This window comes from Spermophilus citellus (assembly GCF_964194105.1).
Source record: "Spermophilus citellus genome assembly, chromosome: 4".
NCBI lineage: Eukaryota > Metazoa > Chordata > Mammalia > Rodentia > Sciuridae > Spermophilus > Spermophilus citellus.
The window spans coordinates 218663314-218734360 of record NC_138185.1 but is presented as its reverse complement, the minus strand read 5'-3'; the positions used below and the strand labels follow the sequence as shown (position 1 = coordinate 218734360).

The window sequence follows — 71047 nt, the reverse complement described above, 5'->3', positions numbered from 1 at the left end:
GGTCGGCTACGTCATCATCTGGGTATCACATATTGGTCAGAGGCTCAGAGATTCTGTGGAAGATCCACTTCTCCCTCCTAACTTTCCAGACTCTTCCCTGAGATGTCCTGACTTCCGTGATTGCTTGTAGCTTAAAGCTTTGCTCCTTCCCAAGTGCCATTAATACTCGGCCCCAGAGGCAGCTCTGAGAGCAGGGGGGGGGACTCATTTTTCTGTGCTTGCTGTGTCTTGCTGCTGTGCCTGGTGCTGTGGAGTCTTTGGGGTCCAGTCTTCGGGGTCCTTTGTGCTCCCACACTCAGAGGGCAGCAAGCACCCGGAAATATGCTTTGACCAAGCTGCTGAGAGAGGGCACTCTCACCCCTTCAGTGTTGAGCTCTGGGTCTGGCACACAGTAGGTGCCCCATAAAGCTTATTCCATGGAAGACCAAACCAATGATTTTTTTCAGGAACAAATTGAAAAGCATTCTGACCTCTGGGAATGGCCATGTTGGGCCAGAAAAAGAGGTTTGAGAAGCCTTCCAACTAGACCCACTTCTCACATACTTGCTTCCAAATGTGAATTTCCCCCCTTTTGACTCAGCACCCATTGGTGCCAGAGCAGAGCAAGCTGCTTGCTGCTGAGTCCCCGAAGGCCTTTCTGAAGCCAGCACCCAGCTCCCAGAGGAATACCAAGGAGCTGGAAAACCTGTGGCCCTGGGAGGCTGGAGGCCCCTTGCCTCTTGGCCGCCTCCCCACCTTCGGCACCGGGTCAGGGGAGAGCACGTCCGCCAGCCGGTGCTGGGTATTTCCTTGGAGCCAGGCAGCTAAACTGTGGAATCAGCCCATTCTGCAAGCATCCCAGGGAGCAGGAGTGCATCCTCCCCACTCACAGATGGAGCGAACCCGGGTGTGGTGACTGGCCAGAGTGAGTGGAGTTCAAGGGTCAGAGCTGGATTCAGCTCCTGAAGCTCACACCTGCTTCCAGGCCCTTCCACAACATGATGTCAGCAGGAAGTCATTTCCGTCCTCCTCTGAGGGTCAATCCCAACCAGGCAGGGTCTGTGGGCACCATGTGGCCACAAGGTGGGGCCTGGTAGGACCTCTGTTGATAGCACCAGGGAGGGCCCAAGGCCATCCGGCTGGTGCTCAGGACCGGGCTCCAACTTGGGGGCAGGCTCAGGGGCCCCACAGGTCTCTCGTTGCATCTGTCCCGCCGTGGCCTGATCTTGGCATAGACCACCTGGCGGGGCTCTCTGCCCCACGACTTGTCTCTTCAGTTATCCCACCCGTCGTCCCCCATCACCACAGCCTGACCTGCTTTTCGAGATCCCAGATCTACGCCTGCCAGCGCCCAATGCACGTCAACCCCTCCTGAGAGATGCACTGGTTCGAAAGGCCAGACTCAGTCTAGAAAGCTGCTTATCTTGGAAACCCTTCATGTAAATGCCTCCTTGGTTGTTAAAATCCATCTCTACTTAAGTTGGTGGATTAAGCACCTGCCCTGGGTCAGGCGCTGTGGGAAGTGTCGGTGGGTGCAGCTGGAGCACCCGGGAGAGCCACCTTTTGGTCTAAGGAAGAGCGACCCTGACTCTGCAGATGCCCTGGTCCAAGACCAGGAATGTCCCGTGCTCAGTGGACCCGTTGTGCCACTGACAAGGGGTGGGGCCTGAATTCCAACCCAGGTCTGTCTGCTGTTTCTCATGGTGGACATGAGCACATGTCCATGAGGGGGCGCTGGCCGGGTTTAAATGGGACCATTGGGTCCAGCTATTCTGGGAACTCTCAAAGTGTGACTAAAAGATTCATGGGAATCGAAACCTGAGTCGGGAGGGCCAGACATGGCTCCGTGGCTGTGTGACCTGGGACAAGGCACCTCACCTTCCCACCGGTGAGACTGGAAGGTAGTGTCGCCACAAGGACAAAGCCAGGGTTATGCGAAGTGCTTGCCCCTCCCCATGGGTCTGGGGGCTTGTTTATCCTCAAACTGAAAAGATAAGCAGACTCGTTGACACAGGACAGGGGACACTTCCCCACGCTGACGTCCTCCCCAGGAGCTGTTTTCCCCGAGATGTAAGTCCTGGGAGAGACAGGGAGGCCAGTCCTGTGCCAGGACGAGGGTGTGGGTGGCCCTCCTCTGGGACCCCTCCACAGGGCACACTGGGTTGCACACATGGCTGACACTCGTAGGCACTTCCTGAGCTCTGAGGACTTGGTGCTGGCAGCAGCCCTATAAGAAAGTGCTACTGGAGAAGCGGAGGGTTGGAGATGAGAGACGCGTCCATGGACACCGGGCTGACGGCGAGAGGCAGGGGCTGGGTGTAGGGTCCCACGGCTGCACCTCTGCCCTCACAGCCTGCTGGGGGCTGGGCTTGAGCCTGGGGTGTGGGCGAAGGGGCTCTGCAAACTGGCAGGCGGAGCTTTGTTCCCTGTCTGTTCTCAGACTGCTCACAGAACAGGGCACCTCCTGGGTCCAGGCAGCTGTCACCTTCTGAGCAGAGAAATAACCAGCAGAGGGACCCGGAGAGGACGGGGCTGAGGTGGTGCTATGCAGAGAGGTGGCACCCTGGGTGTCCCCATGAAGTCTGCCTTGAGGGAAGGAACACAATGGGCCTGGGAGGGTGCCCTTGAGGAGATGGAGGGTGTGACGCCAGCTCAGGGTGCTGCTGTCTACAGGAGTCCACAGAGGACAGAGGTTGCCTCTTGTCAGGTGGCTCCGAGGCAGGTACGCCCCTCCCACGGTGCTGGAGGCTGGAAGTCCAAGGTGCAGGTGTGGCCACTTCTGCCTCTGGCCAGGGCCCACTCCTGCCTTCAGAGGGCTGCTTCTCACTCTGCTCAGATGGTGGCAGAGGGTGCCGTCCCCGGAAAGTGGTTTGTCCCTCCAAAACCCATTGAAATCTGGCCCCCGTGTAACTGCGCTGAGTGGTGAGGGCTCATCATGGGCACGCCCTCCTGAGTGGCTACTCTTCTGGGAGCAGGTCAGATCTCAGGGAAGCCCCTGAGGGTCGGTTATTGTAAGTGAGCCCAGCTCCACAGGCACCTGGTTCCCTTCCGCCTTCCTGCCGGGCTGGGGCCTCACCAGGCCTGAGCCCGACGTGGTCACTGAATCTTGGAGCCAGCCTCTGGAAGGGTGAAACTTCTTTCCTGAATAAATTACCCAGTCTCTGTTGTAGTGACAGGGGCAGTGGGGTGGGAGCCTGGATATCTTCTTATGGGATCAGGACTGCACTTCAGGACTTCATGTCACCTCAATCATACCTGATTTCAAATACCCCACAGAGGGAGGTAGGGCTTCGATATGTGGGTGATGTGAGGAGACCACTGGTTGGGAATGGAGGCGGACACAGGGGGCTTGGGAGAGGGGCGAAGGCTCCCTGGAATCCGCTGGGGAGGTTCCCTCCTGGGACCCCCAGCCTGCCTCCGTCTCTTCATCTCCTGAGCGAGGCTCTTCTCTTCCTCAGCGCTGCAGTTAGGAGAATGGGAGGACGTAGCTACCGAGCCCTGCACGCAGTAGGTGCTTCTGTTATTTTCCAGGTAGAGCAGGTCTGTTTCTCACTCTTGGAAACGGCTGGCCTGGGACCTGCTTTGAGCAGCTCCCCTGTGGTGGGAGGGACACTGAATCTCAGAGTCCCTCAAGGTGCCTGCAGCTCTCCCTGGTGCTTCTCGTGGATTCAGGCTGAGGAGGGGAGAAGCTCAAGTGCCTGTTGGGGCACGGGAGTTGCCATGCCAACATCCATGCCAATGCAGGAGTTAGACCATTCTGCACCTGTCGTGGGTGAGCCTGGTGAGAGCAGCCTGGCTGGCTCAGATCAGTCACCTCACCCAACCAACTCCCAGACCAGGGGCTCAGGGACACTGGGTGGAGCCACCTGGAGAGGGGACAAGCTGTAGCCAGGCTCAGAAGGGTGACGGGGCTGAGCCAGCTGAGGGGAGTGCTGTGGATGGGCGGCTGTCCCTGGGTGATCTGTGACTCAGGGGACCATCTGGCCTGTGGGCCACTGATGCCAGCCCGAGATTAGCCTGAGCTGCACTGGTCACTGCCCTTGGAGCCAGTGATGTCAGCCCCGGTGTGGAAATAGTGACCCAGTGGCCTCCTGGCCCTCTCCATGGGTCAGCAACTCTGGAAGAGACCAGGTGAAGCAATCATGGTCTCCCGGTGGCCTCCTTCCCTTCCTCACAAGGTCATAGGTCACCCTTCATCTTCCCTGGGACTTCCGGGGTGTGGTGAGGGGCAGCTACCCACCTGACAGGAGAGGCAGGAGGGGAGGGCGGAGTTAGGAGTCCTCTGAGCATGCCCTGACCCCTCCCAGGGGACCTCACAGCCACCCCTGATGAAGGTGTCCAAGCATGGGTCCCTGCCCCTTAAAACAACAAAACCTTCATCTTTCAGTTTCAGAAAAGGGAGCCCCAAATCAGGGTCGCTGGGCTAGGGTCTCAAGGTCAGCAGGGCTGGCCCCAGCTGAGGCTCCAGGGAGAACCTGGCTCTGGCCCCTTCCTTGCATCACTCCGACCTCTGCTTCTGTGGCCACGTCTGCTCGCCCTGCCCTCCTGCCTTCTCGTTAGGACCCCTGTGTTTCCACTGGGCCCCTCTGGAAGGTCCAGGGTCACCTCCCCACCCCAGGTCCATAACTGAGACACACCACACAGTCCCTTTGGCACAAAAGGTAGCATATTCCCAGGCTCCAGGGGTGAGGACGCAGGCACCCTGGACAGCCTTCATTCAGCCTGGCACTCCTGCTCCTGTTCTTGTTTTACAGACGAGGGAGACCGGGGCTGGGAGAGTATCCAAGGTCAGGGCCAGGTTGGGAGTGGAAGTCCAGGCCCTGGAGGGCACCGTCCTAGCTCACCTGGTTCATAGGCACCTTTACAAGACCAGTGAGAAGGCCCCTTTCTTTGGGAAGTGGTGGCCGATGCCAGGAACCTGGCTTGGGGAGTGGCAGGGCCGGACGTCAGCCCTGGATGACATCTAGGCTGGACATCTCTGTGTAGCTGTAAGTGGCCTCCCCCTGGGGTCCCTTTTAACCAGGGCTAACAGGTGGGCTTTGGGGGAGCAGGTGGGTGGATGGGAAGAATGGAGGTGGGCTGCCTCCCTGGGCCAGTGGTGCACAGAACTGCCCCCTCCTATGTGCCCCGGGCAGCTGCTCCCAAGATGAGGAAGCGGAAGGACAGCACGAGGGTCCCTCCTTCTGGGCCAGGTGGACCCTCTGCCTTTCAGGAAGAGCCAACTCTCAAGCTCACCTTCAAGATGGTCGTTGGCGAACTTTTTCTGTAGCATGTCCACTCATCCTCAACCACTATGGCAGGACTTCAGTAGCTGTGGACAATATGTTAATAAGCCTTGTGGCTGTGTTCCCTCCCAGGACCACCACCAAGGGGAAGTTTAGGAAGAACTGTGAGGCAGAGCAGGCCCTGCCCGACTTGTCCAGCCAGGAGGTACTGGGTTCTACTGGGAGGCAGGGCCTCTCTGATGCGCAGCGGCCCCTAGAATGGTGAGAGTTGTGGGGGTCCAGGAGCGGGCGTGTGTGCAGGGCCAGCTGCTGATGTCACTGCACTGAGTCCCTGGGATGCTCCAACCTTGCTTCCTCTGTGCAGTGCCGTGTGCAAAGCCAAGGTGGGGAGGGCTTTGGAGAAGGTCATAAATCTTCCCTGAGCCACGGCAAGTCAGATACTAGCTGGCAGATCACCGATCTCACTCCTCGGCCCTCTCCAGATGGGAGCTCTTCAAATCCAGGGTTACAGGCCCAGATCCTACAGGGCAGGAAAGGAGGGTCAGACTAACGCCATCTGCTGTGGGACAATCTGGAGTCTGTCTTTAACTCATGCTGGGCCTGGGCAACTGTGCAAGTGGAGAACATGTGTCATTTGTCAAAATGTATTCGAGGTGTGAGTCGGCTAATGAATCTGGGAGCAAGATACACCCCCGCCCCTCGCCTTGGTGAACACACCACCACTGCAGCCTGGAAGGAGGTTGAACCCCACACGGCCTTCTTGGACTGCTCGCGGTTACTTCTGGTTCAGCTTGGCTGGCCTACAGTGGCACAGTCATTTGGTCATATGCCAGAGTAGATCTTGCTGGGAAAGTACTTTTTAGATATGACTGATGTTTAAATCAGCAGGTCACCCAACACACTGTGCATGGGCCTCATCCAATCAGTTGAAGGCCTTGGGAACAAGACAGGGGTAGACTCTTCCCAGGAAAGGAAGGGACCCTCAAGACCCAAACATGGAGACCTGGCCTGAGTTTCCAGCCTGCTGCCCCAGGATATGGACATAGACGGCAACACCAACTCTACCTGAATGTCTAGCCTGCTGACCTTAAAAACTTCATACACACTAGGCCCCGTAATTGCATGCGCTAATTCCTTATAATAAATCTCTCTTTCTCTCTCCCCAAACACATGCAAGCAAGTGAGCTCACACATGTGCACACATACAGAGATGGCCCTCAGTAACCACAGGGGTTGGTTCCAAAACCAATTCTTGGGTACTCAAGTTCTTTACATAAAATGGTATAGTATTTGCATATGACCTACACACATCCTCACATATACTTTATTTTTAAATTTTTTTTATTATTTTAAATATTGATTATAATTTGGTACTGGGGATTGAACCCAGGGGTGATTTACCTCTGAGCTACATCCCTTGCCCTTTTTAGTTTTAATTTTGAGACAGGGTCTCACTAAGTTGCTGAGGCTAGCCTTAAACTTGTGATCCTCCTGCCTCAGCCTCCTGAGTCGCTGGGATTATAGGCTTGTACCATCACGCCTGGCTTCTCACTTATACTTTAAACTATCTCTAGATTCCTCATGATGCCTGATACAATGAAAATGTCGTGCAAATAGTTGTTTTACTCTTTTGTTTAGGGAATAATGACAAGAAAAGCCAGTGTATGTTAAGTTGAGATGTGATTTGTGGGGGGGGGATATTTTTACCTGTGGTTGATGGAATCCTCCAATGTGGAATCTGTAGATACTGAGGGGTGTGTGTGTGTGTGTGTGTGTGTGTGTGTGTGTGTGTGTGTATGTGTGTGTGTGTGTGCACGCACATGTGCACTAGCATTTCTGTGTCTTTTATGAACTCGAATGCAGGCACTGGGGCTTCTAGGCTGGACCTGGTCCCCAGGGAGTAGGCCCTGGCCAGCCCTGTCCCTCTTTTCTTCCCACCCTTTGTTTGCTTATCCCAGCCCCATTCACTGTTGTCTCCAGCTCATAAACACTGCTCCTTGGTGCCACCCTGGTGCCAAAGGCTGTGGACGCCTATGACATTGAGCTCTCACAAGAGCCCACAGGCTTAGGGGAAGGCCTGTGTCCAGGTTTAGAAGGCAAAGGCAGAGCTGGGTGGACATGTCCTCTTGGCCCCTGGAACCCCTGGCCTTATAGGAAGGAGCACGTGAAAAAGAAAGAGAAGGACCTTTTAAAGCAAGGCCCAGGGCAGAGCCAGGGTCCTGGTGTGGCCTGGTGCGCGTTTACAGTGGCGCCAGCCTCAGCTCCAGCCCTTGCTCCCCACCCCGTGGCCAGGCGGCTGCCACACGGATCTCTCCATCTCTCTGTTTTGTCAGGAACTAGAAGCCAACAGTTCCCAGTGCTGTCCTGTTGGGGCAGGCTGGAGGGCTCTGGGTGTCCTGAGAAGGCAGGGCTTGCTGACCTGATTCCTGGGCTCGTGGTGTCATGACCTTGTGGAAATCGGTTGAACTGTTACATATGACGTGTGCATTTTTCTGTCTCTGTGTCACACTCCAATAAAAAGCTTAATGGAAACCAACCAGAGCCATGGCCAAGCCCACGGAAGACGACTGAGGCCCCAGTTGGCGGTGGGCGGTATTTGGACCCTGGCTCTGAAGGTCAGGTTGGCGTTTCCTCAGGGGACCTGGCAGGGCACCCCAAGGAGCTGTGGGTTAATTTCCTCTCTCCCCTGTGGTTCAGGGCGGCTCCCTGCGTGGGATCATCATCTCCTGAAAGGCACAGGGTACCTCAGAGTCTGACTGGTTCTTCCTGTGGCCCCAGCCGCATCAGCCGGGGAGAGGACCCGGGCAGACCTTGCAGTTCTCCGCAGTTGGTGTCAGTAATGTCCCTGAAACCTCCAGGTCCCGTGGGCTGCAGGGTCTCCTCCCATTCCTGACATCACACTGCCCCCTGCTGGGACAAATGACAACTCATCTTGGGCCCTGGGGACAATGAAGGGTAATGAATTAAATCCCACAGAATCTGGAGCAAGGCAGGGTTTTGAAGGAGAGCCAGGAATTGAGCGTGGGCAGCACTCACCCGTGGCAGGAGGGAACCGCCCGAGGAGGTTGGACAGAGAGCTGTGGCCCTCGTCCAGTGCTCCTCCGCCGGCAGCCCCAGCTCCACGCCACCCTGACCCGGCAGGCTGAGGGGCGCAGGGGAGCCAGGGTGCCCATCCCCAGAAGTGTCTGATCCCATCGGTGGGACTCAAAGGTGATATCACAGCACCCTGTGCCACAGGTGACCTGTCAGTCACTCTACTTCCCACCTGAGTCACTCAATAATGTGCCTGCACCCACTCCTCACCCCCAAACAAAGGCAGCCCTAAGGAGGCTGGAAGGAGGAGAAAGTCAGATTCAAAAGAACCCTAGTGAGTGGCTTGAAAACAAGCATTCTTTATTATTATCATCATCATCATCATCATCATCATTATTTTCTGTGGTGCTGGGGATGGAATCCAGATCTCTAGTACTGAGGGCATCCTCAATCTTTTTACTTTATTTTGAAACAGTGTCCTACTCAGTTGCTGAGGCTGGCCTTGAACTTGGGATCCTCCTGCCTCAGCCTCCCTTGCTGGGATTCCTGGCCTGTACCACTGTGTTGGTCAACAAGCACCGACTTGACTGGGAGGGAACACAGCAGTGCTCAGAAGCTGTGGCATTGGGCTGTGACTTCCTGATGCACATTTACCCTCTGCAAGGCTCTTTGGGATAGACAGGTGACAGCCTTCATCCTAGGACCTACACCATCAGTTCACAAAGCAAGAAACTGGACAGACAAGGTTAAGGTCAGAGGGAGTGGTGAGTCTGCAGAGGTTGCTGTCGGCGGTGTCCACCTGTTCTCTTGGTCACAGAGTTCCTTTCAGCTGCTTTTGATGTCTGGCTGGTGAAGACGTACTTGGTGACAACCTCAGGCATCCAATCAGTCAGTGGAGGGAGGGCAGGACAGCCTGGGTTCTGGGATCTAGAACAACAGTGTTTGAAGCCCATCCTATTATTCACTGGCTGTGTTGTTGAGAGCCACAGCCGCAGGGGCCCCAGCAAACTTTCAGACTGCCAGCTGCTGCATTTCGCCTAGCCGTCTCCTTGCAAAATTCCTCATTGGCAACCTTCCATTACAGGTATTGTCCTCCATTTAGTACAGCTTTACACATATTAGCCCAATCTGCTGGCGTCATGTTCAAGTTGTTAATGGATTCGACCAAGCTTACAGTGAAGGGTGCTTGAGGACCATAGGTTGTTACAGCCTCTTTTAGCTGCTTCACTGTTTTGAAATTTAAAGCATGGTGAATTCGCTGCCCTCCTACCTCAAATACAGGGCATGTTAATATTTGAGATCCTGTCTCAGGATCCCAACTATCAACTGCAGGGGTTGGGAGCCTCCCAGCATATGGAGGTGGCCTTGTTAGTTGGACACTTATGTCCTCTGGTGATAGAAAGGTGTTAGTAGCAGTCTCCTGTAGAGGTGGTGCTGTTGGTTGGACACTTACGTCCTCTGGTGATAGAAAGGTGTTAGTAGCAGTCTCCTGTTGTAACTTCCCCCCGATGGCTTTTTCTGCTCTAAGCTTTCTTCCTGTATCTTTGTCTGAACTGAAGGCTTTGGACTAAGCAAACAAGATACCAACATCCACAATGGCAATGTGCCAACTGGCAGAGTCCCTGGGATGTTCTTCTCTATTCTTTTTAAATCTTCACCATGATGCTTCCATTGTGATATACTTAACAACTCCTCCTTAAAAAGCCATGGGCTACATTTTTGTATTGTATCAACGTATGCCCTGACTGCTCTTGATTTTACTGAGATGCCTCCTTCCTCTAACAATTTACTTAACACTCTTTCAGTTTGTTTTTTACTAATTTCTGATCCTGTATTTCTACTATAATACAACCCAACAAGATGACGCCAAACAAAACCAAGACAAATAAAAATGGAACCATACAAAATCATTATATCAACCTTTCTATCCTCCTGACATGTGCATCCGTCCTTTCTCCCTATCTGTTCCTCAGATGTGAACGGTTTTTCTTCCGTCTCACTCATCTCCAGGGACAGGCAACTTAAAACAAAAATGAAGCAAAACAAAAGAGGAAACTTAGAATGGCTACCCATCCTCTCGCCCTGCCCTCAGGGGCGAGCAGTTTACTTACCCTCAGTCGCTCCCCGTACGGGCCACCAAGTGCCGCAGTCTGGCTGGGCACAATTCAGAAGCCACTTGTCAAAAGAAACTAACTTTATTTTTAGAACCACACACGCCAAACAAAACAGCTCCTCAGGAAAAACCCTCAGAGCCCAACTGCAACCACCGGCTTCCCACAAGCCTCTCACACAAACACAAGCCTCTCCACCTCCCACAATCCTCCTGCTCTTGAGGACGATTGGCTGGGTCTCGTGGGCGGAGCCAAAAAAGTCCCCCAATGAGCAGCTCCGTGGTCTGAAAGGGCAGGGAAACAGCCCAATGAGCATCACCGCAGAGGAGCCAATCAGCTAGATGTTGCTGGGGCCGCTGTGAGCCAATCATCAGCTTTGCAGTCTGAAGGGCGGGGAAACAGCCCAATGAACATCACCGCAGAGGAGCCAATCAGCTAGATGTTGCTGGGGCCGCTGTGAGCCAATCATCAGCTGGCAGCTGGAAGTTTGCAGGGGCCCCTTCAGCTGTGGCTCTCAACACTGCGTGACACTGGACTGGTCACTTAGCCTCTCTGAGCTTCGGTTTCCCCACCTTAAAGTGGCGATGCCTGTGTCTAGCTCTCAGGGAAGCTGTGGTGATGGCTCTAGATGTGAAACGGACCCAGGACAGGGGTTCACGTGTGAGTGCTTTTGTAAGAAGTGCTTCTGGGGAGACTGGGACTTTGGGAACAGGCCTGGAAGGGTGCAAATAGAGCAAGGGCAGCAGATTCAGATGAGGCCTTGCAGGGGGCAGCCTCAGCTTGGCCCTCAGGGACCATGGGTATAGGTTGTGACACCCGTTGGCTGCAGCTGGGCCTCAGACTCAGCCCCTGTCAGTGGGTGGAGCCTCTTGCTCCAGGTACTGCAGTTAGAGGTGCAAAGCTCACTGCAGCAGGGGCAGGTGCCCCCAAATGTCCTTGGAAGAGTGTCCCCTCCAGGTCCTTGTATTGAAGGCCTGCCTCCAGGCTGACACTTGTGAGGCGGAGCCTAGTAGGAGGTTCTTGGGTCATGGGGGAGTGTCCTGAGGAGGCTATGGGGCCCCAGGACATCCTCTTTGTTTTTCTGCTTCCTGGCTGGGAGGTTCACAGTCTTTTCCACCTTGTGCTCCTGCCATGAGTTGCTGGGGCCAGGGGAACTGGATCATCACAGCTGTCCTTTCCAGAGGCCAAAGCTCAGGGCCACCCAGTCTTGTACTGGAACCTCCAGAACTGTGAGCCAAATAACCTTTTTTAGTTTATAAGTTTTTTTGCCTCAGGTAATTCACTATAGTAATGTGAAGCTGACCCATACATCCTCCAAGGGAATCTGGGCAGAGAACTGCAGGGGCCACTACACGATCAAGTGAGAAAATGTATATGATATGTATTAGCTTGGGCTGCTATAACAGAGCACCAGGGACCTGGTGGCTTAGAAACAACAGAAATTTACTTCTCCTGGCTTCCAGGCTGGAAGTCTGAGATCATGGTGCCAGCATGGTTGGTACTGGTGACACCCCCTTCTAGGCTGCAGGCTGCTGCCTTTTCACCATGTCGTCACATAGCAGAGAGAGGGGGGGGGGGCTCCTTAGGGCTTCTTTTATAAGAGCACTCATCTCATTCATGAGGGTTCATCCCTCATAAATGATACCATGAGCTCAGGGATCATGATTTTGACATATAGATTTGGGGCACAAATATTAGTCCATTGTGTGAAAGATTGCAAACTATAAAGTGCTGTGCATAACGGTGGCTATGTTAGGCCCTCCAAACTGACAATAATTACATGGGGCTGCTCTTTCCCTAACCCCACCCTACAACTCTACTGACGTGGAACAGAAAGAAGGAGGGAATTGGATACATTCTAATTATTTGGGGGACAGGACCAAGCTCTCCTGGCCGGGTCCTGGGTTCCAGGACTCATTGGTGGGAAGCACCTGACCCATCAGCTAGAAAAGCTGACACTTTGGGTGGATAGACTCAAGGTGCAGACTGGCAGGAGCAAGAGAAGCCAGGTGACGGCAGGGTAGAGTGAGGTGGCCCCAGGGAGTCCAAGGGGTTACGATGAACAGGATGGGCCCCTGCAGCCCCTCAACTTGAAACGGGCCCTTTCCCATGAGGTTATGGTATCAACCAAGACTCTTTCATTACCAGGGGCAGAAATCCAGCTCAAACTGGTTCAGCCATGCAGGGAACTGACCAGCTCTCACAGAGTAGGCCGTGGGGCATGGCTTGACTGAAGGGCCGGTGGGACCCACCAGGAACCAAGCTCTTTCCCTCCTGGACTTGGTGCCTCTATGGCTTCATTCTTAGTGGCTCTTTTGCAGTGGCAAGAGGGCGGCCACCACTGCAGGCCCACATCCTGTGCTTCCCCAACCAGCGGAAAGGCAGCCCCTGGGGGTGCTCACAAGTCAGAGTGTCCCTTCTGCTTCCACCTGTCAGTCATCTCCGACCCAGTCGCTGGGGCCAGGGGAACTGGATCGTCACAGCTCAACAGCCTGGAACCATGTGTCCACCCTGTGCATATCTCAGGATTCAGGCCACTCAGCCTGGGTGGACAGAGTACGCAGACTGAGGGGTGTGGCCTCCCAGAAAAGGTGGGTGCTGCCCCCAAAGGAGTGACAGGAAACTGGTGCCAGACCAGCTCGCACGCCTGAACCACCACCTGACCTGGGGTCTCTGCAGAAGCCACACAAGGGGTCCAACTTAGAAGAGGGTCCAACGAAGCACAGGACACCCCTGGGCCTTCACCAAGGTGGCCATCCCCGGGCTGTCACTCACGTGTAGACACAGCTGGTGTCCTTGGAAGCTTAGCCACAGGGAGCACAGGACCCACAGCTCCCACCACAACAAGCCCTTGCCTCCAGCCCTGGGCACTTTGGCCCCCCCGCCATGCACCTCCCTGCTGGACGCCACTCTCTGGTCCTGTTCTTTCCTTCTTCTTGTCCACCTTCCGCATCACAAGGGCAGGTCTGTGGCTCTCCATCAGCCCAGTTTGCAGGACAGCGCCTGGCTCAAGGCTGTTACTGAAGAGCGAGTCAAGGGGCTTCTCTTCTCTCTCTGGCTTCTGCCACCCCAGGGCTTCTTCCACCGTCACACCTCACACCCTGGCTCTTGAGCTGATCCTCTGTCCACCCCACACCCCAAGACAGGGAAGAGGTACCCTGCCTGGTGGGAGCACCTGTCCCAAAGCTGGGACGTGGGATTGAGGACACTTACAGAGCCTAAGCCAGCACCTCAGCACCCCAGCACCCCCAGCACCCCAGCACCCCCAGCACCCCAGCACCCCCAGCACCCCCAGCACCCCAGCACCCCCAGCACACCTAGCCTCCCCAGCAACCCCAGCATCAGTGTGAGCTACTGAACCGGAGTCACTCCAGTGAATTTGAGGTGACACGAAATGATCACTCAGACATGGAAAACACCTTTTCTGGGCGCCAGGACGGCTTCCCCTCCTCCCCCGCCAGCTCCACAGGGGGCAGGAGAGAAACATGGAGGCTGGGGAGAGTCAGCTTTTGTTATGGGGGGGCATTCCATGGAACATTCTATCCCCAAAAGGGCAAAGGGTGGGGTTACAACACACAGGTGGGTGTGATTCAACCCCATCTGGTGACACCCACTCCCAGGGCTGTGCCTTTCTGTCCGAGCAGAGGCAGGTCCACATGCACCGCAGTGGGTGCAGTGGCGGTCCAGCACCTCCCGGCTCAGGACTTAAAGATGCGTGCCTAGCTCCTGTTCAGGGCAGCCCCCGATGATGCCCAGCAGCCCAGCGTCCCTAGCATGATGGCTGCTGGTTGCCGTGGTAGTTAATGTTATTTGTGTGGCTTGCAGAAAAGGCGCCGGCAGCAGCCTGGCTCGGGTAGATGTATTTATCACGGGGCCAGCTTGCTGCCTGCCAGCCCAGCACTCTGCTGGCCAGGTGGAAAATCCCCAGGGGGGCGGGCTTTGGAGACCACATATTGGGCAGCCATGTGGCTAGGCGGCCTGGCCAGGGCCATTAGGGGGCTCATCGTGGTCCTAGGGTCCTGTCCTTTCCCTTGCCCACCCCCACCTCCAGCCCCAGAGGCTGGCAGCTCAGGGCAGCTGGAGCCTGGAGGGTCCTGCTCCCTTCTCGGTCCCCTCACCCCAGCTCCCATTTCTTTCCTTTTTGGCTCACAAATGTGAAAGCCTGACACCGGGAGGCACCTCCTTTGTCTTCACCTCCCTCCCTGTTGGCTCACTTAGCTGTCGGGCAGTAGGCAGGCTGGGAGTGGCCAGGCTGCACGCTCTCCTCATGCTGCAGGCCAGCCTCGGCTGCTCCGGCCTCCAGACTCAACTGAGAGAAAGCTACCAGCCTTCTGGGGCCCAAGACCAGAATCAACTAATTTCCTGTCTGCGTCACGAGTTATATGGCCTTGGGCAGGAAAACCCTGTGCCTCGGTTTCCTCATCTGTAACATGAGGATAGTAATAGTACCTGCACGGTAACAGCTCACACAGAGAGCTCGGTGCTGCCCCAGACATCTGGTGAGTGTCATATCAATGTCTGCTGTTATCAGTGAGTGAATGAATCAAAGTTCATCTGCATCCTCGAAGCTCCCGTGTGGTTGAAGTGTTCTGGCCTGCTCATTCAGGTACCACTCCTCATCCTCTGAGCACCTGCTGGGTGTGCTGTAAGCCAGGTGCTGCACCAGGGGGTGGGGGTAGAAAGTTAAGTGACAGAATGCTGGTAGCAGGCCTTCCCTGGCCCCCGGGGCCCAGCCCCCAGTTCCTTGTTCTGCATGTCAAAGTGGCCAGCTCACAGGGTCGTGATGCAGGCTTGCGGTTTCATGTTTATCTGCCTCAGACATATGTGCCTTTTTTGGGAACATCTTGGCCTTCTCGGAGCTTCCTGATAAGGGACGGTCACGGTAACCCAAGAGTAGCAGGTGTTATTCCTCCCCTGTTTTGGCTAAATTTCCACTGCAGTTATAGAAAGTATATAAGGGAACAAACTTGGATAATAAAGCGGCACACATGCCTCCTCCTGGATGAAGAACCTTGGTGTCCTGTGAACTCTTTTAACCCCGACGTCTCTCGCCGGACTCGGTCCATTTTGCTGGACGCGGCAGGTGGAGGTTCCGCCGACCGGAAAGCAGAGGTAAGCGGACGGGGCTCCCTCCACGGAGAGGGAGGATTGGAAGCCTTCCATAAGAAGAAGGGGTCCTTCCATAAAGAAAAGAGGCCTTCCATAAGAGAAGGGGAAAAGAGACCTTCCATAAGAGAAGGGGAAAAAAGTTGCAACTTAAATAAGGAACAGGTAGCTACCATGGGTAACTCAGCAGCCAAAGTTCGTCTGGCCAACGAACTCAGAGAGCTGTTGAACACACAAGGAACCGGAATAAAAACAAAAACTGCAACAGAATTCGTTGAAGTTATTGCCCAGGCATGTCCTTGGTTTCTGACAGGAGGATTTCTTAATAATAGTGATTGGGATCAGGTCAGATGTGACTTACAGAAATTGTTGAGGGACCAGGGTCCAGATAGAGTCCCCATTGCTACTTTCTCTCTATGGAGATTGGTAAAGGATGCTTTTTTAACTGATAAAGTGAAGATTAAGGAGCAGCTTGCTGAATGCGAACAGGCCCTTAATCAGGTCCAGGAAGAGCAAATGGCAGAGTCCTTACCCCTTTCCCATTATTCTTTCACATCTCTTTCTTCATTCTTAGATCCACCCTAGCTGCTCTCAACCCCGCCTTCTCATCTTCCCCCTCCCTACCAGGCCCACAGAAAAGTCTTAACTGACCTTCTCCAGAATATTCACCATGGCTGATTTTAGGACTTTCAGCAAAAGAATCTCTACCAAAAAAAAAAAAATTCAATGTAGATAAATTTCCTATTTTCTTGTTGCCCTGTTTTATTTGGCTACTGTCTGAAAAAATCAGCACTCCAGGCGCTGGACACTCCCTTACTAGTTTTTCACAAAAATATGTAAACAAGGCCTCTGGCCTTGAGCTGGGCTTCACAGTGCTGAGTACATTTCTAAGATAAGGGAGTTACTAACTGGGCTCCATGGTAACAGCTGGCAGGAGGAGGAACTGGAAAGGGAGATAGAGGAACTGGAAGGTCGAATGAAGAAGTCAAGATTTAAAGCACCTACGGCCCCAATCCCTGTTGCGCTCCCTCCTTACAACCCCGATTGGGACGAGGACAACCCCAGAAAGCAGGGAGGGGGTGTTCAGTGGCAGCCTAAGATAGCCCAAACTTTTCCAGTAATTGAAAACCTGGATGCCGATGGACAGCCAGCCAAAGTGTATGTTTCTTTAGCCTTTAAGGATATTAAACAACTAAAGGAGGCAATTACTAATTACGGACCCCATGCCCCCTTTACATTGACTCTCTTCAAGTTTTTCTCTGCCAATCAGCTGACACCTAGTGACTGGCAACAGCTTTGCAGGGCTGTGTTGTCCGGAGGGGATTTTTTGTTGTGAAAAAGTGAAAATCAAGAGAGGTGTCGCGAGCTAGCCCGAGTCAATCAGGACGCCGGCTTTCCACAGCGTAACCTTGAAATGTTAACAGACTCGGGACAATATGCTATCATAAATCAGCAAATTAATTATGATCCTGGGGTCTATGCTCAGATAGCTACAGCAGCCGTTCAGGCTTGGAAGGCTCTACCTATTTCAAATGCTGAAACAAAAATTTCAAAAATTTGCTCAAGGACCCTCTGAGCCTTATTCTGACTTCATAGCCCAATTGATGCAGATAGCAGGAAAAGTATTCCCTAACTTGGAACAAGCCATGCCGGTCATTAAGCAATTGGCTCTTGAAAATGCAAATTCCTATTGCCAAAATGCCATTAAATCTACCAGAGCAAAGAGTGTTGATGACATGATTCGAGCTTGTAAGGATATTGATGGAGCTCATATTACCGGACAGATTTTGGCCGCTGCCCTCAAAACGGGATTGTCAGGGTTTAATGGTAAAGGGGCCCAACCCAAAGGCTACTCCCGATGTGGGAAAGAGGGACATATTAAATGAAATTGTCCCGAGGGGGATAGACGGGGTCGGGAAGGCATGCCTGGCCCCTGTCCCCAATGTGGCAAGGGGAATCATTGGAGCAGCGAGTGTCCTTCCAAGTTTGATGCTCAGGGACGCCCACTGCAACCGGGAAATGGGAACAGGGGCCCGCCCCGGGCCCGGAAGCCAGAGTGTACGGGGCGATCCAGAGACAGAACAAGCTGCTACCGCAGTAAGATCTTGGCCAGGCGGGGAAAAATGCAGACAAAATCAAACAAAATGCAATCGGCTAGGAGAACTTAGGGAACTTTTGCCCCGAAAATGGGCAGCGGACTCCATGTTGTTTGCATCACCATGGTAACCATGGGGTGCCTGGCCGGAAGAGCGGCTTCCTGGTCCCACCTCCCACACTTTTGCGGGCTACCGATTGGTTCTTCCACAGTCACTCAGACAGGACTTCTAGTCCCGCCTTCCAGCCACTAACCTGTACTGCTATGTTTCAGATTTCTACCGGAGCTGCTCAGAGCCTGTATTTTTTAAAAATGCCTACCTGTAAATGCTAACGAAAGATATCTTTTTCAGACAAAATTTAATTCTACAAGTTTCTATGTTACAGTCCTAAATTTAAGCTAGTTCTAAGTTAAATAACCTTTTTCTTTATAGTTGTGTTACTAAATAATGTTCCATTGATGAGAGATATCAAATATGCTTCTTTATATTTTACTTTTAATTTTGGAGGTTATGAGGATGCATTTGCTCGCCACAGGAACAAGCCGGCAAAGTTCCTGTGATGACCAAAAAATCCTTATTCTCATTGCTAACTATAAAAATAAAAATGTATACTCAAGGATCTTATTTCAGTTACATCAAGTGACGTCACATAAAAGAGTGCACTCCTAGTTAAAAATAAATTAAAATGGATCCAAATATTTTAAGGCCACGTGGTTACATAAAGTTAATACAATTATAAGTTATGCTCTTATTCTTAATATATATATTTTTTATATATTTAGATAACCTATATTTGTTAATCTATAAATTAATTAGCACATGCCTAATTGATTAGTTAATATACATTTGCCTAATTGTTTTTCTTCAACAGGAAACCCATAATTTATGTTTTATATTTACATTTATCAGATACTCTGCCTTTTCAGTTACAGATACTTGAGATAAATGTATTTACTATAAATTTGCTTTTAAGTGAAAATACAATCAAGTAGTTTCTAATTCTCAAGGTTACTGTTTAAACTTATAAGATGATAAATTATTATAATTATTTCTACAAAATATCTAAGGGTTTTAACTATATTTTCATTGATATTTCTTATCAAAGTATAATAATTTGTTTATAGATTCTAAGGTTTTCAGAAATTGTTCCAAAATATATTTTTTTTAAAGAAAAAGATGTTTCAACAAAGAAAAAGCACACGTGGATCCTAAAAAGAAGAAAGAAATCATCTTTGGGTAAAATAAGGTCTTTATATTCATTTTCCTAAGTAAAAAAGATTTTTATATTGTTATCTAAACAGATGATATAAAAGGTTAGAACAATTAAAAAAGAGATTTATATATACTAAACTGACTATAATTAATTTAAGGGTATTTCTGGTTATTTTCCTAATTTAACTATACTAATGTGAGCTAAAATTTTGTCCATATTTTGACATGACAAACACCTATTAAAGTGTAAGTTTATTTCTTTAAAGAAAGATCCTTATTGCCTAATAATTCTTACTGTTTAAGATAAAGATTAATTTTGGTAAATAAATTCACATTGTTGATTAAACATTAAGTATATTGAACTACTAACTTAAACCCCTGTATGACCTTTTGAGAGGAGGCCCCTCACCCACCTCCCTGCGAAAACCTACTCCAGAAGCCTTGAAGGCACTTAGATTGATAGAGACAGCCTTACAAGAGATGCAGGTAATGCAGGTGGACTACTCCCAGTCCTTGTTATTCATTGTTCTGCCGTCAAAATTCACCCCGACTGGAGTCTTTTGGCAGACTGGTCCTATTTATTGGGTTCACTTACCTGCATCCCCCTCCCGGGCCTTGATACTTTTCCATGATCTGGTAATACAATTAGTTTGGAGAGCAAAATATCTAGGAGATGCCTTGTTTGGGAAAACCTTTGATGTTCTCATATTACCATATAATCAAGACATTCTTTCTAAATTAAGACAGGAACATGATCTCTGGTGTCTCTTCTTCTGTAGTTTCATGGGACGACAGTATTTTGAGGCCAGATTGACCAAGACCCAGTCGGGGGAGGGGGTAAAAGTAACTTTTCACTTCACTCCATTTCTTTTTGGCCAAGGGGGAATTGAATCTAAACTCCGGTTGGCTGGGTGCCAGGGTGAGGTTGGTAAGTCCTCCTGTTGGCCCACTACAGCCCCTACAGGGATCTCTGACAGGAGGGACCTACTGATTCTGTTAAACATCTTCAAGTTATCAAGCTCTTGAAACCACAGGTCCCTAACCTCATATACTACCCCTTGGCGCTGCCTAAGTCTCAGCTCCCAGACCTGGATGCCAATACGTGGGATATCTTAAAAACCACCTTTTTTTTACTTAACAACTCTGATCCCATGCTTGCTAGTGACTGGTGGCTCTGCGTAACAACAGGGGTGGTCATGCCCGTGGCGGTTCCTATCAATGCCACCATATCTGATGATGATACTTGCTAGCCCAGACTGCCTTTCAAGGTCCAACCTATGGGCACTTTTACAGAATGTCTCCTGGGTATGATGCAAAACAACACCTATGATGTTGATGTTGGAGTGACTTCCTTTGGAAACTGGTCAATCTCATTAACCAAGAACTATTCCTCACCCACTCCAGCCCTCTGTCCCCCTAATGGCACTGTTTTTATGTGTGGAGAAAATTCTGCCTTCCCTCAACTCCCTGCAAATTGGACAGGTGTCTGTGTTCTCACCCTGCTCCTCCCTGATATAACCATTGTCCCTGGGGATGAGCCCCTGCCCATCCCCAGCCTAGACACCCTAGTAAAAAGGCACAGGCGAGCTACACAGGCTTTACCACTACTCGCCACACTGGGGATAACGGCTGCTGTGGGCACAGGCACAGCTGGACTGGGTACAGCGATACATTCTTATCGCCATCTATCTCAGCAGCTTATAGATGATGTGCAGACCCTATCTGGCACTATTGGGGATCTACAAGACCAAATTGACTCTTTGGCAGAAGTAGTCCTTCAGAATAGGCGAGGCCTAGATCTGCTGACCGCCAATCAGGGAGGGATTTGCTTAGCTTTGGGAGAAAGGTGCTACTTCTATGCCAATAAATCGGGCATAGTTCACACTAAAATCAAGGAGATTCAAGAAGACCTAGAGAAAAGGAGAAAAGAATTATTCGAGAACCCTCTTTGGACTGGGATGAATGGGTTCCTGCCCTACCTTCTTCCCCTCCTGGGGCCCTTACTGAGTCTTCTTTTGATTGCAACCTTGGGACCTGGTGTTGCAAATAGGATAACTCAATTCATTAAGGACCAGATTAACATCTTAACCTCCAAGCCAATACAGGTTCACTACCAACGCCTGGAGATGGACGACTCTGCCCACGAGGTGTACTTACGACCCATCCGGAGATGAGATGTAACTGGAGAGGAGCCAATACCCGAGCCCTCCTATGTGCCTGCTTTTGCCCAGGTCCCTAATTACCCTGCTGACTTGGTGCCGTCATCCCAGACCCTGGTCATAGTTATCCCACTGGCAAAGATGGTGACTGGGATCTGCAGTTGTGTCCTGCTGGCCATGACACCCTAACTGAAAAGTGTCCGTTTACGTAGGATAAGAGCTGATCTTGTAGTACCCAGTGACGGGCAACTTCCACGCTTGTACTGCAACCTAAGCCAGGGGAATGGGGCCTCCCCAGAGACGGGTAAGCAGTGCAGGGGCGGTGGACGACCTAAGACAGGGGCTACTTGATTCCCTTTGACATGCAAAAAACAAAAGAGGGGGACTTGCTGGTAGCAGGCCTTCCCTGGCCCCCGGGGCCCAGCCCCCAGTTCCTTGTTCTGCATGTCAAAGTGGCCAGCTCACAGGGTCGTGATGCAGGCTTGCGGTTTCATGTTTATCTGCCTCAGACATATGTGCCTTTTTTGGGAACATCTTGGCCTTCTCGGAGCTTCCTGATAAGGGACGGTCACGGTAACCCAAGAGTAGCAGGTGTTATTCCTCCCCTGTTTTGGCTAAATTTCCACTGCAGTTATAGAAAGTATATAAGGGAACAAACTTGGATAATAAAGCGGCACACATGCCTCCTCCTGGATGAAGAACCTTGGTGTCCTGTGAACTCTTTTAACCCCGACGTCTCTCGCCGGACTCGGTCCATTTTGCCGGACGAGGCAACAGAAACCTTCCTGCTGCAGCGCACGGATGGCAGGGAAAACTGACAGGTGAGTGCAGGCAGCCTCGGGGATCTGCTAGACCCTGGCAGCGCAGAGGGCTTGGGAGGGGAGCTGAGGAGGCAGGAGCCCATCTTGGAGGGGACCCTGGAGCTGAGCTTTCAAAGATGAGTGCAATGGAAATCAGACAAGGGGGAGCGAAAGGATTCTGTTTGTCTGTCTTTTTTTTAATTATCATAATAGAAAACAACAAGAGCAACAATCCTAACAAAGGGGAAGGTTTCACCACTGGTTTTACATCCTTGAAAGTGATATATTTTTCATCAAAAGAACACACTGAAATCTTACGTGAAGAGAGAGAGGCTTTTCACCACCGAAGTCAGTGGTCTCATGGCAAAACCAGGTGTGGGAGTAGCAAAGACCCACAGAAGTAGTTAAAACACCTTTAAATCAAGGAGACGGCAGCTAGATTATGAAAACGAAAATAAGACACAAACATTTCTGAATCTGTCAGCATGAAGAACTGTTTTCTGCACATGGCAAGTTATAAGAATTCTGTAAAGGCTTAAATAGTAGGGAGGGCAGGAGAAGGACTTCAGCAGGGGAGAGAGCTGGGCGCGTGGGAAAGGGTCCGAAAGAAGAGAGGTACAGGCTGGTCCTCTGCTGTTCACCGGTCTCCCATGCCACCCCACCCCCAAACTCTTCCCCAGGCCACACTTCTCAGAGGGGCTGATGTGGGCCAGTCCCCGGAGGTGCCAGAGACCCAAGCCACTGGTGGGGACATGTTTGACCTCAGTGTCCCACCCACTTGGTGGGGTCTTCTCCACTTAGGCTGGGAGTCCTCACGAAAGCCGCAGAGAGTGGAGACAGAGTGGCACAGGCTTCCAGAAGTCCCATCCGACTTGTCAGGGGTTCCCATTGTTGCCCCCGCAGGGATGCTCTGCACTCAGGCGGTGGCCACGATGACCGCTGTGGCTGGGAAGGTTTTTATTTATTCAGTGTCTCACAAGTGAGCAGAAGAGGAGATTTGGGAAAACCCTCATCATTTTGGAGTCAGCGATAGTTGGGCCGAGAGCAGGGTTTCCCACCCTGGGCCGTGCTGGCCTTCGGGGGCTGGCTGACCCTTTGTCACGTGGGTCTGTCCTGTGCCCTGTGGGACGGTAAGCAGCAATCTGGCCTCCACCCACCAGATGCCATTGACACCCCCCCATACCCATGCACATCAAGTGGTGACAACCAAAATTGTCTGTCGACACTGCCAAATGTCCCCTTGGTAGCAAAAGTCCACAACTGAGAACCACTGACCAGTGGAATCTGAAACCTCTCAGGTGCCGCGGACCCTCTCTCCTGCAACCAGCTCCACTTGGGCAGTGAGCCCAAACCTCCTGGGGACCCAGCCTCCTCCAGTCAACGTGTCACCATGCCCTCCCGCAGCTGCCCCGGCAGGCAGGACTATCAGAGGACCATGGGGACAATCTTTGAACTAAGTGCTGCAGCTTCTCCTTCACTAAGATGTCACATAGACTGTGGTGAGAGCAACTCTGGGGCCAGGGACTGGGGTGCAAGGAGGGCACATCCCCCTTCAGGTGTGCCCTGTGCATCTGCTGGGACTCATTCCTGTGGCAACAGCTCCAGCCTGCTCCAGGGAGGTGGAAGTTGGCTTGACAATGACCCAGAGGCTGAGCATGAACCTCACCAAGGCTGGGACGGGGCCACCTGGGCAGGCGCAGGGCCAGCTGGTCAAGAGATGGCGCAGGGCACAGGGCCATGGGGCGGCCTCCTCGGGCCAGTGCCTCAGTCCTCCCTGCTTTCATTTCTGCAATTCATAGTGACGCCACAGACAGGACGGACCTGGCCCAGCCTTGGGTCCTTTGGGTGGCCCTGGGTGTTTCTTGTGGACACGCTTCCTCACTCTGGGAATAATCGTACTTCTTCCCCAGTCACCACGGTCTGTGTGGCCTTGTCCCCTCCCCCAAGAAGACAGGAATTGCTCAACCTCTGATCTCAGGAGGAAGCTGTGATTCTGCTTCTCTGGGTTTTTGGAGAGGGACATTTTTCAGCTTAGAGATATGGACTTGTGCCCCTGGGCTCTCCGTACCCAGTGCACCTGCCCTCTCCTCTGTCCCTCTCACTGAGTAGAATGGCCGGGGCCCTGGGCCACTGGGGTGGGAGAGGCCGGGGCAGATGAATCTGGTGGTGCAGGCCCCAGCTGTCCCCCTCAGGCCCCTGAGCAGAGCTCTGGGGCTTCCTGTCATGGCAATAGTCTCCCCTGGGGCTTGCTCTGGGGACACTGTGTAGATCTGCAGAACATAGAAAAGGGGACCTGGTGACAGCTGACCGAGACCCCGTCGCAGCCTGGGGCTGCAGCTTTGGGGGACCCTGTGCTTCCTGGTGAGGGTCAGCTCTGCACTGATTTCTGGGTGGCCTCAGCTGCTCTCCCTGGCCCTGCCCACCGCCCTCTAAGGCCCTTATCCGTGAGGCTCTGAGTCTAAGAATGTGTGGCCGTGCCTGTCCCTTTTTCTTTTGACACTGGCAATCTGGCTACCGGGTCCTGGGGCCAAACCTGGGCCCTGGCCTCAGAGGCCCACCCTGGAAGGCTCATGCTGGGGCAGTGGGTGCAGGGAGGGCAGGCGGCTGGCCAGGGAGGCCGGGGTTGAACTCGTGCTCCTTGCCGTGGGCTCTCAGGCCTGTGGCCTGCCTGTTTCCTCAAGAGAAGAGTGGGGTGACAATGTGCACCCCTCAGCACCCCCACAGCTGTCCCCAGGGGAATTCGGGAGGTACATGACACAGCACAAAACACCAGGGAGACGTGTGGAACAGCAGCAGGAGAGGAATTAGGGACATGGCTGCTCATGGTGAAGGGAGCCACCAGCTGAGGGGGAGAGGCCTGGTCTGTGGCTCCAGATGGATCCTAACATCTGCTAACGGGGTCTGGCGGGCTCCCAGCTCCCACTTGAAATGGGGCTAGAAGCTGGCTTCTTGCCTTTCCAGCCACCTGGCGCCAGCCTGTCCTTCTTTCCTGCCCCCTAGGACCCTGGGGACTCCTGCAAGGAGACATAGTCATCTCTCTGCCTCTTGATATCGATTTCGCGGAGCGCAGAGAATATTCTAGCAAAAGCAGCCCTTCTCCGAGGACCAGCTACTCGAGAGGCTAGTGCCTCCTTCCTCAGCACTGACCCGTCAAACCAGAGGGGGCCCTGGGTTCCGCCTCACCTAGGGAGAGGCCAGACTGGGCCCCAGCTGGAGTCTGAATGAAGAACATCTGTGTCCCCTCCTCTGGAGAGCCCTGGTCCTCAGAGAGAGGGCTGTGTCTAAGCTGAGGTCAACGTGCAACACGGGCCATCCCACGACCTGACCTGGCAGTTCTGCTTGGAGGAGCAGCTTTCCCAGAGTGCACTGCCTGAGGACTCCCGGTCAGGGCCCCCCTCTGCATGCATCCTGAGAGAGGCAGTCTTTGGGAACCTCACTGGAGCCTTATGAGGAGACCTGTGGATGATCTTAAACGGCTGGGGGCAGCATCAGGGACCACTTGATGAGTCAGGCAGAGAAGGAACGGGCAGGGGTTGAGCACGCCCAGTTCTAGGATGACCAGAGACCTGTGAGAGCCAGAGCTGGCCCAGGGAGTGTACCTTGAGAAGCAGACTCTGTAGACCCAGGGCCTGGTCTAACAGATCCCTGGAAGTGACACCGGCCACAGAAGGACAGTATGGTGTCACCGAAAGAGCCTGGCTTTGAAGCCCAGCTTCCCAGTTCCAGGCCTGGCTCCTCACTTGCATGCTGTGTGGCCTCAGGAGAGTTACTTCACTCCTCTGCACCTCTAGCACCTCTCCTGTGCCCTAGGGAAATGACGTTGCCAAGGAACTACGAGGATGAAGGACGGGCATGTGAATGTGGCGCTGCACCTGACCCGGTGCTCAGGCACAGGAGCCAGGTCTGCGTTTTCCCCTCACCTGACCAAGACAGGACCACAGAGGCCAGGGGACAGGGTGGCTCACTGTCTGGCTGGAAACCCATCCCTTGCTCCTCACTGTTATCCGTGATGACGGGATAAAAACAGCAAGGACACCAAGAGAGCCACTGGGATCTGCATACTGTGGTGTGGACAAGATGGCCCCAGGGCACCCCACTGTCTGTGCCCTGACTCTGGAGAGAGACTTGAACACTGAATGTAACTGACGTTTATGTGTGCATGGGGGTGTGTTGTCCAGGAGACCCCTGCAGTCACAAGTCCCCAGGGACTGGAACGCTGGAGCCCTTCCTGAGGCCAGATGCCACTTTTCCTTCCTGCCTCTCTCCCTGGGTCACGGCAGACACAGCGCCCTCTCCCACCTGCCTTCCCACGGCTGTATGGAGACCTGCTTCTTTAAAGGGATACAGGTGCCCCTGGGGACATGAGGCCAGAAGCTGGGGCATCAGAAAGCCCTGGCACTGAAGTGCCCCAGAAGATGCCAGGCATGCCCTGGTCCCTGTCCTGGCTCTGGACCTCCCTCCTTGGGTTCTCAGGGAGACATCTGTCTAAGAAAGCCTTGCTCGGGGGGCAGACCTGGGGCGTGGGGAGGAGGGCGCTGCTGGCGAAGCAGCCAGGTGAACACCCAAGGGCCCCGTTGCGTGGAGGCTAACTACCCAGTCCAGCCTGCTGTCCGTCAGTGAGTCCAGAAGGAGTCCCAGGCAGACGGTCCCAAGTCCCTTATCCCAGGCTGTAAAGGTCAGGCCGGTTCCTCACTGAGCAGAAGCATTTGCAGATGGAGGTGCGCTAATCAGAGCCTGCAGCCGCCGTGGCTCTGTCTGGAGGCCGGGCTGGTGAGCCTGTTATCACGCAGCTCCTAGAGACAAGTGGCCACTTCTGGACAACCGAGGTGCCCTTTACCTATCATCAAGAACACTCATGTCCCCTGAGACAACAGTGACGGGGTCAGGATTTCTGCAATCATCCCCAAACACACACAGGGGCTTCTTTACTAGCCTTCAAAGTCTCTCCATCGCAGAAGGGAGATTTATGCCACGTACCTTCTTTTCTATAGTGGAGGGAGAAGGGAAGGAGAAAGACCCCTGGGCCTGTGGCCACTCAGTCCTCTCTGAGATCCTTCCCACTGTCTAAACAGGGAACGGCCTTGGGAAGGTGGTGCAGTGGCCTTGTGCAGTAACTTCCCAGGACTGGGCCCTGCGCGTCCCGCCCTGCTCTGCTGTTTACTGGGGACCCTCCTTGTTTAGCAGGACCCCCAGGGAGACTGGAGCTGCAGAGGAGCACACAACAGCCAAACTGGCCCCAAATACAGGCGAATGCACAGCCTGCCGCCTCCCACCTGGCTTCTACACCCCTGGAGGGTCACGCCACCGAGGGCAGCTTCTCCAGTAACCGGACCTGGGACCACATGTGGACCACAGCCCTCTCCGTCCCATCCACCTGACGATTAGGCGGACGGGCATCTTTCCCATCTTAGGAATTCCAGGATTCCTCCGAGGGGAAAGAGCAACTTCGTTTGGGCAGCTGAAAAGTTAACTGCTCAGCAGAAGTAGTTTTTGAAGGTGTCCCCTTCTCTTCTTGAAAAGATGAGGAAGTCCATCCAGCCCTGGACACCAGTGCCCCCGAAACCCCACCATGTGACCAGTAACCCCCATCCCTGGGTTTCCTGATGTGCCCAGGGCCCTTAAGGGGCCAAGTGCCTGGTGATGAAGGCCATTTCCGAGTCACATTAGGGCAGCCCTATAGCCCTGTAAGATGACCACCAGCGTTACCAGGGGCTGAACAGGAAACCCAGCTGGGCTGGGATCTGGAATGTTCCCAGAGCTGCTCCTGCCCAGCCCCCACACGTGGGGTTTGGCATATTTGTATAAAACAAGACACAGCAGCGATCATTTACGGCTAGCAAGTGATCACCACCACGTCCACCTTTTAACCCTGACCACCTGGTCCACGTCGTCTCCTGCGTTGGGACCACAGTTTCAATGATGCCCTGCAGGCCATGTCTGCTGAGCCCCCCAGAGCTGGAGGCTCACACTTCCACGTCTGGAGCAGCTTTACCACAGCCTGGATATCTGCCCTCCAGGCTGCCAGGTCTCTGTGCCCGGAGAGGCCATTCAAGCGGTCAGAGCTCCGGGTTCTAGAACATGGGCAAGAAAGGGCCACATGGAAAGCTTGGCCCACAGTGGCCCGGTGCAGAGGGGTCGTCCTGAGTGGCCGGTGGCAGCCGTGCCCTCAGAAGGTGAAGGCGTACACCACCCCGACCACCACGATGTTCCCCAGCGTCGCTATGATGGCGATCCACAGCAAGACGGCGTCATTGGAGGACCTAGGAGGCTCTTCCAGCTGGCCCTGGCCGTTGGAGGCCGTGTGGACGTTGGCGGAGGAGTTAAACAGGGAGTACTCGGTGCTGAAGTCCTCGTTGGGCGAGTCCATGAAGGCTCCTCCCATCATGGGCAGCTGTGAGGAAGGAGAGAGAATTAACAGGGCAGCTGCAGGGAGAGGTGCCCCTCAGGGGAGCCACCACGGGGAACTGCACTTTGTCCCTGGCACCCAGGCAGGACATTGTCTTCCTGCGTGTAAGTGACAGCGTGTTTCAGTGACGGAAAATGAGCATTCATGGCAAAGTGTGTGGCGGGTGCCCTGGTGCCCACTCCACAGGCAAGAGCTTCAAGAAGCGCACCCGACAGCCAGCAGGCGACTCCTGGGGACTCACAGTGCCACCCCCACACCAGGCCTGCAAGTAGCATGGTCTGCCACTTCCCCCAATCCTCTCCTGAGTTTACAAATATGATGTGATCAGCATGGAACACTAAGAAAATAGTGTTTTCTAAATCCTCTGCACATTTGTCCTCTTGGCCACGCCTGGCCCTCTGCAGAATGCGGGTGCCTTGGCGCTCCCCTCCCTCCTCCAGGGCCACCTGTGTGGGTTCCTAGAGAGGCCACCCTGACTCCACACGCCGGATCCATCGCCCCTCCATCCTGCGGAGGTCCCTGGCCTGAGCCTGCTGCCTGCCTCTCGCTGGGAGGGACACACAGTGCCTCTGTGTCAGTTTCCTGTTGCTACAGTGACAAATTGCCACAAATTCAGGGGTTTAGAACAACACCAGCTTATTACTTTTTAGATGTGGAGGTCTCACGGGACCACAGTCAAGGTGTAAGTCAAGCAAAAATGAGAACAAAGATGAGACTCATCATCCCCACACGTAATCCCTGTAACATTTTAATATTTTTTCTCTTCAATGCTTTTTTTCTGGATGTGTATGTATCAGAGGTCAGGGAGAGAGAGAGGGGGATTCACCTATGTATTAGGAAGTCCATCCAAACCCCATTCCAACAGTTGTGTAATATTCCATCAAACACAGAAGCCCTAATTTAATCCTCCCCCTAGAGTTGGAAGCAGGAGTTTCCATTTTTGCCTTTTACATAAGACACACTGATAAGCCCCGTGCATCCGGGTGGACACATCCTGGCACTCACATTTTTATTTCAGGGGACAGATGCCACATGCACAATTTCTGAATCCATAGTGATGAATATTTTAGAGTTTCTGGTCCACAGGGACAAACTCCCCCTAGGAGAGTGCTTCTAGCTGCCCCTGCCTGGGCTGCGCATCACTGACCTGAGGATGCGGGCCCTTGTCCCTGGGGATCAGAACTACCTATCTCTGCTCATCTGCAGGATGGAGCTGGGGGTGGGGGGTCGGTCGCTCAGAGGGAAAGGGCAGCCCTGGACCTAACAGGGAAGAAGGCTCTCCCTGCCCCCGCCTAGGAGAACAAGGTCCAGGCTGTCCCAGGCCCTGCTGCCCTCCCTCGCCCCCAGAGCCAGTGTGGAGACGTATTAATTCCCAGGTTTGGTTCTGGCACCAATTTGGCTTCTGATAAATGTTTCCCTCACATGGCACCTGAAGGGACAAACAGGAGACATGTTCACAGGCCCTGCTGGCCAGGGCATGCGCCAGAGATATTAATATACTCACTGCTCCTGGTTGATGGCTGCACCCCATTTTACAGGTGGGTAAGCAGGGGTTGAGGCCACAGTCTAATCTGTTAGGGTGTGGAGCCAGGTCTGTCTGGAGCCTGGGCCCCCCAACTCAGGGCTCAACCAGTCCTGGTGGGGGGCTGGGTCTCGGGGCCTCCTTGTTACTGATAAACCAGCTGAGCACTGCTGTGACTGAGAAGAGCGACCTCTGATGGGCTCCTGACTGGAGGAGCTTGGCATTTCTTTGCTGATCACACGCTGCCCTGATGGCAGTGATGAAGCCATGTGTACTGGGGTGTGGTGATGGGAAAGGGCCACTAGGGGGCGCTCAGGCCGGGCTCCTCCCAGATGGGGGCTGTTGGCCCTGGGAGTGAGCTGGCTCCAGAGGTGCATTCATATACATAATCAAGTCAGCATTGTCTTAGTATGTCCATAAACAATGACGGACATAAATGGGACAGATAACAGATGACAGGGCTCCTTGAAACGCGATGGGGTGATGTCCCTACAAACCTGTGGTAAGTGGAAGATATTATCAGTAGAAAATGCGCTCAGATGCCCAACCCAACAAGCACGGGAGCTCAGCAACTTAGCTAAATGCAGTCTCTGGCTCCCCCTCCAGCAGGCAGGGCTGATGGAGCTGTGGCCACTGACACTGCCCAGCATCAGCAGAGAGGACTGGGCTTCCTATCTAGCCCGGGGAAATACCCAGATTCCAAATTCGGAGGGCAGTTTCTATTAAAGGTGCATCGTTTCACACCATGGCAAGTTAAAAAAAAATCCTATCTGAACCAAGGTACACTGGAGACCGTCTGCATAGACATTAACAAAGCTATTAAAATTAGAAATAAAAGAACTAGGACCTCAGATGGGCCACAGGGATCTGGCACATGTGGGCCAACCGGACAGTGGGGGACAGGAAGGCTGGGCAGAGGACCTGCTGCCGCTGGGCTCAGCCATCGGGAAGGGCCCTGGGCTTTCCAGCAAAGCTGAGCATGCTTCCTGTCTCGGTGCAACAGTCCTGCCCCCACAGCACTCCCTGGCTGGCCACTTCTTGGGGACTGTCCCACACTGTCCCCCAGTGGCCTGGGGGCTCTGTGAGGGGAACTCTATTTATCATTCTTATCGTGGAGTTCTTAGGGGCTTGCACAGTGGTGCCTAAAGTCCACGCACTGATAAAGACGGCCATTTTCTCCTTTCTACAAACAACTGCTACTCCTACTTGGCTGGTTCTGTCCCCAGGAGGGGTGAATCCCTTCTCTAGGTCACCACTTCTGGGCCTCTACAGGGCTCACCCTCCACAAGGCCTCAGGCCACTGGAGGCCACTTTCTGTGGTGGCCTCTTAGGAAGTGGGGTCCAGCCAGGGGACGCTGCACGTTCGTCCTCTTGGACATGCAGAACGCGGGTGCCTTGGCCCTCCCCTCCCTCCTCCAGGGCCACCTGTGCGGGTTCCTAGACAGGCCACCCTGACTCCACGCCCTTCCATCCTGTGGAGGTCCCTGGCCTGAGCCTGCTGCCTGCCTGTCTCTGGGGCATGTTTGGGTTTGAGAAAATTTTCACCCAAAACGCTGGCGGAGAAAATGAGGATCTGAACAGAGACTGTGGCAGGTCCTCTCCAGGCTCATCATGCGCCCTCAACCTCCCACACCTCTGCTCTCTGCTGCCCTGTGGTGCTCACTCAGCGCCTGGGTTAGTTTCCTGTTGCCACAGTGACAAACTGCCACAAATTCAGTGGCTTACAATGAGACCAGTTTATTATAGATTTAGGGGTCTCGTTGGACCACCGTCAAGGTGTCAGTAAAGCTGCCCCCTGGAGGTGCAGGGGAGCCTGGCTTCCTGGCCTCTTCCAGCCTCATACACACAAAGTGCTCTTTTGAAGGGTTGTTAGAAAAGGGCATGGCTGACGACTCAGGCCGAACTCCCTCCGCCTCTTTCTTAACACAAAAAGGGTAACAAGTAGAACCACAGGAACTGGTGGGGGTGAAATCAGCAGGGGGCTCCCCTAGGAGTGCCTCCTAGACCCAGTCCCAGAGCTCCTCAGCAATGGGACAGTCCCCACGCTGAGACCCTCTTCCCTGCCCTGCACCTGTGGTGAGAGCTCAGGTGGCCAGAGGGCGTGGCCGGTGTCAGACTGATTCTGCTGCTCCAGAGCCCGGGGACCAGGGTGGGAAAGACTCGGGCGAATCCTGCTTGAACACACTTCAGGGTCTGGGTGTGTCAGTTACACACTGGGCTTAATTTCCTTCCTGTAAGTAATGGGGATAAGATAGACGAGCGGGTGGGATTGTTGCAAGGGGCACCTGAGACCCATACGATGACAGGGCACCTGCTAATCTCTGCCGGGGTTTGCACGCAGTTTTAACCTCCAGGGATTCATGTGTTGGAAGCCTGGTCCTCAGGGTGGCCATGTTAAAAGGTGATGGACCTTTAAGAGGTGGAGCCTATGGAGGTCACTGGGGCACTGCCATCATAAGGGACTAAGTAGTTCTGGTGGGACACCAGTTAGTTCCTGCAAGAGGTTGTCATAAAAGAGCTAGCCAGACACTTTCTCATTCCTGGGCTTCCTGTCCTACCAGGTGACCTCTCCCTCTTGCATGTATTCTAATGAAAGTGCCATCTGCCAAGATGTGATGCAGTCAGGAGGGCCCTCCCCAGAGCTGGCACCATGCTGTTTGGACTTTCTGCCTCCAAACTGTGAACTAAATAAACCTCTTTTCTTAATAAACTATCCAGCTTCAGTTATTTCCTTACAGTAACAGAGAACAGACTACTATAGTCACTTGATAATTACTAATATTCTTCCCTTCTATTGATCCTGTAGTAATTGAACACTGGGAATATTATTATGCATCTCTTAACTTACTGCTGAGGCCGAAGTAAGGAAATCAGAAGGCAGGCATTGCTAGACATGCGTTTTTTGTGTGATCAATTAATCAGTTCATTTGCAGTTGTTGACAGATGGTCCTGCACGCCTCCAACTTAGGCTAAGACAGGCAGTTGAGATGCGCCAAATCCATCCGTCTCAGGTGTGTTTCTTCTGTTTTGTGTTGATGTTCTTTTTTTTTCCTTTGTAAAATAGACTCTAAATTCAAAGTGCTGGTTAGCTATGAAAATGACTTTAAGCACTGAAAATCTCATGACAGGACAACAAATGGTTGGTGCTCATTTGATCATTTGGAGGCTGGGAAGATTTGGTGAAGAGCTGGCTCAATGTCAGATGGAGGGGGCGCTGGCCAAAGTCACCTTGGAAACAGGTGGAGAAAGAAGGTGGCTTTCAAAGGCCACCCAGCCAGCCGGGTCTACTTTTAAGTCACTGTTGGAGACACCTGCTGGTGGCATGACTTTGTTGGCATGGTGACGAGGGTTGCTCACGCAGCAGGGCAGGGGCAGCCCTGAGAACAGCATCTTTGGTGGGGTACAGACACTAGCCTGGAGCACCGCAAGGGCTTGCACACAGACAAGAATGTGGCCGAGGGTGCAGAGCTGCCAATGAGCTTCCTCTGGCTGAGCTGGACCTGGGCCATCTGACCACAGAGGGTGGGGTGGCCCTGAGGGGGCTTGAGGGTGGTTTCCCTGACCAAGGAGATGCTCGTGGCTTGTCCAAGAGAGTTCACCAGGTCAGAGAGGACCAGAAACACACAGCCAACGTGACCCCTGAAGGCTGTGCTTCCCAGTTACATCTTCCATAAGGCAGGACCCACCCTGTCTCCCCAGCATCCCCTCTGCCCAGAGCAGACACCCCCAAAATATGTGGCGAAGGAATGGATCCTACGACCATCAGTCAAGAACCCTGAAGGCATCAGACGTGGTCCCAGAGCCAAAGTCTCCTTGCTGTGTGACATAGCCACACTTCATCTCTGAGGCCCAAGTATCTCATTTAAAATAGAGAAAATAATTAAGACTGCTGTAAGGAAGAGGGATGCTGGGAGGCTTTTCCGGACCACGCCTGCTCCATGCCGTGCTGTGCTTGGACCCACATCTTTGCAAGGAAGGTACCACACAGACTGTGGGACACTGGAGGCCGACCTGGCCTCTCAAGCAACGTCAGAGAAGGCAAAGCCAGTGTGGCAATGCGGGAGAGTGGTCTGTGCTGGGCAGAGGGTAGACAGGCATCTGGGACTTTGATGGTTTCTACCTTCATAAAATGGAGAGGGATGTCACCAACACCTGCGTCTGCCACACACACGGATTCATTTGTGGCTGAACCCAGGGTGGTGCCCTAGCCTCAGGTCCCCGTCCCCTGGTGTTACGGTCACTGCATGGCACGTGGTGGCTGAGTGTGGCAGGGAGAGATCTCAGAAGAATGGACACGGGGGCAGTGCGTCCACTCTGAGGGTCCTGCTGGCCCTCCAGTCTCCACCCTGCCCCAGGAGTGGAGCTGCTCCGAGGAGCGGGGTGGCCCCCAGGTCCTGTCCGTTCCTGCCAAGGAGGACGTCACACAGACCCCCCTCCCGGGCCTCTCCAGAGAAGGAAGACTAAATGCTCTCAGCAGGACATCTCTGAAGCACAGCTCCCAGGGGCCCAGACAGACGTGTCCTCTCCAAGGCAGGGAGACCCGAGGTGACGTGACTGTTTGTGGAGCTCTGGGACGTGGGCCTTGCCAGTGATCCCTGGGCCCCATCAGACCCGCTCCTGTGGGGGGCCGTTCTCAGAGCCCAGCCTGGCCTGCCTGCCCGGCAGCCTCCTGGACTGTTCAATACCAGTCCTCCTGGACTGTTCAATGCGATGCTCCTGGATGTGGACCTAGTGTTCAATTCACACAGGGGTCAAACGTCTGTGCTGTCTCTGATCCCCATGGGCTGCGGTGCTCCCAGCAGTGCTGGGTCAGGAGACCTGGGAGCTGCTCAGAGGGGTGATCTCTAAGGCCAGGCCTTCAGCTCACAAGCCCTCGCCAATTATTCAGAAGGCCAGCTCAGTGATGATGGGCCTAAAGGGAGAGCTGTGGGGCCAGGAGTGTCTGATGAAGCCCTCGGATGAAACAGGTGCCCAGTTAAGTTTGAAAGATAAATTATAAAAACCTTTTTTTTTTTTTTAGTATACGCATATCCCTGATATTGCACTGGACATACTTATGCTAACATTATTCGTTATTTCTCTGTCGCTCAAAGGTAACTGGGTGTCCTGCCTTTGCTGTATCTGACAATCCTGTGCTTGGCCAATCTGAGAAAGGCCTGCAGTTTCAGAATCTGTACCAAGGAACACTCCTTTGTGCCTTTGGAGTGCAACCCCTGAGCCTCTGGGTGACCTAGTTCATGAGGAAATTGCAGAGAAGCCTCCATCCCATTACAAACATTATAAAAACGATTTCTCTCATCACTAAATTCTCACAGGGTCCCTAAGGTCTCAACACGAGGCTGCATTGATTGAGAGTGACAGCCAGCCAGCCATCACTCGGTTAAAAACACCACAGCTCACGCTGCGTGCTAAGAGGTGCTGGACGACAGCAGGGATCCTATGGTTGAGCCCAGAGTCCCCACAGGCCTCGGTGTTGAAGGCTTGGTCTCCGGCTGAGCGCTCCTGGAAGATGGGGGACCCTTTAAGAGGCGGGGCCTATTGGAAGGTCTAGGTCCAGGGCAGATGTGCCCTCACAGGGGGCTGGGGGACCCCATTCTGCTTCCCGGGCCCCACCCCATGCTCCCGGCCCTGTCGCGCTGCCTCGCCACAGGGGCCAAGTGACCAGAGTCAGCCCGTCTTCCCCACCAGCTGATGGTCAGGTGTCCACCGTCAGGAAGGCTGAGTGACAGGGCCAGGGCTGACCCCCGTCCTCCCTCCCCAGGGCTCCACTTCTAAAACCAAGACCGACGTGAGCACCGTCACAGAACGGTGTCACCCATGCTCCATCAAGACCGGAACACGGCCCGGGGCCGAGGTGTGGGACGGTGCCAGCTGGTCGTGGGCAGGACCGGCTGCTCAGGGGGTCGGCGGAAGGATCAGGGCTGCGCACGCGCTCTTCTTTTCTACCCGTGCTGCAGCCGCGTGCCCGCCCTCTGCCCGCTCCTTCTTGCTCTGAAGAGATGAGGGTTGGGGGAGCCAGCCCGGGTGCTGCAGGGTGCTGGGCTCTCCAGGTCTCCAGCACACAACGCCCGGCTTTAGGTCCTGGTGCCCAGGAGCCTTCCTGGGGTCCACCCTCTTCCTGGGCGTGCTGCAGGGATCCACAGAGCCCAGGGCAGGGAGCGGCCTGCTGTGCTCTTGAGGTCTGAGCATCATGGAGGGCTTCCTATATTCCTTTTCCATTTTTTGATTTTTTTTTTTTTGTACCAGAGATTGAACTCAGGGGCACTCGACCACTGAGCCCCATCCCCAGCCCTATTTTGTATTTTATTTAGAGACAGGGTCTCACTGAGTGGCTTAGCACCTTACTTTTGCTGAGGCTGGCTTTGAACGTGCCATCCTCCTGCCTCAGCCTCCCGAGCTGCTGGGATTACAGATGTGCACCACTGCACCTGGCCCTTTTCCATTTTTTAATCTGGCGAATTTTAAGTTAATTCCACTGGGAACAAGAGAGAGGAGGTGGGAGCCCACTGTGAGGTAAATGGTGGCCCCTCCCCAAGTACTCTGAAGAGCAGAAGATCGGGAGGAGACGGGAGGGCCCCCTGAGCTCTCATTTCTGCCTGTGGACCCTCACCATCAGTCCTAGGGGGATGGTTCTGCCCAGCGTGCATGCTGGTGAGGCAGCGGCCCTCCCTGGGGAAGGCAGTTCTGTAGTTCTGTGAACGGGTACAGGACACACTCAAGGAGGAAGCCGAGCCCAACGATGCCCACAGGAGGAGTATGGACCTGGTCCAGCCCAGCTCTGCCTGCTGGACTGGGCCACGCATCTTGCTGGATCTGTTCCCTGTATGAATCTGAAGGTTCTAACCCTGGGCCATGGGATCAACAAAGAGAAGTTAAAATAAGATGGAAAGGCTTCTGGTGCCAGTCAAGATGGAGGAAACCCATTACAGAGAACAATAAAGAACCCGAACGGAGTACAAAAAGCAGTGCCGGGGACCCAGGTGGACCAGGGTGTGGGGTAAACCTGGAGTCCTTGCGCTGCCTCCTTCACTGCCCACCTTGTGGCCAGGGGACCTCAGACGGAGTAGCAGACCCTCCCTGCTGGCTGGGAGCTGCAGGAGGCCCCGGGGCTGGAGACTGGGGATTCCTCATCTTTTCTCTCTGCGCTGCCTCAGGATGTGGCTGGTGTCTAGTTCCAGGTTAGAAAAGAAGGGCTTCAGGGCAGTCCCAGGGCAGGGTGGAGAAAGGACACCCGAAGATGTGTGTGGACCTGCACTCGGGACCCAGGAGGCACAGCAAAGGCTCTGCGGGTCAAGCTGTGACATAACCCCTGCGCACGTGGGGACAGCCCCTACCAGCCCTGCAAAGCTTTGCGGTGTGCTCTGGTGGGCACCCTCTGCTATGAGGGCCACGCAGAGCAACCTGAGCAGCATAGAGAGAGCAAACCTGCTCCAGAGAACTTCAAAGCCCAATGTGTCAGCTAGGGCCACCACCACGCCCCACAGAGGGGGCCAGAAACAACAGGGCTGTTCCTCACCATCCTGGAGGTCAAGGCTGAGGCCCAGGTGTTGGTGGGTGGGGTCTTCTGACGGCTGGGAGGGAGAATCTGTCTCAGGACCCTTACTGGCTGGTCCATATCCATCTTCCCTCTGTGTGTCTGGGTTCAAATTTTCCCTTCTTACAAAGACACATGTCATATTGGATTGGGACCCACTCTAGAGACTCCATTTATCTGGAAATGCAGTCACATTCTGAGGTACCAGGGCTCAAGATTTCAAAATGTGAATTTGGGGAAGGAGGGACATGATTCAATCAATAACATCAGCATCTCACAGTGTAAAATTCAAAACACTCGGGCTATAATCCCAAACTATCATACTTCAGTGCTCCTCTCCTAGTAATAGAAACAGAAAATCAGCTTGGATTCAGGAGACCAAACACCAACAGCCGACAGGATCTGACTGACCTTTATTGACCCTTCTGCCTGACAAGAGAATGTACATTTTTCTCAAGAGCACACGGAACATCGACCAAGACAGGCCACATCCTGGGCCATAAACAAACCTTTATAAATTTAAAAGAATTAAAATTATATAAAGTATGTCCCCTGACCACAATGGAATTAAATCAGAAATTGGTAACATAGAGACATCAGGAAAATCTCCCAATAACTGGAAGTGAAACCTCGTACTTCTAAATTATCCATAGGTCAAGGGAAAAGTCTCAAGAGAAAGTAGAAATATTGAGAGCTGAATTAAAAAAAATACAAGTTATCAAAATTTGCTGATGTACCCAAAGCAGTGCTTACAGGAGAATCCATAGTATTAAATATTTATAAGAGAAAAGAAGAAAGATATCAATGATCTAAGCTCCATCTTAAGAAATGAAAAGGAAGGTGGACATCAAATTGAACATAAATAAGCAGAAGTAATGAAGTAAAAATAATGAGTGAATATCAATGAGATTAAAAGTAAGAACAACAGAGAAAAGTCCATGAATTCACAATCTGACTTTGTGAAAAGATCAGTAAAATTTATAAACCTCTCCCCAGATGGAAAAAGAAGAGAAAAAACACAAACTACTAATATCAAGAAAGAAAGAAAGGGGATGTTACTAGACTTTACTAATATTAAAGGGATGATAAGGGATTACTGGAATTATTAAAAATAACCATAGGTCCATGTGTTTAACAATGTAAATGAAATGGATCAATTCCTTGAAAAACACAAACGACCAAAACTTAACTCAAGGAAAAAAGATAAATTGAACAGTCTTTAGAGCCATTAAAGAAGTTAAGTTTCTAGGTAAAAATTTTCTGGAAAGAGTGTCTAAGTGGATTCACTGATCAATAATAATACCCACTGTACACAATCTCTTCTAGGAAGAAAGAGGAGAGGACACTTTCCAACTCATTTTATGAGACATCTGCCAAATCATTTCAATGAGGCCAGCATTATTCTGCTACTAAAATGAAAGCTATTTTAAGAAAAGAAAACTGTAGATCAATATCCCAATCGAACATAGAGAAAAAGCAGTCAACAAGATATTAGCAAGTTGAATCCAGTAATATATAAAAAGGATGTATACAAAGGATAGAGCTGACCAAGAAATACCAAGTCAACATCCAAATATCAATCAATGCAAATGCACATAACATTAAAAAAAATCAATCAGTGTGATTCACACATTCAAGGCTGAATCAATATTCAAGGGTCAATGAAAGTAATTCATATCACACTAATAGAATTTAAAAGGCAACAAAATGGTCATATCAATAGATTCAGAAAAAACATTCAACAAAACTAAACATCCATTTATAATAAAAATCTTTTAGCAAACTAAAAATAGAAGTAAACTTTCTAAATCTGGTAAAGCATCTACAAAACAAATTATAGTTGACATCATACATAATGGTAAAAGATTGAATGTTTTCCCCTTAAGATCTAGGGAGCAGGTAAGGATGTTTGATTTCACCACTCCAATTGAATATCATACTAGAGGTTCTAGACAGTGCAATAAGGCAAGAAAAAGAAATACGAGGTTCAGAGTTTCCTTACATACAAAGGAGCTATGAAACTATCTCTAATTGTAGAAGACATGACTGTCTACAGAAAAAAATCCCAAGGAATTTACAAAAAGATCATATAATTAATAAATGAGTTTTAAAAAGTTCACAGGCAATGAAGTCAATATTAAAGATCAACTGTATTTCCATATTCAACCAATGAACAACTGGAATTTAAAATCAAAAAATACCACTTAAAATAATACCGAAGAATAATATACTTAGTATACACCTAACAAAATATGTGCATGATCTGTGGTGAAAGCAAGGAAAATCTAAATAAATGGGCAGAAATATTATGGCATGAACTGGAAGAGTCAGTGTTCTGAAGATGTGAATTCCTCCCAAATTGATGTACAAATTCAGTGCAATCCTGGTGAAAATCCCAGCAGGTGTTTTTCTAGAAGTCTCCAAGCTGATTCCAACATTGATATGCAAAGGCAAAGGATCAATCATAGCCAAAATGATTTTGAAAAAGAAGAACACACTGGTTGAGTTCACACTGCCTCATTTCAAGACTTATTATAAAATTACAGTTATTAAGACCACACAGAGTTGGTGAAAGGACCAAGAAATGGAATGGAGAATCCAAAAATCAATTCACATAAATGTGGTCGGTTGACTTCTGAAAAAATGGCAAAGGCAATTCAGTCGGGAAAGGGTGGTCTTTCCAGCAAAGGGTGCTGGGACCAGTAGATATGGGTTTGCAAGAGACATGTCTACATACGTCCATATACCTACATCTGGGTCTATGGCTATATGCATCTGGAACCTAATCTGATACAAAAATTACAAAACAACAAAACAGCCAAACTCCAAACTCATGCTGTATGTATGTATATGTATGATATATATATATATATATATCAAAATGGATCTTAGACCTGAATGTGGATGCTTATATAAAGATACAATTCCTTTAGGAAAAAAAAATACAGGAGAAAAATGTGAGCTCAAGTTGGGTAAAGATTTCTTAGATCCAACATCCAGAGCATAATCCATACAAGACTTCAGCCAGCCGGACCTCATCAAAATCAAGCCCCTCACTAGAAGAACACACAGATCACATGTCTAACAAAAGTCTCGGGAGTGGACCATTGGAAAACTCTGAAACTGAATGATTAAAAAAAAGTTTAAAAATATGCAAAAGAGCTGGACAGTTGGACAGCAGCTACATCACGGGCTGAGAGACGCACAGATGGCAGGGGGCCTGTGGAAAGACGCTCCATGGTCCTGATCATCAGGGAAACAAGCAGAACAAACAGGGTGCCACTGAACACTCTGCAAATGGTGTCACCCCCTCCCCCGCCCTTTTTAAAAGTGACACTGTTAAGTTCTGGCAAGAATGTTGGAGCAACCAGACCTCTTGGGCATGGCTGGTGGGGCACAGTGACACAACCATTTTGGGAAACAGTTTGGCAGCTTCTATAAAGTTATGCACACACCTACCAGATGCTGCAGCTAAGGGTGGGAGGGGGCATGGGGATGTGGGGAGGGGTCTTCAGAGACTGTGCCTACACCAAGTTCTTCGGGAGTTCAGCATCCCAAACCATGAACCCAAACAAGTCTCTCTTCTCTATACAGTAGCCTGCCTCTGGAATTTCATTATAGTAAGGAAAGCTGACTGATACACATGCAGCCCTCACAGCCCCTGAGAGATGGAGGCAATGTTCCCATGGTACAGGCGACAGCTGAGGAACAAGCATCTAGAGCCAGACAGAGCCCATCTTGCATCTGAAGCTCAGGCTCTTTCTACATGCTCAGATTTTACTGCATCTCTGGCAAAGGTGCTTCGGGGACTAGGCCCTTGGTCTACTGCGGAGGTCACTGGGCATTCCCACAGGCCTGCTGGGGACTCAGGACAGGGTCCTGAGGATGTGCTGTGTAAGCTGTGGTCCATTTCCTCCAGAGAATTAAGCACAGATGAATGCTCTGAGCTACAGTTACACATGACAACGTGGCTGAATCTCACCCAAGTCTCCAGGCACAAAAAAGAGCACACTCTGCAAGTCTGCTCACATCGTGGCTGCCAACAGGGTTGATTCTGACCCCCAGGGCAGGGTGGCAGTGTCTGGAGTCGCTTTTCAGGATGGCTGGGGACCTGGCATCCAGTGAGCTGATGTCCAGGTGCTGCCAAACATCCCGCAAGGCCCAGGGCAGACCCCAACAACGCGGGCCTCCCTAGCCCCAGTATCAAGTGTACGGGGAACCTCTGGTGCCAAGCTGCTCCTGAGGGGAGAAGTCTCTGGGGAGCTGGGAGCGGCGGGGCAAGGGGGGCTGGCACGTTCACCTGGGGGACGTGCTCAGCCACATGCTTTTCTGTGTGCACCACACTTCAACAGATGTCCTTTAAGAAGATCAGGGCCCCGGGACATTCGCTTGGGGACCTGGGATTTGGCACAGTGACTTTGAAGATGGGCCTCGAGCCCTCCCGATGCTGCTTCCCCTTCCCGCCATCTCAGCTGTCCCTGCGAGTGGCACACAGTGATGGTCACGGCACCTATGGCTCTCAGGGCAGAGAGACTGTGATCATGCAGCACAGCCCTGCGGGCACAGGCCAGAGCAGGGGACCCAGGTGTGCAGCTGGCGCCCTACACCTTCAGGGTGGATCTTTAGGGCCACCCACCACATGGGCAGGGGCACCTGTATTAATGCCCGAACAAAAGTGGGCACAGAAACTGCCTTCAGAGAGGGCCAGGTGGGACCTGTAGTTAGCCTCCGCCAGCAAGGAGAAGGACCAGAAGGTGGTCGGGGGAGGCGATGTGAACAAGGGCCCTCCTGGCACAGGTGAGTGGACCTCTGCAATCTACGCAGCACTTCAAACTCAGATCCGGGGTCTAGTGGGGACGTGCCTAGAGTCTCCTTGTATTTCTGCAAATGCAGTGTGGCCCCGTCCGCCACAGGCCTCCCTGAGAGAGGAAGGAGGGGGTTCTGGTGGTGATGAAGACTGAGGAGGAGACGCACAAGCAGCTCTGGAGAGGGAGGGCGGGCTGCTGTCAGCTCCTGGACAGGGCAGGTGCCTGGGCTGGGGGGACACTCGAGCCGCCAGCCACTTATTGTAAAATAACACTCAGCTGCAGCTGGCACCGGGAGTTAACCACCTGGGAACAGGAACTGTCCCCCCAAGGACCCCACCACCCCCTGGTGGAAAGCCGAGGGGCCCACACCTCCCAGCTCCTGGCCTGGCTCCAGCCACAGGTGCTGGTGGAGTCAGGGGCAGGGCACTTGGCACTTGTGCCTGGCATCAGATAAAGGCAGCTCCCTTCTCAGAGGGAGGCTGGGCGTGGAAGGTTCAGTAGACGCAGGGATATGGTTAATCTCCCCTGGGACCCCTGGAAGGTGATGGAGGGAATGCTAAGGAATGCAGGCTTGGAGGCCCCCCTGGGCTTGTCCTGCGCAGAGGGCCGTGGCTGGTGGCAATATCTATCATCCAATCAAACCCCAACACTGCCGGCTGGATTCTGAGCTGGGGGCTTTCCATGGAAACAAGACTCCTGCGGTGAGATCAGAAGTGGCCCTTCCCAGAGCCTGCACAGGGCAGGTGTGTGCAGGGCACCTTACGGCACAATGGCTTTTTGTCGTCCACCACCCCCAGATGTGGGTAGGGACATCGTCCTCGTTTTCCAGGCAAGGACACGGGGGCATGGATGGAAGGAAACTCAGGTGGGGACTGAGCTCAGAGGGCAGTCACTTCTCTGAGCACTCAGGGACTAGGGCACAGAGTAATTGATGGGGAACCCACCGCCTCTCAGGGCCCACGGGCAGCGGCCCCTGTGCCAGCATCTCCGGGGACATCGAGGTGCTTCCTTCCTTCAGAGCACTGAGGCAGACAGGAATGCAGAAGTCACACTGCGGTGCCCCGAATGTGACCAGGGACAGTGACGGGCAGCACTGTGTGCACACTGAGACCTTGAAGCGCAGCTTGAGTGTTTGCCTCAGAGCTCCTCAGGGGCACAGGATCGCAGGATACCAGTTCTCAAAGTGGGTCCCACCAGGAGCCCAGGGAGGTTCTGGGTTCAGATCCAGTCTCTGGCTTTCTTATCCACCCAGAGCCCAACATGCCAGGCGTTTTCACATGGCCACCTTGTGGCTGGTGGAGTGCTGTGGCCTAGGATGCTCTACTGCCCCCCCCCCTTTCTGCAGGCCCTCCGCCAAGGCACACATCCCTCCCAGGCCTCTCCTGAGCATCCCCTGGCTAAGCAACACCTCCTGAGCAAGAAACTTTCTGGGTCTGGTGCTGTATCATGTATTCACTGCCCAACAGCCCAGCATAAGATGGGGAACTGAGGCTCAGAGAGGTATAGGCACTTCCTTGAGCTTGCACAGCTCAGAAGTGACTGGTTAGGAACCCAACTCCAGATCCCCACACTGATTTACTCTCACAACTAACAAAATATTTATTACATTACATTACATTAATCACGTCACAGGACATTGCTACATTGTGTCACTTGTCTTTCTCAGAGACTGTGAACTCTTAAGGGTACACGATAAGTCTAAATTCTCCTTAATTCTGGTGCCTAACACATCTACTTACCTAAAGTAGATGCAGCAAGCATTTTTACGAAAATGTCTGTTTGATTAACTGCTGTGAACTGAGCTACCTCGTGCAGCACACACTTGGAGGAGGTGTGCACCCAACCTGCATCGGCCACAGAAGACGCAGAAGAATCAGGGTATTTTTGGAAAACCTGAGAGCATTACAGAATTAAGAGGAAAAAGCAAATTCACTCCTTTTGAGTCTGTTGCCATAGTAACTGAGCGGGGACGCAGCAAGAGAAGATGCTGTCTCCACAGAGCACGTCACCTCTGATTACCAACGAGGAAGGGAACATTTGCCCTGGGGACACAGAGATGCTGGACGGGACCTGTCCTCCAGTCCAGCCCACGGCCCACAGCGAGAGCGGAGGGGGGATCTGGGGACCCACAGCTTGCTTCAGAGGCTGTGGTTGAGAACCTCAGGGAGAGAGTGCCCGGAGCAGCTCCGACGACTTGGCCTGGCCGCACCTGACCCCCTATAGGTGGTGGCTCCTGCCAGACTCACTGGGTGTCAATGGTTGAGTAAATACAGGGCAGCTGGGAGCTAAAGCTTCCCCTTTAAGGCTGGGAAGGCTGCCACACATTGGCACCTACTGCACCCACCCCCCGAGGTCCTGGGCATCCCTGAGGTGTCCCTGTGGTGGTGGTATCCCCTGAATCACCTTGGATTTCCTCTCCTGGTGCAGAGGTTCCAGGCCACAGGATCAGGGTGGGAAGCTCAATGGTCATTGCTGGTTAGCTCAGGGACAGAAGAGATATTAAACTGAATGCCGGGGACACAGGCTGGAAGTCAGAGGTACGGAGAGAAAAGCACTAGATGCTTACTTTGGAGAGGAGAGAGAGGAGAGAGAGAGAGGAAAGAGAAGATAAAAGAAATAAAAACTGAGCCACTGTCCATCAGAGGGCATGCAGTCCCAGTGCAGAGGGGTGGGCGTTGGCACCCCCAGGGCAGCTGCCTCCCTCCTCAACTGAGCAGAACAGTTCCCAGCAGGAATCCAGCCTCGGTGACAGTAGAAGACCAGCTCTGCTGGGGGCGCACACCTTCTAGAGCGCTTCCAGGTGGACCGGCTGTGCTCCCTGTCCACAGGGGACACCTGCGTGAGCAGCCAGAGGAAGGAGCAGAGGTGGCCGTGGCTTGCTGACCCGAGCTGGCTCTGGACACGTGGCCTGGCTCACAGTTATTCCCTGGGCCCAGCTGGTCGGCAGCCAGAGAAGCTGCTGCTCAGGAAGCCACGGCCGAGCCCTGGCCTGGGCAGGGCGGAAGGAGCCCGCTGGGACCAGCCAGGGCCCAGAAGATCAAGGAAGCTGGTGGCGCTGGGCAGATCCCTGCCAGGAGCAGGCTGCTCAGTGGAGTGGGCCTGACCCGAGTCCCAGCGAGGAAGAGACCTTCCAGGAAAGCGAGTCCAGAGGGGAATGCGACACCGGAGCTCCTCCAAACAGAGGAGGCCACGGCTTCCCAGGCCTCTCCGCCCTGCTCCGGGGGGCAGCCATCCATGTGGGATGGCCTGCTGGGGTGCGGGACTTGGCAGGGGAAGAACCTGAAGCCAGGAGCAAGGGAGCAGAGACCTTGTCCCACAGTGGCAAGTCAGCGCTGCGGCCGGACCCCTCAGGTCTCTGCTCACCAGACTCAGGCAGGATGTCCCTGCCCATCCCCCTCCCGGAGGCATCACATGAAGATCCTGCATTTTAGGTGGGAAAGATCCTATTTGTTGTGTGTACCAACGCCCATGAAGATCCTGCATTTTAGGTGGGAAAGTCCCCTCGTGTGGTTCTGGATAGGGAAGGACCATGCGGCCTCCTGATACTATGTGTGGTGCACACAGCAGACACTCAATAAATGCTCACCAGTAAGCTGATGTTATGCTCCATAAGTAACCTGCCTGTTGGAAAGAAAATCATCACAGAAACAAGATCTTATTCTTCCTGAGTGCATTTAGGGTACCCAAGGGCTAATGAGGTAGGGGCACCCCAGAGAAGGGGGCGCTTGCCAGCCCAGGAGTGAAGACAGTCACTCGAAGACTCAGCCGAAAGCCCTCATCCAGCCCCAGCTGCGAGGTGGAAAAGGGACCTGGGCCCACACCTGGAGGGTGGCAGGGAAGTTCCTAGGCAGTGGCTTTCCAAGCACATGAGCCTTTCCAGAAGTTTTGGGGGCAGCCAGGCAGGTGGGGGTCACAGACCTGGATGAGCTTCCTCTGAGGAAGACAGCGCAGTGACGTGTGGAGATGTGTGGGTGGCTGTGATCTCTACGTCCACTTTTGCACTAGGCAGGGAGGGTGGGGGAGTAGGAAAGGGAGACAGAGACCCACCGCTCCTCTCCGCCCGCTTGCTGTCTTGATTGACAGGGAGCAAGCCGAGATGGTGACGCTCATGTCACGGCTGAGATGGGGAGGAGCAAGGCAGGACTCACTCCAGGGTGCAAAGTCAGGCTCTGTCCCCTGATGGTGGCAGAGCCACAGCTGTGCTGCTAGGAACCCATTCTCTTTTCTTGACCCGTGGGCCAATGTCTCAGCTGCCAGGAGAGCAGGAGTGCCACCAGCAGGCCCAGGAGGAGGCGCGCATGGGCAGATGAGGTGCTACCGGCCAGGCCAGCGCTCTGACTTCTAACCCGCAGGAGGCAGAGGGAGGCGAGCCTGGGCAGTGTGATCAGCCCCTCACTAAGTCCGAGCCTAGTGAGGAGGAGAGTTGGGAGAGTTGTTCCCTGGAGCACAGGAGGGAAAGCTGCGCGTTTCTGCTCCCTGTTCTCTCTAAATCTTGCCCCCACCCCCCCCACCCCACCCAAGGCAGCATCTGTAACATGGTGGCCGCACTGTGGGGAAGGAGTGCAGGAGAGAAAGCCGAGTCCCTCCCACACACACCCTCACTGTGCCCCCAGGGGATCAGACCTACTCCAGGCCCCAGATGTCCACCACAGGAACTCTAGCAATGGCACTCCTGGTGGCCACACCTGCCATTTGTCACACACTTAAACAAGTAGCTCCTTAAGTGAGTTTTTATAAAGTGGAATAACGTGGGTGATATGTATGCCCTGTGGCTTCAGAGAATACCAACCCCAGCCCTTTAAGAGGGGACCTGTGGGGACAAGGGGCTGGGCCACCTGCCTTCTGTGTCCAACTTGGCCACCAAGGAGCTGTGTGACTGTGGACCAACCCTTCACCCTCTCTGGGCTTTACCTTTGTCATTTGTAAAATGGGGATGGTGCCTCACCAAGGTGCCAGAAAGATGGTTTAAGGACCTGGCACAGTGAACATCACCAGGTTTTGAGCAGAGCCCAGCACAGGCAGGGGATGATTTCCTAAGCCACCATGATTTTAGCATTGGTTCTGGTAGCAGTGGTAGCTGTGGTGGTAGTAACTTTACTTTTACTATTTGAAGAAGGTGCCTGTTCTGGAAATAACCTTTTCAAATTTAAGAATCATGAGCTTACTATCGTCCTTCCAAATCAGGAGCCCGTAGTGGGTGCGCACAGGGCGAGGGAGACAGCCGGGCAGTGCTGGGGGAAGGTGAGTACTCTGCCCAGCCCCTCTCGTCCTGGATCCTCAGGTGTCTGAAGCTGGATGGGAGCTCCTGCCTCAGGGTGCAGACAGGCTGCAGGGGGCCGGGGGATGCTGGGAGGAAACCCAGCAGGTGGTGAGGCAGGAGGAGAAAGATGGTGACACAGGACACAGCCCTGTGACTGCGTGGCCCTGAACCCAGCCTGTAGTGGGGGGGGGAGGGGGTGCAGAGGTCGAACACATCTGCTTGCTCAGCCTTGACCTGCCCCTCTGCTGGGCTGCCAAGCACCAAGCCCTGGTGCTCCCCTCCCTGGGCAAAGCAACCGGGCTTGCTCCATGGGGTCCACACTTGTGCGAGAACCACTGTCACTCCAACTGAAAGTGGAGACGGTGGCTCTAGAGGCAAGGACCTGCCACAGGTCCCATGGCAAAGGCAGAGGATGCCACCCCAAGTGCACCTCCTCTATCTTGATGCACAGGTGACTTCACACCAGCCCCATGTCCCAAGATAGAAGATGACGCAGAAGAGTTGGCAAAGTCACCTACATAAATGACGCACAGCAGTCGGGCAGTGAGGAGCACACAGGAATGTTGCAGAGAACATTCTACACAGGTGGCCGGAAGGGAGGGCAGCATCCTGGTGTGCAGGGTGCAAGCATCAGGCTTCACAGGAGAGGAGGTCTGACCTGCCCAGCAGTGGGGGCATCCTGGGGACAAAGCACTCAAAGTTTGGGTGCAAATGTCCAAAGAGAGCTGTGTGCATCTCAGCTTGGCTGAAGGGGGGGCCAGGAAGATGTGCTGGGGCCTGGGCCTAGAGACCCTGGGCCTCAATTTCCTCATCAGGAGAATGGAAATGACGAGAGCATTTCCCAGTGCCTGGCTCATAGCAAGAGCTCGATGCGTGTCAAGCTGCATCATTATTACTCTTCATTTTATTTGCAAAGCTGTCTGCACATGTTTGCAGATCCACCAAAGGCACTGGAGGGGCAGGTGTTACCAAGTCCCATTTCAGGTATGCAAACAGAGTCATGTCGTGCCTTTCTCAGGACACCCAGTCTGGACATGGCAGATCCTGGGCTGGGGAGCCGCAGCCCCCCAGGTAACCTGTGGCCTCCCCACATGGAAGCAGTTGGCTGCAGCCAGTCCAGGCTGGGCCGGTACTCAGAATTCTGTGAAGACCCTTCCTTCCAACTCCCCTCCCTCTAGATGGGTCAGGAGTGAGCAGAGCCAGGTGGCTGCTGAGTCTCGTCCCCAAAGCTTTCTGTCTAAGAGCACAGACTGTGGGTGCATTCCCAGCGCTGCCTGTTCATCCCTACCGCCTGCACGGGTGTGCTGTGTGCGTGGGATAATCTCCATGTTAGCTTCAAACAGAAGCCGTGGCCTCGCATCTGCTTTGCCCGCCAACGCTCTCAGAGCCGGTGAGGGTTCGGGCCTTTCAAGGTCCCTAGTGTGGAGTGGCGGTAGACAGGGAGCCCCCTGGGAGGCCAGATGAGGGCCGCAGTTTTAAATAGGCCAATGTGGACAGATGCTTAAAGCCAGGAGTCTGGATGCTGGGAGCCAGGAGGAGGGGAGGGGCCCATGGTGTCATTGAAGAATGGCCATCAGGAGCCAAAGAAGTGCTTCTGGGTAAGAGCTATGCAAAACAGCAAGCCGCTCCTGGAGACGCAGAGTGACAAGCCAATGGTGTGAGGCCCTGGAACCACTGGCGGGTGGGAGCAGGGGAGAACCAGCGGGGTGCAAGTTCACACCCCACTTCCACCACTCAGTGCCCCTCCCCCTCTTGGGGCCTCTGTGGCTTCACGGAAAAACGTGCCTAACTGTGCTAGCCAGCACTGGGTCACTAGGACATGCATCCGAGATGACCAACCCATGAGGGGCAAGGTAATGGCTTACGGTTTTGGAGGTTCACATTGCTTCTGGGCCTCTGTTGGGGACAGCCCATCAGGGCAGTGACTGAGGGGCAAAGCCAAGACACTCAGCTCATGACTCTGGGAAAGAAAGAGGAAGGGGCAGGGCTTCCCCTGTCCCCTTCAAGGGCACATCCCCAGTGACCCTAAGACCTCCACCCCCTCAAGTTTCCACACCTCCCAATACAAGGCCTGGGGACATCAAGATCCACACATAGCAACTGTGATTCCCACCTCAGAACATGGTGCCATGCAGAGCCCTCAGAGGACCCGGCCTGCAGCCAGAGGCGGGTGTTACCAGGGCCACAGTCCCAGTGTCCAGAGGGGCCATGGCACACGGAAGGGGAACGCCAACCCCTGTAACATGAACCGAGGGGAGGAAGGCACCTCCCGCTCCTCTCTGGGTGGACCCAGGCAGTGGGGACTTCTGACAGGCCTGTGTGCTCCACCCCAGGTGCCTCTCGGCACTGCTCCCTTTTCCTGACCCAAAGTACCAGAAGTGGACTCTGCCTGCAAGGGCCCAGCAGACGTGGCTGGTCAGCAGACAGCTGAGAGGCCCCTTCACAGAAGACACTGCTCCTTCCGGGGTTGCTTGGCAGAAGGTAGTCTGCTGACGGCCCAGTCCACGCTGCAGGTGAGACGCTGGGTGGTCTGAGCTCTGTTGGCCTAAACCACCCACTGGAGGTCCTGAGTGCTGGGCTCTGCATTGAGGGGAGCGCTCACAGCTTCAGCCATGGGCGCTGTCCATCTGTGGGTGCTGCTGTCACACAACACCACAGGCTGGTGGTTTATAAACTACAGAATTGAATGTCTGACGGTTCTGGAGGCCAGGGAGGCCAGTCTGGGATCCAGGTGCTGGCAGGTCTGGAGTCCAGGGAGGGCTGCTCTGCTTCTGAGAGGGCATCTTGTGGCTGCAGCCTCCAGGGGATGCTGTGTCCTCACAGGGCAGTAGGGACAGAAGGACAATCCTCCCCCTCAAGCTGTTTAATGAAACACTCATCCGTTCCTGAGGGTGAGGTCCTCATGGCCTAATCACCTCTCAAAGGCTCCATCTCTACCTGCTCAGCATGTGTTGAGGGCCACACTGCACCCTCCAGCAGCCCTGCATGTGGCCCCCTGCACACTGCCCTGTGTCCCTTGGCCTCAGCCAGGGCCCTGTGTTTGAGTGACCTCATACTTGCTCCGACCCTGACTAGAAGGCCTTTCTGTAAGGCCAGCAGCCCTGCTGACCAACAACCTTGGAGCTGACGGAGGCCGGAGCACCCACCAGGTCCCACACCAGGCAGGACAATCAATGCTTTTGCCAAACATCACCAGAGACATGACGAACTGGTCCCACTGGCAGATGAGATGCAGAGAAATCATGTGAGTTGCCCAAATCACGTACAACCCACTAAAGAGAACTTGGAACAGGGTTTCTGACCTCGATTCCGGGTCTTTTCCCACCTCCCTGTGAGACAGATCCTCCACAGCCCCCCTCTGCAGGCCAAGAAACGGAAGCCAATGCAACATGCCCACAGGCTCTGCTCCCTGGCCTGCTCGGCACACGTGCACCTTGTCCCTCCTCACAACCCCCCAGGCAGGAAAGGTCACTGTCCCCACTTCACAGGAGAGGAAGCTGGGCCTCGGGGCATTGGGACGTGCTTGGGCCTTGCTGCTGGTTCCAAACTCAGGGATGAAGCCAGGTCTTTCCAGCTGTGCATGTCAAACCCCTGCCTGGTGCTTCAGGAGGCCCTGGCTGCAGCCCAGGGAGGATGCTGGTCCTAAAGGTCACTCCATAGGGAGCGGCACTGTTAAGACCAAGAGCAGGTCTCTGGAGGGGCAGCTCCAGGCTCCTCCCCTCTCAAGCCCAGCAGGTACCTTGGGCCGTGCTGTGCTCCCCACTCCGGGGACTCAGAGGGTCCCGCTGCTCAGGTGCCTGACACCTGGCTGCCAAGGGCCAGCAGCCTGCAGAACCAGCTCCCCCCCGAAGCTGCCTTGGCTCAGCTTTTCCTAATCAGACCCCTTCGGGGACAGGTGGCGCTTGACCGAGCAGAGCAACCACTGGAATGGCAGCATGATGCTCCCCTGAGCACGCCTCGTGTGCTGGAATGTTCCAAACATTCCGTGCTGATCTCTCCTTTCCTTCTTCCTTAAATCCCAGGAGGTATGTTCTTGGTGACAGATGAGAAAACGGAGGCCCAGAGGTAACACCTGGTCTCGGAGCCCAGAGGGTCACCACTGGCCAGTGGCTCAGGCCCAGGACGGTGGTTCTGCCCCATGTGTCAGGGAGGGCCAGATCCCTTAGAGGACTAGGCCAGGTGAAGGTGGAAGGGGAGACTCAACGCCAGAAGGATGGCCCCACATCCCCGTGACACTGGGTCTACAGGAGGCTGAGGCTCTGGAATGGGAATCATGCTCCCTCCACAGCTGGAGGCCTGCGGATCCAGGGGTCAAGGAGCTGGCTCAGGATGCCGTGGCTCGGGGCAGCCGGCAGAGAGGCAGCTCAGCCCTGAAGGACAGATATACATAGATGAAGAGGAGACGGTTCTCACTGTCCCTCAATCCTGCACCGGTAGCCTTTGCTCTGGACTCTTTTCAGGAGGCTTGTCTGGTCAACAGCCATGAGAGAGCTGCGTCCCCCCCTGGGCGGACTGCACGCGTGTTTCCTGACCAGGGTGACGGAAGCCATCTCTCTCCCTCGTGGGCACAGGCTGGGCAGGTTTGCTCGCTGCCTCCTGTAGAAGAGTGGGTTCCTGAGCTGGAGGAACCCCAGCTGCCACTTAGACCCACTGTGTGCCCAGAACCCACCTGCTGCTCTGGCACCCCAGGGACTTGTGGTGCAGAGGGCGTTAATGTGGATCCAGCTCTGCGCTGGCTCCAGGGTGAGGAAGGAAGTCCTTAGTCTAAGCGGGGGCGGGGCTGGGGAGTCTCTGGTCTTTTGTCAGCGTGGGAATTGGGCCAGGCTGACCAGCAAGCAGGGTTCACCTCAGATCTTTCTCAGTTCTTGATATATCTGCACGAAGACTCAAAATCATCAGCTGTACAAACTCCAGACGGGAGACCTGGCTGCACAGCAGCACTCAGGAAACACAGACCGCTCAGGAGATTAGGTGGAAGTGCCGCAGTACACAGGCATGCTTTGGCTCTCACGGACCACATTAATGAGTGTATCAGGGCTAGATTCAAGGAGGTGGTAGATTTTCCCATGTATCATGTCTAGACCAGAGCCTGACCTGATGAAGATTCTAAAGAGAATACTCACTTGGGAAAAGAGTTGAGGGAAATCCTCACATTTAGTCCAAAAGGGATGATGTGGTCGGAGGACACAGGGTGACCATTCTAACACAATAACCACTGGCATTTGTGCAGTCCTGTCCACTTGTACTCATGTATGCATGAGCGTGTGTGTGTGTGTGTGTGTGTGTGTGTGTGTGTGTGTGCATTAGTGTGTGTGTGTGGTGCCGGGGATGGACCCAGGCCTCGTGCACACTAGGCCAGTGCTCTCCCAGCCCCAGTTTGCACTCCCACATCCGCCCTCTCACTGGGCTCTTCTGCCGGCCCCATGAGCAGCTCCCACTTAACAGACAGGGAAACTGAGGCTCTAAGAAATGGAGCATCTCGCTGCCCATCACGAGGGCAGGGCCAGGCCTGGAACCGAGTCCTCCTGCTTCCCCTCTCAGGTGGTCCCCATCACCTGGGTCACAGGACAGGCTGCAGTGTGCAGGAGGACTAGACTCTGGGCTCAAGACAGGAGGTGACGGTGAAACCTGCCAACCTAGGGCCACTTAGGAGCTGTCCCCTCGTGTACTTGGGCTCAGAGTCCCGGGGCCTATGGCAGCTCATCCCAACTGGCACCATCCATTGCACAGCTGAGCACACCCAGGCTTGGAGCCAAGAGGGGACTTCCCTGGCCACACAGCAGCAGGGACACATTTGAGCCCAAAGACACCTGCCTCCAGTGGAAGTCTCTTTATGTGAGGGGACAAGCCCTGTCCCTGAAGACATGGTATGGCTGTAACTGATCAGAGGCACTGCGAGGCTTCTGGGGGGCCAACCAGGAGACCACCAGCTGCTGCTGAGCTCCACCTGGGACTCCGGGGGTGCAGGTGGCATGGCCAAGGCCACAGAGGAGAGTCTCTGCCTTACGCGGAGCCTGCCAGTGCCTCAGCCAGCTTCCTGGGGCTGGGGGAGTCAGGGTCTTGCTCGCCCTCTGCCACCATCCCCAAAGACTCAGTCAAAGTCAGTATTTACTGGACCATCAGGGAGAGCAGGGGCTCTGGTAGTTGTTCTCCAGTGTCATTAGTGCCCACAAAAAGTGTCACTGCCCCATACGCGTGCTTGTCAGACGCTAGAGGAATGAAGAGGGCCAGGGAGGGGGCTCTGGAAACGGCTCCATCGTTCCCCGTTCGCTTTAAAGAGCAAGATGTCGGTGGCATGTCCAGTGAGGTGCAGAGAATCCTGGGACAGCCTTTTAGCCTTGGAGGGCCTCTGAACAGGTGGCCAACGTCCCACTTTGCCTGGGACTGTCCCAGTTCAGCACCGAGAGTTCCCAGTCTTGGAACCCCTCAGGCCTGGGTGGTCTTTCTGAGTCACCGTTTGACAGTGAATCCCAAGTGGTCAGCAAGGTCAGCTCCGACTCCAAGTCCAAGTGCTGCTGTTGATCACCACAGGGACTTGCACGTGTCCAACTCTCTGTGCTCCACTCTCACTGGGACGTGGGCAAGACCATAGGGTCACACAAGGGGACTCTGCAGAGGAGGACGTGAAATGGACGCCTGGTAAGTGTTGGGCCTGGCACGTGGCACTCTCTGCAGGGGGGCCGGGGTGTTGGGGACTGTGCAGCTTGAGGACTACGTGGGGACATGGTGTTGGTGGGAACTGGTGGCCTGGCAGTCCCTGTGGCTCATGTATGCCATCTGCCCTCCTCCCCCGTGGGTGGGGCTCTGCCACCTGCCTGGCTGCCCGAGAACGATGCTCTGAGCGTTTCCATCTCCACAGTGTTGGTGAGGGAGGTCCAAGGGGACCAAGGCCGGCAGTGGCTTCTCTCTGGCTTCCCCGCACCCCCACACAGCCCATCTGCATGGCTGGCCCTGCCTGATTGACTTGGTGATTGGGAGACGCAGGGGGCCACCAGAGAGGAGAGGACTGGCAGGAAGTCAGGAGGAGGGAGGGGACGTGGGCAGCACCATGTGGCTTGGCCAAGAGAGACGGTGCACAGGGCCTGGGAGTGGGCATTAGTCGGCCCTCAGGCCTCCCTCAAAGCTGCCAGAAGCCAAGTCCTACAGCATTTCTGATCAGCTTCCAGGGGTCCATGCTGGGGAGACAGATGGGGGTACTCTTGCAGTCTCAGGGGACAGGCAGGGTCCCAGCTGTTGGCTGAATGATTAGTGGCTACACTGAGTGGGCCTCAGGCTGCAGCAACCTGCCCACCCCCTCACCTCCTTCCTTCTGGGGAATAAGGCTTCCCAGGATCCAGGTGTTGAGAAGAGGTCTGAAGAGACCCAGTCAGGTCACCAGGGGCCCACCTCTGGCCACCAGCCTGCAGAGCCAACACCGGGATCATGGAGGGGCTCCCTAGATGTCTCATGGATGTCCTGGCCCAGGACACTCAGGACCAACCCAAGGGGCAATGGAGGCCAGAAAGGAACTGGGTCCGTCTACGTGCAGTGGGGCTGGCGCCTGGTCCCAGCTCCCCTGTGAGGTAAGCTGAGCTTGTCCGTGCAGAGGGGTGAGGAGCACAGCCCCTGGACCTCACAGAGCTCAGTGGGGAGAGGAGGGACAGCGCGGAGACCCAGGTCAAGGGTTACGTTCCCTTTTCACAACAGGAGAGAGAGGAGGGCTGGGCTGAGCTGCTGAAAACACAGGTTTCAGAAAATTCTGCTTCCAGCCAAGACAGAGTGACAGGGACTGGGTTTACCCTCCCCATGAAACAACTGCAGGAACGATAAAACATAGGAAAAGGGTTCTCAAGACGCTGGACACCAGGCAAGACCCTTGAGAGGGAGGTATAAACAAGGTGAGTCCCCCAGGGGATCGGCTCTCGGCCTGGGGAAGGTCTCAGACGGTGGGGTGGGGAGCAAAGGCGGGGCTTCCCAGGTTGATGGAATGGAGCTGAGAGCCCAGTGGAGTATGGAGAGGGGCCGGCTGCACCAGGAGAACCCAGAGGTCTGCAGAGCGCTGCTTCGTCTTAGCAGTCGACAGCTAATGAGTGTGGGTGTGTGCAGAAAGGAACAGGGAGACGCTCACCCTAGAGACGCCAGGGACCAGGGCCCGCTGCACACACAAGGCCAGAAATAGAGCCTCCTTCACCAGCCATTTGGCAAATCTCAAAATCACAGGGCACTGGCAGAATACTCCAAATGGCCTTGCCTCAGGAGTGCAGAGTAATGGCTCTGGACCTGCCTAAGGATCCTTAAAGCAACCCCTAAAAGGATCAAACTGTTCCCAAGAAAGAACTCATCTCAGGACAAAGCTCAAGCAATTCACAATAGCTAGACTGTGGAACCAACCTAGATGCCCTTCAATAGATGAATGGATAAAAAAAAATGTGGCATCTATACACAATGGAGTATTATGCAGCACTAAGAAATGACAAAATCATAGAATTTGCAGGGAAATGGATGGCATTTGAGCAGATTATGCTAAGTGAAGCTAGCCAAGCCCTAAAAAACAAATGCCAAATGTCTTCTTTGATATAAAGAGAGCAACTAAGAACAGAACAGGAAGGAAGAGCATGAGGAAAAGACTAATAGTAAACAAAGACGAATGGGGGGGGAGAAAGGGAGAGAGAAGGGAAAGCATATGGAAATGGTAGGAGACCTTCAATGATACATAAAATTATAAGAGGTTATGAGGGGCAAGGGGGAGGGGGGAAAAAGGGGAGAGAATTGAACAACAGCAGAGGAGGTAGAGAGGGAAGATGGGAGGGGAGGGGAGGGGAGGGGGGATAGTAGGGGATAGGAAAGGTAGCAGAATACAACAGTCACTAATATGCCATTATGATATTGTGAGTATGTAACAGTTGTGATTCTGCAATCTGTATCTGGGGGTAAAAATGGGAGTTCAAAACCCAGTTGAGTCTAATGTATGAAAGACGATATATCATGAGCTCCGTAATGTTTTGAACAATCAATAAAAAAAAAGGAATATTTATAAGGGAATCATAAATATCTCGCAGGCAACAAGGTAAAATTCACAAAGCTTGGCCTCCAGTCAGAGGCATCAGGAATGCCAAGAGCAAGAAAATACGAGCCTTGTTTGGAGGAAAGGCAATCCATCAAACTAATCCAAACCTGACGCCAATGTAGAAGTGAGGGACAGGGCATGAAAACGGTTGTTCTAACCCTATTCCATGTGTTATAAAAGCTAAAAGAAATAAGGAACACATTAAGAAGAGAACAGAAGATATTTTTTAAAAAGACACAAAGGAAATGCCCAGAGATGACAACTCCAATGTCTGAGATCAGGAAAGCACTGGGTGGGACGGACAGCCGTTTTTTTAGATGCTGCAGAAGACAAGGCTGGTGAAGCTGAAGGTGGGTCAACAGCAACCACCCAAACGAAATGCAAGAAGAAAGAACAATTAGAAAGAAAGAAAGAACAGAGCGTCTGTGAGCAGCAAGGAGACCTCAGGCAGCCTACCTCATATATAAAAAATCTTCAGAGGAGATGAGGGAAACATAGGAACAGAAAAACCCCTAAATATGATGCAAAGCACAAATTCACATACGCCTCTCTAAACCTCAAGCACAAGGAATACGAAGAAGACTGCATGAAGGCACATCACAATCAAAGTGCTCAAAGCCAGCAACAAGGGGAAAATCTCAAAGGCATCCGGGGGGAGGGGGAGACACACTGTATTCAGAGGGAAAAACATAAGGACAGCAGCAGCTTTTTTACCGCAGACAACCCAAGCAAGAAGGTGGAGCAGTATCTTTAACGAACTGCAAACTTGGAACTCCGTGTCCAGGTACAAGTGTCTTTCCAACATGAAAGCAAAGAAGAAATTGGCTTTTTTTTTTTTTCAGGCATACAAAAGCTGAGAGAATTCACCACTTGCACTTCTGTAGCACAAATCCTGCAGCAGAAGGAAAATGATAACAGAGAAATGTGAATCTACAGAAAAGAATGAAGGGCGTGGAAATAGCAGCCACATGGGAAAATAGATAAGGTTCTCTCCTTATTATTGCAATCATTTGAAAGAAAATTGACTTCTAACAAAGATAATAACAATGTAGCCAGAGGCTTTTAATTTATGTACAAATATATGTGTAACAACAATAGCACAAAAACTGAGAGGGGAGAAAGAGAAATAGATTACGTAAATTTCCTACAATATGTGAAGTGATAAATAGCATCACTTGCAGAGATAACATCAGTAAAAGTTAAAGATCTATATTATAAATTCTAAAGTCACCTGTAACATAATGAAAGAGACATGTCTAATAAGCTGTTGGAGGAGATAACAGAAAATTAAAACTTTCACAAACTAAAAGAAGGAAGGAAGAGGAAAAGGAGAACAAAGAACAAATGGAAAAAACAGGAAATAATATGATAGACAATATATGGAAACCCAGTCATATCAGTAATTACATTAAACGTAAATGGTTTAAACACTTCAATTAAAGGGCAGAGATCATCAGACTGGATTTTTAAAACAAGCTCTTGAAAAACAAATGTTCACACAAAAGCCTGCATGTGGATGTTTACGGCAGCTTTACTCACAAATGCCAAAACCTGGAGGCAACAAAGAGGTCCTTCAATAGGTGAATGAATGAGTAAACTGGTACATTAAGAAAATGCAATGTTATTCAGTATTAAAAAGAATGTGCTCTCCAGCCATGAAAAGACATGGATCAAACTTATGTGCACTCTACCTAGTGAGAGGGGCTGACCCGACAAGGCTGCAGACCATGGTTCTAATTGTATGACACTCTGGAAAAGGCAAAACTATGGGGACAGTAAAAAGACAAACCAGAGCTTTTGGCCGGTGCCAGTGGGGAGGGAGAGATCAACAGGCAGGGAACAGAGGTGTTTTAGGGCAGTGGAAATACTGTGTGATACTACAATGGTGGAAACATGTCATCATACATTGTCGAAGTCCACAGTCTGTCCTACACCAAGAGTGAGCCCTCCTGTGAACTGGGGCTCTGGGTGAAACCCAGGTGTCCATTCATCAGTTGTAGTACCTATGCCACTCTGGTGGGGGTTGCTGAGTATGGGGATGGCTGTGCAAAAAGGAGGGGTATATATGGGTTTGTTGGGCAAATAACTTGGGAAAATATATATTTGTAGGGCAAATATCTTGGCCTCTTTAGACCTCAGTTTTCTCCCCTCAGTTTTCTCCCAAAGCTCTTATTCCTTGGGTTGTTATGATTTAGAGACACTGTGTGTACTGTTCAAAACAGGGTGTGCCTACTCCCCACAAGGGCAGCCACAAGGGGAAGGCACAGAAGAGGGCGTGAAGGAGCGGGAGGAGTCTCCATCCTCTCAGGTACAGGAAGCTGGGGCTCAGCGCACAGTAGGGCAGCATGCACAGGCCCTGCAATCCAAGCACTCGGGCATTCACGGGAGACTCACCGGCCTCCTCCAGGCACCCCAGCTCTCTCAGTTCTCCAGAGCCTGGATCTCAGGTCAAATGTCTGCAGTCTTTAAATGCTATCTAGAAATTTGGTCTAGAAAAAGTTTCTGCAGGGCTGGGGATGTAGCTCAGTAGCAGAGCACTTGCCTAGTATGTGCAAGGCCCTGGGTTCAATCCCCCTAGAACTGTCAAAAACAAACAAACAAAAAACTTTCTACAGATTTTTACTTCTTCCTTAGCTGCTCATTACATTCCTGCAAAAATATAGCTTTATACCCTCTTCTGAGGCAGGTCTAATTAGAAAGATAAAATATTTAAATCTTTTTGATGGGAATTTAAAGAAGTCAGGCCCTTCAGCTACAAACATCTGAGATAATAGACAATTTGTATTTTAATGATAATTCTTGCTTTGTGAAAACATCATCTAAGTCACAGATGGCCAGGCTCCCTGGAATTTTGTTTTTCTGGGAAGTGGCCTGTTTGTCTGGGGATGGGAAACTTCTGCTGGTTTCTTGCAGATCTGTCAGAGCCATCTCACAGGCCCTGGAGTGTAGCTAAGAACTGTTCAAGAGATAAGAGAATCGCCTCTCCAATGCTGCCTGATGTCTTTTGTGTTTTTCTCCTCCATGAAAAATAATTAAAATGCAAATTAACCGCAAGTCTCCCGAGATCCTGGTGTGAGGCATAGGGGACTGGAGGGGACATACCTGCATCTCAGCTCTGATTCCATTCACGAGGCCTCCTCCACGTTATGGGATGCTCACTCTTTTACCCTGCCCTCTACCTCCCAAGGCCAAGGTTCTGGCAGGCAGACTGAGGACAGACATGGGGGCACTTCTGGCTCCTCAAACCCAGAAAGCCTTTCTGGACCTGCCAACGTGGGGCTCAACCATAGGAAAGTGTCTTCTATAGGTCAGAAATGGTCAAATATCTGCAAATATCTGCAATTGCTGATTTGTCAGCCTAATATATAATGGCCTCCTTCCTTAGTAATAACTGACCTCTCTTCAGGGCTTGGCACAGTATGGGTTTTGCCAGCTCTGGACAGCCTTGCCCAGCCTAGAGATAAGCCACTGGCGGCCCCAGGATGAAGCCAGCCTGCACATGTTCTGTCTGGTCCATTCAGTAGCCAGTCCAGAGAGCCACCTCCACTTCCCTGTCCCTCCTGGACATTCACAGTGCTTTGCAGCAGAAGCTGGGCCTGATTCCCCCACCCTCGTGTCCAGGCTCCCCTAGGACTTTCTTGACCAAGAGCATGCGCATTAGTGACACTCTGGTACTTTCAGGGAGAGGTTTTCAGAAGCCTGCAGGTTTTACCCAGGACTGCAGGAACTGATGAAAGCCGGGGCCAAGCAAGAAGTGCAATGACCGAGACCTCCCCTGAGGATGAGAGGCCAGGTGGAGGGAGCGACGAGATTGCCGGGAGGTGCCAGGCGTGTGCCGGAAGAAGGCACTCGCTGGGTCTGGACTCAGTCCCAGCTGCCCCTGCTGATGCCACTAGAGCAGAAGCAATCCATCTAGCAGAGCCCTTCTAGAATTCTTTTCCCACAGAATGAGGAGCAAAACAAGCCACTTAAAGCAACTGAAATAATAAGCCGTAAGTAACTGAAGCAGCCCTCATCCAGGTTGCTTGGTTAAAAATTTCTGATTAAATGCCAACATTAAAAAACCCAGGCTGCACGTGATCATCATGATTTCAGCTTTCCCCAAAGCCAGGAAGCACTGGAGGCCGCCTAGGCCCGTGTGTCCACAGCACAAAGAGCAAGCCGGAGCTCAGCCGTCACTGCCCGAGCCCAGCCCCCGCCCCCGGAGGCCAGGACCCTCTCTCCTGGGCACCACAGCCGCTATCCATCCTGCCCCACTCCATGAGGTCACTGGGCTGGCATCAAGTTCATTGGCTCCCTCTCCCTCCCTCCCTCACCATCTGCACCCCCTTCTTTTGTCAAATGGCTCCTTGTGACCCCCATTCAACAGGACACATGGCTCAAGCCCCTCTGTCTCTGTGCACGCGGTCCCCTCTGCCTGCGATGTCCTTGCTCCTGTGTGTACCCAGCTCAGGTCAACCTCATGCCTTCCCAACTCCTGGGCTGGGTTAGGCGTGTCCACCGGGTCTACCTGCTGGATGCCATTTGGTAGGGCCTGGGTCACACCCCCCACCCAATACTCCATGTGGGTGACTAAATGAATGGCATTTTGTCCCTATTTCACAGAGGATGAAACAGAGGTTTAGGGGAGTGACTGGTTCACTGCCTCTCTAAGACCAGTGGCCATTGATGCAGGAGGAAGGACCCTTGTCCTTTCTGGGTCTTCAGATGCTGTTATGGGTTGATTATGTCCCCTCAAAAGATATATGGAAGCTTAATCCCAATACCTTTGAGTGTGACTGTATTTGGAAACAGTCTCTGCAGAAGTCATCAAGATAAGGTCATAAGGGTGGGCCCTTAGCCAATAAGACCATTGTCCCTAAGAAGACAGACACACGCAGGGAGAGCAGCATGTGGCACTGGAGGCAGACACTGGAGCCACAGGTCCTCAGGCCAAGGAGCCAAGGATCGCAGGCGACACCACGATGCTAGACAGAGGCAGGGAATGGATTCTCTCCCAGGGCCTTCACAGGGACGATGGCCCAGAGGACACCTTGATTGTGGACTTCTGACCTCCAATTAAGTCACCTATTTTTCTCCAGCTGCCCTAGGAAACCCCAGGGAGCTGGTCCGCGGAGGGCCCCGGGCTGCCCAGTTCTTGGTCTGCTCTACAAGGTGGGACTGCAGGGCAGGATGTCCTGAGATGGTAGCAGGTCACCCTGGCTTCCCACTTCCTCTCAGTCTGGACGAGGGGAACAATAAACAACCTCAGCTCCCTCCTGTGGCAGGTGTGGTGGAGGGAGGGAGAGCGATTGCTCGATTTTGGAGCAATTTTACAGGTTCTATTATTCTGGGCCTAAATAGTTTAAGTTGCTGAGTCAATATTGTGTTGGTGGCTTTCAGTGACCACATGACCTTTCATTGGAGAGCCAAGGACCTGTTCTACCTGGGGAGGGAGTGGGGGAGCTCTACTGAATAGGTTTACACTCCAGATCTCAGTCTTGACCCAACTGGGGAAGTACTGACTCTCAACCCCCAAGACTCACCTAGATTGCCATGGAGCATCGGGGTGGGGCCTGGGATAGGGTCGGGGACCCCTGAAAGCCCCCAGGTGATTCTAATTGCAGCAATGTTTGAGAGCTACTGGGTTGAGACTAGTCACCAGAGGGGCTAAGTTTGAGCACTCTGCCACAGGCCTGCTCATTCCACTCCAAGGACATGCTCCTTGTCCCTGGGGTGTTTCAGGGGTGGCAGGAAAAGCAGCTGAGTGTCTCCAGGCTTGGGATGTGGTCCCTCAGGACCTGCAGGCTCTTCCTCAGCCCTGACACAGCCCCATGTCAGGAGGGCACTATGCAGAAGGATTTGGAGGTAACTGATGTCCACCCAAGACATCTAAAAAGAAGTCTTTCGAAGGCTCAGCTTGGACAGGGACTCCTCCTCAAGAAGTTTATGTGCTCTGGGTTTTCCTAAAGCACAAACAGGAATCGTATTTAATAAATATGCAAAGAGAGGAAGCTTGGGCTTGGGGTCACAAGGATATGGTTTCATCCACTTTGTCAGTAATGGGGACAGCATGCAGTCTTGAGCCTGCCCAGTCCTCCAGCTTCCGGCTGCCATGGGACAGAGATTTTCCCAGGGCACTATCCCAGGACATGCCACACCCCTGTCCACAACCCACAATGGCTCCCACTGCAGACTGATGAGAGTCAACTCTTCATCCCCCCAGTCAGCACCTCTGACTTGCCCTGGCCCCTGTCTCCCAGCCCACTGTATCTCCTTCCCCCCTCTCTCTTTGGAGGACTCTGAATATCTCCTGAACTCCCCTCTCCTCGATTCTCCTCCCGGGATGTCTTTACTCCCAGGTCCAAAAATGCCCAGAGATCTAATCCTTCTAAAATCTATTCTCCAAGTCCTGAAGATGTCAGGTGCTCACATTTGACATCTCTCATTCACCATCTTTTCCCGTCTCTCTTCACGTTCTCATCCAATCACCTCAGAAATACTTGCTGAGGGCCTACGACGTGTTAGCCACACTGCTCAGCCTAGCACTCGACCCATTCCCTTGGCTAGGTCTTGGCCTGACCCATCATTTGCCCGATAGTCCATAAGCACCCAGAAAGGAAATCCACATGCCATTCAACTCTGTCCCCCGCACCCCTGTCCCGGTGCCTGGCATGGAGCACTGGTGTCTCCCTGTGGGCTGCCCATGTCGTAGGGCAGGCTGTGCGGGCACGGACACAGTCACACCCAGGGTCCACTGTACACACTAGGGCAGGTAGAGACACTCACTCCAGCCAAGCCCAAGTGCCGCACATAAAGCAGAAATAGCTCCCATCCCGAGGGAGACAACTAGAAAGACCCATGCCAGGAAGCAGTCCTGGAGCACAGCCCCACAAGGGCTCTGAGAAAAGCACCGCGGGAGACCACCTCCTGGGAGGAGAAGAGACCAGCCATCTTGCAGTGTCTGTTTCCTTCATTGAGCCTTTCTCAGGGTGAAGCAGTAAGGTGGAACACCCAGCAGCCTTGCAGATTCTCGCGCCTAGACTGGAAGCTCCATTCTCTTCCTTATAACAATGTGTCCTTGGGTAAATTATTTAATCTCGTCATAAACTTATAAATAAAGTTTGGTATCCTGATCTGCAAAAACAGGGCCTACATCCCAAACTTGTCAGGGTTTATTGTAATACTACATGCCAAATGCCTGGCATCAGGCACACAGTAGGTGCTCAGCAAACCTTTTAACATGCCTTCTATTGGTATGAAAATGTATGTTCCTAGTCCTTGCAGCTAGCAGAGAACGGAGTTAGTAATCAACGTGAAACATATCAGCAGAAATAAATCGACCAAGTGAAATGGGAATTACACACACACACACACACACACACACACAAGAAAACCTAAAAAAGGAAAAAAACCCAACCTCTATAGGTTCTGCCCATAGGTGCTGAAAAGCCTATGTTTATTTTGTCAAGTCACCATAGCAACTGTTGATGCTCCAGCCAGCCCTGGGTTAGCAATGATCAATTTATCTTGTAACCATGGAAACGCCAAGGTTCCCAGGGATCCAGAGGGGAAGGCAGCCACAGACTTGTGTGAGCTCCTCTCCCTCCTCGAAATAAATCCTGGAAAACCCCCTCCGGCAGCTAAATCCACCTCTATCTACAATAGTGATGACTGTTTGCTAGATGGCAATATCTACAAGCACGGATTTAGGAACAGGAAATAGAAAATCAGGCAAAAAAGGGCCAGCAATGCCCATAAGAGCAATTAGCATCACGGAAAACTTGTTAAGAGGCTGGTAAAAGCTGGGCTCTGGATTCCCCGGAGCCAACCTGTGGACTTTGTCCTCTGAATGCCTTGGACTGGGGATCACCCTCCACAATCTGGATTTTGCTGTGATATTTTAAGCAGACTTTCAGCACAGGTGAAGTTTGGGAAAAACAAAGTGTGCCCTCAAACTTCCACCTGGTGAAAGAAAGCATCAGCAGGCAAGGTCCCTGCTATACAGCCAAGAGACTGAGGGGAGCCTGGGTGGCCTACCTGCCCTGCTCTCAACGCAGCCAGCCAGCACAGTCCTGGAAGATGCAAGGTCTGAGGGCTGGACTGGGGTTCATTTTCCCCAGACAAATGGGGCCCTGCCCTGGATGCAGACCAGTCAGCATGGTGGTGAAGCAGTAAGGTGGAAGTTTATGTGCTTCCCCAGGGCCACACGCAGCTACAGAATCAGGGGTTTCTCTTTGTTCTGGCTCAAGAGAGTTAAGGCACAGAAATACAATGAGCACCCAGGCTCAGAACTCAAAGGGCTCTCCAGGAGCCCAGATCAGCGGTCGCGGGAACAGGTCATTAGTCTTCCCTGCCATGAGGAGCCTGTTTGTGTGGAGGGAAGAGTTATGATCGCGCTCCGCACTGAGGGCTAATCAGATTCACAAAGCAAAAATGGGTAAACTGGCCCCTGGGCTTCGAAGCTTGCCAGGTCACAAAAGTCTCACTGCCTTCCTCCAGGCGGCAAGGGCTATGGTCCCCGCTCACAGTGGAGAGAAGGAAGCGCCCGAGGTCACCTGCAAGTGGCAGATTACCCAGCTGCGCCTCGCAAAAAACAGAGCTGGGAAGTGCGCGGTTGTCCACCCACCCGCTTCCCGCGGGTCTGAGCTTCGCCATCCCCTGCAGGCCCGGGTGGGGGCTGGGCAGGGAGGGGGCGACTCGGCTGCTCAGGTTCTTAGAAGCTTTCTTGCCTCCCCTAGGGGCCGGAGTGGGAAGAGCCCCACCCTGGGGGCGCAAGGTGCACCGCCCACCCCATCCCGGGAAAGCCCCGCTCGAGCCCCCTGGCGCGAGCACCAGGTGGTGCTGCCCAGCTCGCCTCGGGACAAAGGACCAGGACGTGGATCCTACACGGGCGCCACCGCCCCGCCCGACCGCTCCGCTGAGCTCAGCTCCGGCGAGGAGGGGGAGGCTGTGGCTCTGCACCTCCTCAAACTTGGCGACCCAGGGCGCATGGGGAAAGTGCCCCGTACCTGTGCGGCCATAAAAGACAGATCCATGGTGTCACTGCTCCTGCTGCCGTAGCTGATACTGCCACCTGCGCTGGAGTGTTCGCTGTCGCCGCTGCTGCTGCAGATCCAGCCGCCTGCACAGCGGGCCGGGAGCGGGCGGAGCAGCGAGCAGGCGCCTCCAGATCCCCTTGGCGGCGGCGGCACGCCCCTCACCAGTCCCGGCGTGGCGGCGCGTCGCGACCAGCCCTGCGCCCTCAGCTGGCTCCGGGTTCCCTCGCTCCAGACGGCGAGGGGGCGGGGCCCCTAGAGCTGGCAGGGGGAGGGGCGGGGCAGGGGGCGGGGCGGGGCGGGACTCCGGTCAGGCACCCTCCACGTGACCACTCCCAGCCCCACCCTCTGGGGCAGGGCCTGGCGGACCCTCGAGCGCTCGCAGTCATCAACCTGCGAGGGCCGGTTTGGAGAAACTGAGGCCTGAGTTGAGGCCACTCATTAGTGCAAAGACCAGCGACCAACCCAAACCCAACGCTGTTGGCCCCCGGTCCCGTGCCATTGCCCCCAGCCCTCCAGGGATCCTGGATGTGCTTTCTGAAGACTGGTGCACTAATCCCAAGCCTGAGGACCTGGATCACGCCGAGCAGAATTAGGGTGACTGGGCTTTGTGTGCCAATCCTGTATACCCAGACTCCGGTGTGAGCCTAGGCGCAGGCAGAACAAAGTTTTACATCTAGCTTTCCTCTGTTGTACGGGGAAAGTTAGGGTCTCTTTGAGCCTGGATTTCCGATGAGAGGTACGCAGCTCCACGGGGTGAGCTCCAACATGGCCCGTGTCACATAAGGCAGGCGGCTGTGACTGGATCACACAGTGCACAACTTGCACCACCGGCACTAAGCCCTTCTCCGAGCTCAGACAAGTCTCCAAAACCATGCAGATGTGAAATGAGGGGAGGGTGGAGATGCCCAAAGAGGCCTGTTGCTGGCTCATCACATGTGCCCACATCCCAGACTCGGTGGTGGGTAGAAGATTTGTCCTTTTCCAAGGGCTCACTAGGAGGGAACCAGTCTCAGTGAGTATCACCTGGTTCCTTATTGGAGCCACCTGTAAGCAGGGCAACCAAGGGACTCTCAGACATTGTCAAGAGCACTGTAACTCAAGAGAGATTCCCCCTACCCCGGGTTCCTCAGGCAGGAGGCCAGTAGGGACCCTAGAGGTGGGACCAGGTTCTTACTGATGGCTGGCTTTCAAGAAGGATAACCTATGCAGACAGTTTCTTCCCTCTCCTGCCTTTCCCTCTGTTCTTTCTCCTTCTCTCCCTCCCCTTCTTTCTTTCTCTCTTTGCCTCTTCCTCTTTCCTCTCTCTTCCCACCACACTCCTTTCGCATTGTGCTGGACTCTTCCTTACTTTGGGGCTCTCTGCAACTTCCAGCCAGGCTCCTCCTCCCTTCCCTAGCCTTCCCAATTTTGTGCCTCCCTCTCAGCCAGGAATAACCAGTCTCTTTGCCAATCTCACCCAGTGCCCGACCACACGGTCCATGCCAGCAGCCACCCGCTGGATGGTCAGATCCTCCCTGGAGTGACAGCTGAGCCTCATGATCAGGACCTTCCCTGCTGGCTGTCAACAAGTTATGTACTTCAGTTGTGAAGTCTCATAAATAAAAAGGCCATGCGTGCTGCAGCTGTACAGCTTAAAAAATAATAATGCCCCTCACAGTTTAGTGAGCGGAAGGGCCAGCAGTAGCCTTTAAACCCTGGTATCTTCCCAAATGTGTTTCTTACCTGCCCCATCCCCAAGGGTCTTCTCTGTCCTAAATTTTCACCTTAATCATCCTCTTGATTTTCTTTATAGGTTACCTGCTTTAAAACTTTATAAAAAAAAAATGAAAATGCCCTTTGATGGATCCTTGCCTGACCCCTGGTCCCCTTTTCAATCCCCAGTGTTTGTGTGGCTGATGGTCTGTATCGGTTTATCACTGGCCCTTTGATCAGCATTTACCTCATCTTCAGATTTTCTGCTAGAGCAAGCCATAGTTCTGTGACCTCTTGAACTTGCATCTGGATGCACTCAGAGAATATGCTGGAAATGAAACTGTGGAGACATGTGTTCAGCTCATCTGCCTCTTTGCTAAATGATGTTCATTATTTCCAGTTTCTGATTTCCAAGAAATTACCTATTTTACTGTCCTAACTGTAGCACGTGTGGGTCCTCATTGCTGCACATTTTCACCGACAATTTGCATTCTTGGATCTTTAATTTCTGCCAATGTGCTAAGTTGAAGTAGTGTTTCATGTGGATTAAATCCTCATTGCTCTGATTACCAATGACATTAATCATCTTTTGTACATCTATTACCCAGCCTCACTTCCTCTCATAAGAAATGCCTTTCATAAGGTCTCTTGTGTACTTTTTAATAATTCTGTTGTTGCATTTTTCTTATTGACTCTTAAAAGTATCTATGTATTTTAGATACTAATCTTGCTGGCTATTGGTGTTATAAATAGCTTCTTTCAATGTTTACATTTAGTTTCATTCCTTTGTTGCTTATTTTGATGGACAAGTTTTTAGTTTTTGTTTAGTCAAAATTCATTACAGTTAGCCTTGGTTTAAGTAATCTTTTCAGGGCATAGTTGTGCCTGCCTCTAGTCCCAGCACCCGGAGGCTGACCTGGGAGGTTTGCTGGAGTCCAGGGTTCCAGACCAGCCTAGAAGATGTAGAGAGACCCCATATCAAAAATAACCTTTTCCCAACTTGAAACCATAGAGATGCTATCCCAGAGCTTTGTAGAAAAAAATAAAATATTTCTTTCTTTACAAGTTTCAGCTATTTTACAACTCAGCATTGGGTGAGGAAGCAATTCCAGTTTCCTCCTATTAATAATCAATTTCCAGTGCCTTGGTGGACAGCACTGGCCCTACCAGCATAGTTTGTGAGGAATCCTTTTAGGACGGGTCTGGTTCTGCTGTTCTGTTCCGTGGGTTGTTCATCTAGTCCAACACTAATGCTATTTCAACTTAGTCACCACCGCTGCATACTGGGTGAAATAGGATGGTGTCACTGGAGGGGGTCCAAGAGGTCCTGGAGAGGGAGCCCTCAACTTGGGATGACAGGGTCCTTGACAAATGTGGCAGAAAATTATTTTATTTCATTTTTATTTTTTTGTACCAGGGATTGAACCCAGGAGTGCTTAACCACTGAGCCCCATCCCCAGCTCTATTTCTATTTTATTTAGAGACAGGGTCTCACTAAGTTGCTTAGGGCCTAGCTAAGTTGCTAAGGCTGGCTTGAACTCACAGATCCTCCTGCCTCAGCCTCCCGCTGGGAGTACAGGTGTGTGCCACAGCATGCGGCTGGCAGAAAAGAATGTTAAGACATGTGAGATAGAAGGACAAGCAGAGACTTGCTCAGGAAAGGGAGAATGCAGGGAGTGAGAGGCATTGGGGGTCTTGAGCTCTTCTTTGAAAGGAAGCTGTGATGTTTGGCCATGAGAAGGCCCGTGGGGTGACCTCAGTGTGGCCATCACTGTTTCCAGAACCTTCCTCATCATGTGATCAACAGACAACATTTGGAATGAACCAGGTTGTAGAGGTTTCCTAAAATATCATCTCTCCCTTTGTTTAATCTATTCCAAAAATACATGTGTTGATACATTGCTCAGGGAAGTTTTTATAACTGAGTGAATTTCTGGTAGCTTTAAGATTGTGAGTGAGGATTTGTAGATTTCCCAGAGATCCAGGAGCGACCCACTTAGGGACAGGCACTCAGATCTTCAGTGCAGGTGCCCAGGTTAAGGTCATATCCCCTTTTCCTTCCTTTGTCTCCTTTCTACCTGTCTTTTCTTTCCTTTTCTAGAAGTTTCCTGGCTACTCCTGGCCTGTACTCTTCTGGATAGGTATCTCTCTATACATACTTAGCTCTTCTTTAATATTTTTATGCATAGATCTAGCAAATCTTTTGCTGAAAGCATTCATCCCTTTCTGCTTTTTAGAAGTTAAACATTTTATTTTGAATGCTCGTAGGTTTGTTTGTAGTCGTACAAAATAATACAGAGCTCTCATGCACACTTTGCCCTGCTTCCCACCATGGTTAACATCTCGCACAATTATTACAGTTCATAAAATGTGACCACCAGGATGTGGACCTGGAGATGGTGAAGGTTTGAACATACCCATCACCCCCAGGATCCCCCTGTTGTGTTGTCCAGCCAGCCCTGTGTCACTGCTGCCCCACCACTCTTAGTTCCTGGCAGCCACGGGTTATTTTCCATTTCTTTAATTGAGTCATCTCAAGAGTGTTCTGTACGTGGGTCATAGAACAGCTGACCTCCTCTGGCCAGAAGTTTTCAGGCATTGCTGCTGTACCAATAGTGTGTTCCTCTTCATTGGTGGGTAGTATTTCATTTTGTGGATGCACCACAGTTAGTTTAACCATGAGCTGATTGAAGGACACCTGTGTTGTTTGTCTTGGGATATTTTGAATAAAGCTGCTATAAACATTCATGTATAGGCTTCTGCATGAACGTTGTCTTCCTTTCTCTGGGATGCATTTTTCTTTAAAAAATATTTTTATCAGTGCATTATAGTTATACAGAGTAGTGGGGTTCATTTTGATGTGATCACACCTACAGGGAATATAATTTGCTCCATTTCAATCCCTGGTCCTGCCTCTTTCCCTCTCCTTCTCCCTCCCGGTGTTCCTCTTGTGCTATTCTCCTGGTCTTCTGTTTATGGATTTTTTCAGTCGATGCTTTATAGATACACATAGCAGTGACATTTATTGTGGTATGTTCACATATGTACATAGCTTAATTTGGTCAGTTTCAATCTGAACCTGTTTTCCACGATGGTGGTACCATTTCACACCCTCACCGAGTGGTTTCCACAGTCTTGCCAACACTAGGTGTTGCGATGGCTAGTTGTTCATGTCATCTTGACTGGCCATGAGGTTCCCAAAAAAAAACATTCTTTCTGGGTCTGTCTGAGGGTGTTTCTGGATGAGATCATACATTGGAGTGGATGGATTCATTCAAGATTGCACTCCCCACTTTGGGGGTGCATCATGGAGGGCTTGAGTTGAACCTGGAGGCTGGGGAAGGAGGACTTGGTCTCTTTTCCAAGACTCACCGCTTGATCTGGGACATCTTTCACCTTCTGCTCTGGGGAGCGCCATTGGCCCCCTGGTTCTCAGGACTTGAGACTCTGCAGAACCGTCTCTTCCCTGGCCTCCAGGGAAGCTGCTGATCACGGTCTTTGTGTGGTTTCCCCTCTTACTGTTGGAAGCCAACTCCCATAAGAAATCATATATATCACTTTAAGTCCTACTAGTTCCATTTCTCTAGAGAGCCTGACTCACTCGGGCGTCGTCATTATTTTTACTTTTGCCGGCCCAGTGGGCACGCGGTGATAGCTCACTGGGGTTTTACTCTGTGTCCCCCGAGGGCTAATGATGTTGACCATCTTTTCGCCTGCTTGTTTGTCATCTGTGTGTCCTTTCTGATAAAATGTCTGTTCGTGTCTTTTGCCCTTTCCTAATTATGCTGTTGGTTTACTCTTGAGTTGTGAGAGTTCCTTATGTTGATTAGAAACTCCTTTTTCATCAAGTCTGTGTTTCGAAGATATTTCCTCCAGTTTGTAGCTTCTCTTTTCAGCCTCCTCATAGGGTCAACAGACAGAGTTAACCTATTAAATTTTGATGAAGTCAAGTTTATCAGTTTTTTTCTCTTTTGATGGTGGTTTTTGTGGTATCAAGTCTGATTAACTCATCGACTAGCCCCATATTGTGAGGATTTT

The 71047-nt window shown here is 52.6% G+C and overlaps 1 protein-coding gene across 1 annotated transcript; it reads right to left on the bottom strand.

The window, feature by feature from the left end:
* Positions 1-27667: 27667 nt before the first annotated feature.
* LOC308648360 (uncharacterized protein C14orf132) lies at positions 27668-65511 on the bottom strand. The gene is made up of 2 exons (XM_081292987.1): positions 65288-65511; positions 27668-28112 (listed from the first exon to the last, which is right to left on the bottom strand). Exons 1-2 carry the CDS (start codon positions 65312-65314, stop codon positions 27888-27890), a joined length of 252 nt encoding a protein of 83 aa, XP_081149113.1. The 5' UTR covers positions 65315-65511; the 3' UTR covers positions 27668-27887.
* Positions 65512-71047: the final 5536 nt, after the last annotated feature.

Bases quoted from the DNA above. Each gene is read 5' to 3' on its own strand.
- LOC308648360 (XM_081292987.1), bottom strand. From the start codon at position 65,314: ATGGATCTGTCTTTTATGGCCGCACAG. The intron at 28,113-65,287 runs GTACGGGGCACT...CCTTCCTCACAG, and splicing joins TGTCTTTTATGGCCGCACAG to CTGCCCATGATGGGAGGAGC.